The sequence below is a fragment of the Bidens hawaiensis genome, unplaced genomic scaffold, assembly GCF_021521415.1.
Source record: "Bidens hawaiensis isolate Kalapana, Puna unplaced genomic scaffold, B.hawaiensis_p1.1 tig00028245_1, whole genome shotgun sequence".
Lineage (NCBI taxonomy): Eukaryota > Viridiplantae > Streptophyta > Magnoliopsida > Asterales > Asteraceae > Bidens > Bidens hawaiensis.
Genome location: NW_027494598.1, coordinates 210,171 through 278,156, shown reverse-complemented (window position 1 = coordinate 278,156; position 67,986 = coordinate 210,171). Strand labels below are relative to the sequence as shown.

At 37.3% G+C, this 67,986-nt stretch overlaps 4 protein-coding genes across 4 annotated transcripts; 1 reads left to right on the top strand and 3 right to left on the bottom strand.

Moving 5' to 3' along the window:
* Window positions 1-27,788: 27,788 nt before the first annotated feature.
* LOC143576607 (uncharacterized) lies at window positions 27,789-28,115 on the bottom strand. The gene has a single exon (XM_077060660.1). It carries the CDS (start codon window positions 28,113-28,115, stop codon window positions 27,789-27,791), a length of 327 nt encoding a protein of 108 aa, XP_076916775.1.
* A 2,188-nt stretch (window positions 28,116-30,303) lies between these two features.
* On the bottom strand, window positions 30,304-31,044 carry LOC143576605 (uncharacterized). The gene has a single exon (XM_077060659.1). It carries the CDS (start codon window positions 31,042-31,044, stop codon window positions 30,304-30,306), a length of 741 nt encoding a protein of 246 aa, XP_076916774.1.
* A 4,650-nt stretch (window positions 31,045-35,694) lies between these two features.
* Window positions 35,695-38,944, top strand: LOC143576604 (uncharacterized). The gene is made up of 7 exons (XM_077060657.1): window positions 35,695-35,868; window positions 36,176-36,295; window positions 36,373-36,531; window positions 36,939-37,100; window positions 37,182-37,298; window positions 37,385-37,492; window positions 38,409-38,944. Exons 1-7 carry the CDS (start codon window positions 35,695-35,697, stop codon window positions 38,928-38,930), a joined length of 1,362 nt encoding a protein of 453 aa, XP_076916772.1. The 3' UTR covers window positions 38,931-38,944.
* Window positions 38,945-41,118: 2,174 nt separating this feature from the next.
* LOC143576608 (transcription factor GAMYB-like) lies at window positions 41,119-47,193 on the bottom strand. Its single transcript, XM_077060661.1, has 3 exons — window positions 46,802-47,193; window positions 42,300-43,236; window positions 41,119-41,524 (listed from the first exon to the last, which is right to left on the bottom strand). Exons 1-3 carry the CDS (start codon window positions 47,162-47,164, stop codon window positions 41,256-41,258), a joined length of 1,569 nt encoding a protein of 522 aa, XP_076916776.1. The 5' UTR covers window positions 47,165-47,193; the 3' UTR covers window positions 41,119-41,255.
* Between the last annotated feature and the right edge of the window lie 20,793 nt (window positions 47,194-67,986).

Genomic DNA, 67,986 nt, shown 5'->3' with positions numbered 1-67,986 from the left:
TTGAAGTTTTTATGGACGATTTTTTCTATTTTTGGCTCAACATTCGAGTCATATCTCGTTGATTTAGAAAAAGTTTTTAAAACGATGTGTTGAGACAAACTTGGTGTTGAGTTGGGAAAAAAAGTCACTTCATGGTGCAAGAGGGCATTGTGTTGGGTCATGTGGTTTCAAGTAGGGGAATGGAAGTTGACCAAGCTATAATAAAAGTAGTTTCATCTTTACCACCCCCCGAAAAATGTTAAAGGGGTGAGATCGTTTTTGGGACATGACGGTTTTTTGTAGGAGATTCATTAAAGGTTTTAGTGCAATTTCAAAACCTTTATGTAATCTTTTATTGAAAGATGTCCCCTTTGAGTTTATTGATGAATGTTTGCAAGCTTTTGACAGTTTGAAGGAAGAAGTTGGTACAAGCACCCATTCTGCAATCACCGGATTGGTCAAGACCGTTTGAAATCATGTGTTATGCTAGCGATAGCACGATTGGAGCGGTATTGGGTCAGCGAGTGGAGAAAAATCCAGTGGTAATATACTTTGCAAGCAAAACGTTATCCGAGGCGCAATTAAATTACACCACTACCGAATAAGAGTTACTTGCGGTGGTGTACGCCTTAGATATATTTTGGTTGTATATTTTAGGAAGTAAAGTTGTGGTTTACTCGGATCATAGTGTGGTCTGGTATTTGATGGAAAAGAAAGACGCAAAACCGCGTTTGATTCGATGGTTGTTATTGTTGGAAGAATTCGATCTTGAAATCCAGGACAAGAAAAGTTGTGAGAATGTAGTGGCGGATCACTTGTCTCAGATTTCACTGGAATGTATTGACGATTCGATAGAGATATGTTAGTGCACAAAATTGTTGTCCGTAACATTCGAATAATTTATAGGTTGTCTAGTCTTTGTATTTAATGTATATTTAATGTAAATGGTCCATTTTCTATGGTTTGTATAGCTAATGAGGCCCATTCGTTATAGACTAGGCTAGTTCGTTAATCTTATTACCATTCATGATGGAATCATAACGAATGGAATCTAATTCGTTCATGAAGATATAACGAATTAGATGTAACTTAACGAATTGGTGCTTTGGCCTATTAATAGGCATATCCATGCTCATTTGTAGGTGTACATATTTAGAGAGAGATCTAGATCTAAGTTAATACTCTCCATAAGTTATTTCCATCCACCATAATGTATTCACACTAATTATCAATAAACTATGTATTTAAAGTATTCATGTTCGTATTGTATTATCAATGTATCGACGCGGCTAGATCCATGACGGGTTCTCTCAATTGGTATCAGAGCAGACGGCTGCTCTCGATGCATCGATTAAGGTATGAATCTGAGTTTTTCGTGTTTTTCGGGTTTTGGTCAGATCTGGAGTAATTTAGTGTGTTATTGGTGGATTTGTTGGTGAATTCGTGTTTATTGATGGAAGAGGGAACTTCCTGTGTAATTTGGTGTTAAGTTATGGTGTATTGAGTGATTCACCATGGAAGAGCATGCTATAGTTTGATTCGGTTTATGATGATTCTGTGGTTGTTAAGTTAATTGGATGATGGATTTGTGTTTATGATTGAAATCCGCATGTTTTTGTGGATTTTGGTGATTAATTATGGTATATTGAAGGTTTTGCCATGAAAGAGCATGGTTTCGGGTTGATTTATTTGGTGATAGATCAGTGGTTGTTAAGTTAAATGGTTGATATATTCGGAATCGTGGTGAAAATCCGAGTGCTCAGGTAGATTTTCATGGTTATTTATGATGTTTTGATGATTTCACCATGGGTGAAGTTCAAATTTCCAGATTCCGGCCAGATCTACCTTTTCCGGCCACTGTAACTGATTTTTCCGGCAAAATTCGTTTTTCCGGCGAAGCTGTTCAGATCCAACCACCTGATTCGTTAGTTACTGTAGCTAATTCGTTAAAAAAGGTTAACGAATCTACTGTAGCAATTCGTTATGGAAATGGTAACGAATTAAGTTAATTCGTTAAGGATATTCGTTAAGGAAAATGTGACGAATTAAGGCAATTAGTTAAGTTAATTTGTCATGGTAATTCGTTAAGTTAAAGGTAACGAATTAAGGCAATTCGTTAAGTTAATTCGCTAAGGTATTGGTAACGAATTAAGGTTACTCGTTATGTGTATGACGAATTGGAATTCTTAATGAATGGGAGTTCATTCGTGTAACTGTTATAACGAATTAGAGTTGGTAAGTTATAATGAACTGGCTGGTTGACGAACTGCTTGGTTGACGAATGGAGAGCACGAACTAATGTAACGAATGGTGTATATCTATAACGAATTAGAGAGGCAATTCGTTAAAAAAAAGTAAAATGGCGGGAAATATTTTCTTGCGCGAATTTTTTCCTGAATACTTCTCGTGATTGAGATTTCATTCTTGAAAATTTTGGCGATAATATTTATTTTTCGAAAATTTTCGGTGAATTTTTGGCGGGAAAATCGGGAAAAATTTTCTTATTCGAAATTTTTCTAGGATGTTCCTAAGGTATTGGAGACTCTTCGTGTAAATTTTGGTAATATATTTTCCGGCCGACTGTTTACGTGTTTCGACTGGCCGAAGGGGAGATCTCGTGTAATTTAAGGAGGAGTGTGTTTGTTTGTGATCCTTGAAGATTATTTAAGACCTTGCCGAATTTGTCAAGAAATGGGGGAGATAAAAAATTCATTTGAGTTTATTTAGCTTACATCTTCCTACGTTTGCAAGGTTTCTTGAAAAATTACTGCATTTCGGGTGGTAATTCATGGCGACAAAGCTACGTTTAACTGAGTTCAAGAATCCAGTTGATCTTCGATTGGTGATTGATTTGTTCAAAGATTGAAAGCTGACTATGTGGGATACTAATGTCTGTTAGTTTACTTCTTTCTGAGGGACTTGATCCTGACTATGTTGGCTACGAGTATACGGCGGATTACTTCTGTTGAGGGGGACGATTCTCGAATGGGTTGATCTTATTGAAGAATATACGAGTCTTGTCATTTGATTGAAGAATTTGATCATTTAGGGTTTATTAATGGAGGTTGGAACTCTGAATCTTATGATGCCCAAACATTAGTGCATCTTTGCGAATAAGATGTGGAAGAGCTTCAAAGAGTTATTTGGGATAAACGTTATCAAGAGAGGGAAAACCGAAGTGAAAGATGTTGAACGATCGAGTTGTTCATGAATATGTGTGATGAGGTTACACGTAAAGATATGTTTTTCTTTACCGGTGCTGACGGATAGCTGATGACTTGTTGCTGGTTGTTGAAATATTGAACCATATCATACGCCAATGGATGATCGAGATGATCTCCAAGAGTTGCTCACATTGAGGGGGTCATCTGATATGAGAGGCTATAGGTTGTTGGTTTGCTGAAAAGATTTAAAGATTGTCCGTCTGCACAAGCCCGAAAATCATCAGTCAAGGGGGTGTCTGTTAGTGCACGATTTGTGACTGGTGATTTGCAGTTAAAGTATTCAAGATTAAAGTATTCGATAGCTACGGAAAAGGGGGTGTCTGTTAGTGCACGAAATTGTTGTCCGTAGCATTTGAATAATTTATAGGTTGTCTAGTCTTTGTATTTAATGTATATTTAATGTATATGGCCATTCGCTATGGTTTGTATAGCGAATGAGGACCATTCATTATAGACTAGGCTAGTTCGTTAAGCTTATTACCATTCATGATGGAATCATAACGAATGGAATCTAATTCGTTCATGAAGATATAACGAATTAGATGTAACTTAACGAATTGGTGCTTTGGCCTATAAATTGGCATATCCATGCTCATTTGTAGGTGTACATATTTAGAGAGAGATCTAGATCTAAGTTAATACTCTCCATAAGTTATTTCCATCCACCATAATGTATTCACACTAATTATCAATAAACTATGTATTTAAAGTATTCATGTTCGTATTGTATTATCGATGTATCGACACGGCTAGATCCATGACGGGTTGTTCTCATAAGTTATTTCCATCCACCATAATGTATTCACACTAATTATCAATAAACTATGTATTTAAAGTATTCGTGTTCATATTGTATAATCGATGTATTGATGCGGCTAGATCCATGGCGGTTTCTCTCAAGATAAGCGAACGGTTTCCAGATGAACAACTGTTAACCGTATCGACCGCTCCGTGGTATGCTCATTTTGTGAATTATTTAGCCACGGGATCTATGCCAAGCCATTGGGTGAAGAAAAGAAGGCAACGTTTCATGGCTCAAGTGAAACAATATATTTGGGATGAACCGGATTTGTTCAAGATTGGTTCGGATCAAGTTATACGGAGATGCATTTCTGAGTCCGAGGTGTTGGAAGTTTTGACTCATGCGCATGCATCAGCATGCGGGGGTCATTTTAGTGGTCAGAAAACGGGCTATCGGGTCCTTCAAAGTGGGTTTTATTGGACCGCCATTTTTAAAGATGCAAGTGCGTATGCCCGACATTTCTTGAATTGCCAAAAGTTGGGTAGTATCTCGAAATGGGATGAAATGCCATTGCAACCGATTTTGGGGTTAGAGATTTTTGATGTATGGGGAATTGACTTTATGCGCCCGTTTCCAAACTCAAATGGATTTTTATATATCTTGGTTGCGGTCGATTATGTGTCCAAGTGGGTAGAAGCGGTAGCAACAAGAACCAATGACCATTCGGTAGTTTGCAAATTCATTCAATCAAACATCTTTGCTTGGTTTGGTATCCCGCGGGTTATTATTAGTGATGGTGGGTCACATTTCAAGAATTTTAACTTTAGGAAATTATTAAAAAGGTACAATGTAAATCACCGAATTGCTACTCCTTATCATCCACAAACAAGTGGACAAGTTGAAGTGTCCAATCGCCAAATTAAAGAAATTTTGATAAAGACGGTGCGGGTCGATAGAAAGGATTGGTCTTCTAAGTTAAATGATACATTGTGGTCGTATCGGACCACCTACAAAACTCCTATTGGCACAACTCCTTATCGGTCAGTTTATGGGAAAGGGTGTCATTTACCATTGGAGTTGGCATATAGGGTGTTTTGGGCGATCAAGAATGTTAACGCGGATTATAAGCAAGCAGGTGAATTGAGAAAGTTAAAATTGAATGAGATTGAGGAAATCCGGGATGAAGCGAATGAATGTGCTTCCACATACAAAGACAAACTAAAAAAATTCCATGATGCAAAGTTGAGAAAATGGACTTTTGAAGTGGGTCAAAAGGTGTGGTTGTATAAAAGGCTAAATTTATTTCCGGGTAAGTTAAAGAGCAAGTGGATGGGCTCATATATGATCACAAAAGTGGGCCAGTTTGGTGATGTGGAGATAGAAAATGTTCAAAAGCAAACGAAGCAAGTGGTGAACGGTCAAAGACTTAAACCTTATTTGGAAGGAAAGGACATCAATATGCTCGATGTGATAGGGTGAGTTACTTGTTACGCTCACCGGATGAGGAAACGAATTAAGAGGCCAAGATATGTTGTATATATTAGTATAGGTTATTTTGTTTTTCTTGTTAACTTTGGTTTTAAAAAATATATAAAAATATTACCTTCCTCGCTTTGGAGTTGTCCAAATCAAGTGTGGGGAAGTCTTTATGATTTTTATACCGTGTTGAGGGCAACTCGAGTTTTTCATGGGGTTTGGGTAATTTTTATAGGGTAAATTTTATTTTATTTTTTTCAATTTGGTAAATAAGTTTTTAATTATTTTGGTTATTTTTGGTTTCTTTTTTATTTCAATAAAAAAAATTCAAGTCCACCGTGACCCACTGTTCAGACCGTGGGCCACGGTCTAAGCACCATAAGGACGGTGGAGAGGAAACCCACGGTACGGTCTCTTCTGTCCAAATTAACATATCTCCACCGTGACCCACAGTGGAGACCATGGGCCACGGTCCACTAGAGTCAAACGCGATAACTGAGTCAACCCTCCACCGTGGGCCACGGTCCGATCGAAACTGCCATAGGGGAGCCGGGTTTTGAAGTGTATAAACAAGAAAAAATCAATTTATAACCAATTCCACACCACACAACTTACCTACCTTCATTATTTACTATCAGTTTCACCTATTCTAGTCATCTTTTTCTCCACTCATCTCTACAAACCCTAACTTCTTACTTCAAACCCTCATAACTTTTCCATATCTTAACCAATTCAAACGATTTTTGGGTCTATTTTGACTAGAATTTCAAAAGGATTTCGATTATATCATTGCATTTGAAAGAATCTCTTGTTTTGTTGGTCGATTTTGGACAATTGAATCCGAAAATTGTGGGTTTTGGTTTACTTTGAAGCTTTCTTCATCATCATCTCCTACAACACCAAGGTATGGAATTTATTTTTATTATTAATGGTATATTGAAATGAAGTTGTAAGTTGTTCATAATTGTTCTATATACCGACTTGCTTGTTTGAGTAATTAGTATAATGATTATACATTATGGTTGTGGCTAGTGGATAAATGTTACAAACTTATGGTTGTTTATTTGATAATGTGGAAATCATGTGTTGAAGCAAGTATTGAAATTTTTGGTAAATTGATTAACGAGTGATTATTCACAACCATAGTAACAAGCAAGTGTGGGGAAGTTTATGTTAACTTAACTTGGTTTGTTTGGGTTGTTTGTTGTGTGTAGATGGGTAGAACTTCAGATAAAGGAAATGGAAAGGCGTCTTCTTCAAGTGGGCGAGCAGCCCAAGCAAAGAGACAGAGGTTAAATGAAGAACAAGCATGTGTGCCAGTACAAATGGTAAAACCCACGTGGAGAGGTGGGGTGTTGTCAAAATATGCACCAGAATGGCAAGCCGAATTGTTCATTGATAAGATGGCCACATTGAGAAATAGAATCGAGGGATACATGTGTGAAAAAGAGGTAACCGATCTGGGGTTTGAGGCTTTTGGAATAGTTGACAGATTTAAGGATTTAGGATGGGAAGCAGCTCTGAGATGTTACGATGAAGAGAGCAAAACTTTGTATGATCGGGAAATTAAGGAGTGGGTGTCTACATTAAGATATCCCGCGTACAAAAAAGGTAATGACATGAAATTGATTGGGACGGTGGGAGGACAGGAAGTGGTGATGTCATTTTACACATTTAATCAGATCGCGTTTTTTGACACCAAACCAATAAACTCATACGTATACCCTTTTGTCAAAGATTTATTTGAATGCCCCAACAAGCATCCTCAATGGCACAATATTGATGTGGTGTAAAACCCACATGTTTTCCTAATAGTTTTTATGTCATTTTGTGCTTAAACGTTAACGAATATCATTCGTTCTTGCGTGAATTTACACTTTTGTGTATGTGGTAGTTCCCATGCTGAAGGGAGCGAGAAAACGAGTTAAATGGAGAAAGAATCAGCTAAAACGGAGCTCGGATGAAGCCGGTACGAGCGTACGAAGATAAACGAGCTGGAAGTTGAAAAACATCAGAAAATGGCATGGCCGAGCTACGTGACAAGGTCATACCATTCAAGCAGCATGTGGTGGACTCCAACATGTCCCAAGGCTGCCAAGAACAGCCAGAAATCATAAAAATGACTGTTTTGTCTTCTAGCGGGCTTTGTGGGCTTGTTTTAACCTGTTTTATATTAGGAAGGGGTGTTTAATGATATATTTAAAAACCCTAAACCCTATGAACTATTTTGAATCATCTTTCCAGCCATCACATCTGAAAAAGTCGAAATACCAAGGAGGAGGAGCTTCCGGATCGGAGTTTCATCAACCGGTTGTCGGTTTTGCTTGTTTTAATGTTTATGAGTTGGTTTTTGAGTTTTAGACTTTGAAACAAGTTCCAATCAGTTTTTAATGAATACTTTGAGCTTAATTATCATTATTATCTACTGTTCATTCATTATGGTTGGCTAAATTTGTTTGAATCGCCTAGGTTTGATGCTTAACAGTTGATTTATCACTTTTCGGGTGCTAATTTCGTGTTTGATTGTTTAGTTATTGTAAAGTTCATAATTTGTGATAGTATTCCATGAACCTTGCTGTCATTAGATGTATTTTAGGTTGCATGAGCCCCGAGTAGTTGATTATTGCATGAATTTGTTTCGTGTAGTTGTTAATTGCTAGTTCGGTTAATACTGAGTGTGTTGATTGATTGTGGTAGACGCGTGCCATTAGGGTTTGTGTTTCTTGAATCATTTATGTCATTAGGATCATCCCCTTTGAGTTGGACCAAAACCTTAGGGGTTAGCTTATCTCTCTGCTTTAGTTGATTTAGTTACCCGTTGCGAGACCACGTGCGATTTTCTAGCTATCGACTAGGTTAGTTTGTAAGTTGAGTTATTTTATCCTTATTATTGAATTATCCCTCTCTTACTAGGTTTTTAATTAGCTCGAGCTTTAGTAAGGATTGTGATTTTGATACGAACCAAGTAATAAATCATTAGGGTATGTAAATAAACAACCGTAAATTAAAAGCTAAATAGACGTTGTTAGGTTTTCTGGTAAAACTGACCGGAGGGACCCAGTTGCCTTGATTACATTTATCTTAGTTCATATTTAGAAGCCGGTTTGAAACACTTGTTAGCACCTGAGCCATCCTATACCCGTTAAGTCATCTTACCTAGGTGATTTGTTTTCTTATTATCGTTAGTTCCGTTAAGTTTCATTGTTAGTTAAGTTTAGTTAGTTTAAATAATTAAGGTAAATAAATATATTATTTAGGCAGGACTTGGATTAGGGTTAATTATCTGAGCTGTTCTCACGTGTCTTTGTGTTCGACATCCGGACTTCCATTAGACTGTGCTGCTACGCGACCGGTATACTTGCCGTTTGTGTGAAGTTTAGTTAGGATTGTTTGGTTTTATAAATTTAAGACTTAGTGTCAAAGTTTTATTTGAATGCCCCTACAAGCATCCTCAATGGCACAATATGCTTGAAAAGGTTCTTAAAAGAGGTGGAGGTTCTGGTGATTAGATTAAGAGAAAGGATCTGAAGATTGAGGCAAAGTTATTGATGTCTATTTGCTTGTACAATGTGATGCCCCGAAGGGGAGATATTTCGATAGTGCGGAACTAAGATATTCCTGTATTGTACGCATTAATGTGCGGGACGCCCCTTATTTCTTACCGATATCTAGTCATGCATAACATTTGGATCAGCCGAGAAAGCAATAAGCGGAAGTTAATTCCGCGTTGTCGACTGATCACAGCATTACTAAAGAATCATGGTGTGATAACAGAAGAGTCGGTGGGAATGACCAATGTATTTAAAGAGTTTAAGTTGTCGGATTTACCGGGTTGGAAGTACACACAAACTGATAGGCACCACGTGCTTGTGTGTGATAATGTGAGATGGAGAATTATTAGAGAGGATGATAGAGGCTGAGGAAGATGATGTGATAGAACAGGTGGAAGAGGCAGGTGAACCCGATTACATGGATGTGGGTGGTGGCAGCAGCTCCCAACACGGGGGGTAGGGATTATTCGGCTGGTTATAACTTCTATGGTAATAATTGGGCCCATGTGGGGTCAATGAATGAGGTGGTGGAGAGGCATAGGCCTTCCACGTATGAAAATTGGTCGGATGAGTCGCGCGCATTATTTGACCATCAGACTTTCATGGGGGCCTATGCTGAACGGGCCAAAAAAGAGAGGCACGACAGGTTAGAGATGTGGAACCGTGCCAATGCTTATGGGCGAGAGCATGAGATGAATATGAGATACTTGGATGATAGGAATCGGAGGATGCATGATCAATGGCATGCAGGTGAACCGGTCGTACCAGATCCACAAATTGTAGATTACACGACTTTACCTCCGTATGACGGTTCGGTACGCTATCTTGAACCACCTCTTCATCACTCCATGTGGATCAACCCGATGCAATCAATGGCACCACCACCACTACAAGAAGAAGGAAGCAGCGACGGCGATGGGGCGTTTAACTTTGGCAAGTTCTCAGATTTCATGACATCTATCTTTGGGCCGGCCCACCCGCCTTACAACTGATTGAACTTCATGATTCCAGGTGAACACTGTTCTGTATATTTCTGTATAGTTGTTATTATTTTTGTTTTATTTATTTTGGGTGGATGGGTGGAGGATGGAATACTTATGATTAAGTATTATGGGTTGTGTTGAAAAGAAGGTTGTGTTTATGAAGTAGTTTGTTTCATTTTTCTCAAAACCGTACATTGGGGACAATGTATCCCAAGTGTGGGGATGAGGAAATTTTCGTTTGTTTTGAAAAAAAATTCGTTTAAAAAAATTAAAGAAAAAATTTTAAAAAATCAGAAAAAATTTAAAAATTTATAAAAAAATGTGTGTTTAAAGAAACCGGAAAGTGGTAAGATGGCGGGGTAAAGTTTTGGTCCCTTTTCATGGTCACAATTCCCTAAATAACATGTGCCTAGTTGTTTAAAAAAAGGAGATTATGTAGTTTTCTAACCAAGGTTAGCATGCTTTCGGTGTAATAACTTGCATAACATATTCGTTTACACTTGAGAATTGAGAAAGTATTGGTTGGCGAGAAGGTTGGTATTCTCCGACAGAACTTGTACAATTAGTGCATTTCGAGATCTTAGCGTGGCATGAGTGCAAAAGTGATAGAGGCACTTAGGTTAAGCCTCGTCTGGATGAGCGAGAGTGTGGGTTTTGGGGGGTTGGGCCTCATACATTACATATATGAGCATGGATATAAGAGGGACGGGGGGTTGGTTACTTTAGAAAACTTTATTGGGCCTATTCTTTTATTCAATCAACCCCGGTGTTATATTATGAAACGATCCGACTTAATAGGTTTCTATGTAATTGTTTTAGTAATTATCAATTTGATATGTTAAGCATTATGTTTATCATGCTTAAAAAAAAGATTGTATTAGATTTGCAAAGTTAAAGTATGCAATGTCAAGTATTATATTGAGTTCAAAAAAAATAATAAAAAAACATATCAAATATAAAATAAAAAATAAAAAAATGATGGTGTTAGTGATGTATATAGTTGTTTATTTCATTGTTTACTTAGCTTGTTTGTAATAAGTCGGATCGGATCGCCTGAGCTACTTTCAATATTATCTTCCATACCCTTACACTTGGCCCAATTATAACCCGTTTTAAGCCCTCTTGATTTGCATTCATGTCAAAAGCATTTACAAATGTGGAGATTTGATGATTGTACAAGCGTATGCGAGGAGAATTGATTAAATATGAAATGTATGGATGATCACCAAGAAAAGGTTAATGTGTAAATGTGTGTTATGTATAGGTAAAAACCGAAAGCATGTTAGGTTTGATTAGAAATCTATGGTTTAAATGGAACATCAAGTGAACTAGTGCAATCGATAGAAATAAGGGAATAGGGTATGACTTGGAACCTTAACTAAACCAGAATTGTGGTAAGATTTGTGGTTACAAGTTGAATGTAATAGAAAGTTTGTGTTGAGATGTTGTTTGGGGGAAAGCAACGATTAAGTGTGGGAATGTGACGGGTGGTCTATGGGACAACCCTTAAGTGATTTAAAGCCGTTAATAATCATGTTTTGAATTGGTTTATTTTGTGGAATTAGATAACTACGGTGTTTTTGGTAAATTGTAGCTTCAAAGGAGGTTCCGGGGCTATTATGATGTATAATGAAGAAACCTAAGGAACCGGGTACGCGAGAGAGGTCAAAAGAAGTGAAAATGGGAAGGCGAGGCTGAAGTCCACCGTGACCCCCGGTTCTGACCGTGGGCCATGGTCCAATGTAACAAAAATGGACAGAGGCCACCGTACCGTGGCCTCTATCCTACGGTGAAGCCCACCGTGGCCCACGGTGGAGACCGTGGACCACGGTCCAGTATTGCCAGGAAGCCACCGTGGGCCACGGTCCAGAGTTCGTAACTGCCGGTTTGAGACATATTTTTATGAGTTTTTGGCTGCCTTTTCACTTATCTTCCATTCTAAAACACCCTATAGACGAATTTGGAGTCCAAGAACAATAATGTGGTGATTGTGATCATTAGTTTGATGTTTGTGATTCATTCCTACAACCTAATTGATATGGTGATGAATCAAACGATGTGTGGCTAATTCTCTTTATATTTTCCCTCGGATTGTAAGGTTTCTTTAAGAATGTTAACTGAATGTTTATGAATTTCTGAGTTAATAGTTTAATCTTATTGATTTCATTATTATAGTGTCATGAATGGATTGTTAATTGTTAGTTTATTGAGTTCGTGTTCTAAGCCGTCAATTCTTGGTTTTGTATCTAATCGAGATTAATCGGGAGGGACTCGGGATTAGATAATCTAATTGATATTTGAGTGATTACCTTGCATTTATAATCCAAGTACTTAGTCCTCAATTGTCAAAGTTGTTGCATAATCACGAACTATATAATTATCGTTCATCTCAGTTAAACATTCATGTTGGCTTTTGTAGAAACCTGAAACCGAGGGAAGGCATACTTCTTCATATTGTTTAAAACTCGTTTATTTGCTTTAGTTCTTTTTGTTTATCAAAATTAAACAACCCAATCTTTGAATTTATTTTCTGCACTTAGATTAAAATAGATAAATTATTGTGCTACTTAACAACATATTTTCCACAAACTCTCTGTGTTTGATACCCACTTACCGCTATCTAATTAGCTGTAATTGGTTTTTTTTTTAGTGAGTCTTCGACCTCACGTCACCACCTAAACCAAAGGAGAAGAAGCTAAAGGTTAGCTCGGAGGATTCGTGCTTTGGTTGTGGTGAGATAGGGCATTGGATGAGGAATTGCCCAACCTATCTCAAAGAGTTGAAAGACAAGAGGAATGCGGGGCAAACCTCGGGTACAACTTTCATGATCCATTTTAATCTTAATGTTATTTCTTCGAACACGTGGGTATTGAATACCGGACGTAGAACTTATATTTGAAATTTGTTGCAGGAGTTCAAAAGAAATAAGCATTTCAAAAAAGGAGATACAAGTAACATTTTTCCTAACTTGCTTTATTTGAACGCATTTTGGTGAAGTTCCTCATTATAGTATGATCATACGACTATCTTTGACAACCGATGTCCATTTTTATGGCAACGGTTTAGTCCTTGTTTGGTAACCAATGTCCATTTATATGGAATTGGTTGAGCCCTTTCTTTATGATTTGATTGATTGTTTATGTGCTATGACTTAACTGTTTATCTCACAGGAAGAGTTTGCACTTTTATTATTATTATTATTATTATTATTATTATTATTATTATTATTATTATTATTATTATTATTATTATTATTATTATTATTATTATTATTATTATTATTATTATAGTGTCTTAAATCTGGTGTTATACTCACTCAACCTAGTGTTGACAAAATTATTGTATTTTTAAGTACATTGAGAGAGTTGTAAGCAATCAGCTCACGACCCCGCATTTTCGCCTTAGGTTGGGATGTGACAATGCCGTCTAATGGCATTTGTGAATTAGTTCATGATAACACATCCTTTGATAACACGTTGTACCAATCAAGCACCAAGAAACTCAAAATGGATTTGACTAGGACTTATCTTTGGCATAGTCGCCTTGATCACATAAACAAAGATCGCATACAAACACTTTAAAAGAATGGTCTTTTGGAATTAAATAAAGATGATTCATTTGATATGTGTGAATCTTGTTTACAAGGAAAGATGACCAAGTAACCCTTTAGTGGAACTAACGAAAGGGCAAAAGACTTATTAGGTATCATACATTCGGATGTATGTGGTCCTTTTAAGGCAATGACAAGGACAGGTGAAAGTACTTCATTAGCTTTATCGGCAATTATAGTCGTTATGGGTATGTGTACTTATTAAGACACAAAGATGAAGCTTTTAAAATGTTCAAATTCTTCCAAAAGTAGAAAATCAACTCAATAAAACCATCACAGTACTTCGTTCGGATAGAGGAGGTGAATACCTTAGTGATGCTTTTCCTGATCATCTTATGAGTTATGGGATCATCTCACAACTTACTCCATCCGGAACACCACAACATGATGATGTGTCCAAAAGGAGGAATCGAACTCTATTGGATACGATTCGATCTATGATGGCTAAAAGCACATTGCCTCTATTATTTTGGGGTTTCGCATTGCTCTCCGCAGCCCGTATTCTAAATATGGCCCCAACCAAGAAAGTGGACAAGACACCTTTTGAAATATGGCATGGAAGGGTTCCATCATTATCATATTTAAAGGTATGGGGTTGTGAGGCTTATGTTAAGCACAACACCCAAAACAAACTTGAAAACTGATCCACTAAGTATATCTTTGTAGGATTTCCCAAAGCTCTATGGGATAATATTTCTACAACCCAACCGAGCAAAAGGTGTTTATTGCTCGAAAGGCCGACTTCTTAGAAACCAAGTTCCTTATGGAAGGACCTAGTAGAACGGTGGAACTCGAGGAGGATCGAGAACCACAAGCCGATACACGTTTGGTTGATACTAGCAATCAATAAGAGGTTGTTGAGAATGATCAAATGGTTGATCAAGACACACAACACGTTCACAAATCTGGTAGAATTAGTAATCCACCCGAAAGATATGGATTTTTCATGGATGGATGCTATGTGGTAGATTCAGATGAACCCACCACATACCATGATGCAATGTCACAATCCGATTGAGACAAATAGCTTGAAGCCATGAACGTTGAGATGCAATTCATGCATGACAACCAAGTGTAACAACTCGGGTTTTGCATGTATTATATCAAATACCAATACCCGACCCTTACCACACTTATCGAGCTATTTTTTTATTATTATTTTTATTATATTTATTATTCTATAATAAACTTTGATATATATCCGAATTTACACCCTAAACTAAAGTTTAACCCCAATATGTTTATAAAAATTTGCACTTGTGGAATAAATAAATTATATGGATAATTTATGTTATGAGAGAAGATACTTTGCATGTTACTTGTAATGTTATTTAAGTTGGTTAAATAAAAATATGCAAGGCTTATTATACTTTGCATGTTACTTGTACTATGTTATTTAAGTTGGTTAAATAACAATATGCAAGACTTATTATACTTTGCATGTTACTTGTACTATGTTATTTAAGTTGGTTAAATAACAACATGCAAAGCATATTAGATTTTGCATGTTTTGTTATAATATAACATAAGTAATAATATAAAACAAGTTGGAGTTTGAATTTGGATGGGGAGCCAAAGTGGCCGCCCCTTTTTCCCCCTCTCTCTCCTCACTTAATTGTTTTATTTATTCCAAGACATGCACAAGGATTCATTGGTTGGATTGTGTGGTGCATTGGTTGCACCATCTCTCTCTCTCACACACACACACAAGAAGCAAGAAAACTCTCTCTTCTTTCTCTTTAATTTTCGACCAAGGAAGGAGGAACAAGAAGGAGGTTTTGAGTGAAAATCCTAGCATAACAAGGGTGTTTGTTGGATAATTGAAGGGTATACAAGCTTGAGGTCTTCCCTTTAGAAGATTAGCATTCAAACTATCATATCCTTCATTTTTCTTGGACTCTTGAAGGTATATTACATAAACACCCTATGGTTGTTTATATTGGTAAGCATGCAATTTCGTATATGGATCCAGGGCTTGGGTTTTGCATATAAAATTGGTTTTATATTCATCTAATTAACAAGATTTAAAACTTATTTATCCGCTGCATTTTTCATATAAATGATGTTATATGACTTTGATAATCTTGTTAAAACCCAACAAATCCTTCGCAAACAAACCTTTTATGATTACCAACATAATTATTCTTAGCAAACGCGGCCGCTTCCATAGCCCGTGCAACTTCGTCTATCTTTTTAGCTACAATTAACCGCATCACAACCATTATTATACTCATTTTCATGTGCTCAATCTATTACTGAGCAGTTTATTCCATTTTCATAAACTGTTGAATGTTAGCCCGTGGAGCTCGTTTGCCATATCAACCTTTTATCATACGCTTTAATACTATATGTATATAAACAACACTATTGTGAAATAATCAATAAGACACAAACATCCCAACCAAACATGAACTAGTGATTTAAACACTGCTGACACGCTCCAAAGCGATACTTAAAAAATATCTCAGATTTCAAAATTGTCATTGAGCTCTTAAGTGCCCTAAAAGTTTATTCTTACAATGGAAACTGTAACTATACGATACTAGTCTTGCAAACATCTATAGTTAACATAATTTAACTTAAGCATCAATTTCATGTCTAAATAACTAAATTGACATCACAAATCACATCAATTTAACCATATATCTCTACAATATACTCTAAAAACTCAACTTAACACTGAATATTATAATAGTGACATAAAATAAATAACTCCAAATCTGTAAGGCCCCGTTACCGGTGCCCTACATTGGACGTTGGATTTACTCATTAACATAGTTCTAAATATCAGAGTTAATAAAAACATTCACGGAATAGTAAAACTTTCATAAAACTATACATAGTAATTCAAAACATTGTCTTAAAACATTCATCTTGTCTTAAAAAATCAAAACGTCAATTATAAAACATCATAAGTCTTCAGATGCCAGACTCTTATTCTTCTGCCACATGCCCCCGCTCAAGCCAGCTGTCTCAATCTGTTAGCATGTGTGCATACTAAAAGTCAGCTACGCTGAGTGAGTTCTAGTTAATCATACAACATACAATTAATTCACATACATCACTATCCATACTACTTAAAGAGCCTTCCCGCCTATAAACTCACAGATAGTATAAGGGTCTGGTCCCCCAACATCACAGATATTATTAGGGTCTGGTCCCTACCCTCACAGATATTATAAGGGTCTGGTCCCTATCCTCAAAGATATTATTAGGGTCTGGTCGCTATCCTCACATATATTATTAGGGTCTGGTCCCTATCCTCACATATATTATTAGGGTCTGGTCCCTTTGTTTCGTGCAACTATACCATACCTTTCTTTACATGTTTTCCTTAACAATACGTGCAATATCTGAAGTTCACGTACTATCAATATAACCTACATTATATCATTCATACCTTATATATAGCAATCATATCTTTAACTACCACCTGGCGGTACATGAAATATCCGAAGATCGTTCACCCACCGTCAAACAATCATCATACCTGAATCATACAAGGCATACACTTACCACTTAAGGTAAGTGTATTAACTACCACATAGAGTATGCACACAGCCCCGAAAACATAACAAGGAAGTGGGGCTAGAAACTCACCTGAATGCGGTTTCGTTCATCGTTTATGGTTATTCCTTTCTTGAGCTGTGCACGACTAACTGTATAACAATTATACATATCAATTTAACTATCACTACCCATATCGTGTTTCTAGTTTAATTATAACCCTCAATGAAAGGGGGTCCGGGGGCAGCACCCCTAGCAGCAAGGCTCTAGGGGCGGCAGTCCCTAGCAGGGTCTAAGGGGTAGAGCCCCAGGGGGTTAAGCTGCCAGGTCAGCTTGGAAAAATTTTGTTTTCATTAACTGTCTTAACACATTGTCCATTAGGATTTCATAATAATATTTTATTGTTAACCTCTTAATCTTTTAAGGTATCTTTTATAAATTAATAAAGTTCAAGGGCTATTTTGTGATTAAATCTTTCTTTTCTAAGTCCTGGGACTGTTCTGTGATTTTTTCAAACTTCTAGTTCGTTACTTGGTTCTTAACGAATTGGGTTTATGGCAAATGACCCATTCGTCACTTTATAACGAATTGGACCTTATAATGAACTGGTCCTTTGACGAATTGGACCTTATAACAAACTGGTCCTTTGACGAATTGAACTTCATAACAAATGACCCCTCTGTAACGAATTGAACCTTCTAATTCGTTATCTCCTTTTAACGAATGGTCATAACGAATTGGGGTTAATTCGTTATCTTTTCCTTAACGAATTTGGACACGAACTAAGGGTAGTTCATTAAGCTTCCGTTAACGAATCAACCTGACGAATTACCTCTAGTCGTTAACTCTCCGTTAACAAATTAGGGTTAGGTCAGAGAATGTCAGAAACATTCTCTGATATGCTAACCTCGTACCCGCCGCCTTTCCGGCGCCGTCACCGCCGAGAAACCGGGCAGTGGCCGGAAAAACGTGTTTTTTTGCATCATTTTCACCGTTTTTCGTCCCGTTCGATCCAAATCTGAGCTAGGGTAACCCCTAGGCTCATCTTATGCTTGGTTTATACCCGATTCCACTCGGATCTCGTGATTTTAATGGTTTAAAGGTGTCGGCTCGTCATTTCTTGCCTAAATCTAACTGGTTTGAGTTCATACAATATCATACTATCATTACCTAGGATCAAGATCGGTTTTCCTTCTTGGTTCGACTAGAGAAAGGAGAGAAACTAGAGAGAGAGCTTAAGTGTGTTTTTGGTGGTGTATGAAATATGTGTAAATGAATGAATTAATTAGTAATTAAGGTTTATATATTATGGATCATGGGCTTAAGCCCCTGGTCTTTCCTTCTTTCCTTCTTAATCCAAGTCCATAACTCATATCCATTTAACCATACACTAGCCCTACTCATAATAACTCATGTTTTCATTTTATTAACCGAAATGAGAAAACGGGATGTTACAAAATCTAACCAGTTGCTTCAACACATTAAAGTTAACCTAGAGAATCTACATCGAATTGTTTTAAGTATCATAATATTATCTAAACAATACTTTTGTGAATTAACCAATAAGACAAAAACATCCCAACCAAACATGAACCAGTACAAAACACTACTAACATGCTTAAAAACAATACTTAAAAATCTCAAACTCTAAAAAAAACCATCAAGCTAATAACTGTAACTACAAAATATACAATACTAATCCTGGTAATATCTATAGTCAACCTAATTTAGCTACTTTTCAATGCGGTTATTAACTTAAGCACCAATTTCATGCCAATGTAACTAAATTCACATGACAAAGTAGATCAAATCAACCACATACACTACAACATACACTAATCACTTAGTTAAACATTAAACTGAATCGATTGAATCAAACAATCAGAGATCAATTAAAATGAATTGATTTAATTAAACAATCAAAAAATGGAGTATATAGAAATCGGTTACATAGAAATAGAAATCAGTTAAATCTTGATCGATTTGATGATGTAACATAAATCGATTAATTAAAAATTGAAATTGACCTTCGTTAGCGACGTGGATGGAATCGACAGAGTAAAAGATAGACGTTGTTTTCGGGGTCAGGGGAGGTGGTGATCGATGGTGCGAAGTTCTAGAGCACTGATGAGATTAGTAGTGAAGAAGAATATGTAAGGGTATAATGGGCATATGTGTCTGCCGAATGGTTTAACTATATTTTAAAGCTAAATGGTTCAGGGGTATGCTGAACCATTAAGTGGTGTTATCTTAGAAAACCAAACACATATATCTGAGCGAATCAAATATGAACATTTGAATAACCTCATTAAGTGCCAAACAAACACCTCTTAATGACTACTTCAATAAGTAGGGTAGCATGCTATGAGTCTTCCAACACTAATTGGATGCAAAAGTCTATAAAAGATTAAGCTATGATCTAAATGAAATGGCTGAAAAAACACTTTGGGAATGAATGTACTTTCGGGTTTTGAAAACACTTCTGTGGTTATAGTCTAGAAAAGCTTTTCTTGTTCACAATTATCATTGCTCTGATGACAACTTTTGTGATTATATAAGTTGGTTATCCATAATATCAAACGTATTCAACCAAGATTTGGATACCATAATTAATATTATCTAAAGTTGTGGCTATATTTAAATAGTTAGTTATAAAAACTATAGATATAATAAATATTCTTTTCATAAAGAGCTGTTATTTTCCTATCTCGCTTATTTCTCAAACTTAAACTCATTTATTAAATTATTTCAGTTACATAAACCCAGCCCATATTCAGACATAAACACCAAATTTCATGATCATTCATTTCTCGTATTGGTTATATCATAATTAATTAAAGCACTCTTACACGTTAGGATAACCCGTCAGGTTCTCCACTTCGTACGAATCGCTTAAACATTTTGTTGCTTTTCTAGATCTCGCCATCATCACCAAGTGAGCATTCATACCCCATTTTCGCATTTTATATTCTTGGGGTAGCATGCATACCTATTAGCAAACCTCAACATTTTATCTCATGTTTTGTGTCAGTTACATTACTTAATTCAATCTCATGTTTGTTGTGTGTAAAATTACATGCTACATGTTTATGTTACTTGTTTGTGTTTATGCGCTAATTATATATCTCAATCTCAGTGTTTGTCTCAATCTCAAACTATAGTATGATCACACCACCTTATTCATATACGTTCGTGAAGAAACACAAATCCACCCCTCAAGGTCAAACACGTTAGTCCGAGGGTAATGGTTAAGTATTATACATGATGGGTTATAAAACCTTCTTGGCGCAGACAAGTGTATCCTGCAAAATAGAACACCGTGAGCTCGTTACGAGGATTGGGGGGATTCTCTCGTAACCACCCTCCGGCGTGAGAATCAGTATTTGATAATACGAGAGGGTATAATTTGATTGTGATAGTGAGAGTGAGTATATGCTTTACCATTTGGAGGTTTACTAGTATTTATAGCCGGAGGAGAGAGAGTGTGACCAACCACGTTGTCAGGTTCTCCACCAATAATATTCCCCACTCGTGCGGTCGTGGTGGTTGGTGGAAGTTGGTGGGCATCATGGCCTTTTGACAAGGATTTGACTGTACTGTTTGTACCATCCTTTATGTGTTGTACAATCCCCATTGGTTTGGTGTTTATCCCTATGTGGGTTACCATCTTTTTGTCCCATGCTGGTGGGACCTTTGCATTACCATTCCCGAGGTGTCAGGAAAAGTTATATTGGACTCCACTTTTCGCGCCATGCACTACGCCTTGCGTTAGTGGCTTCCTGGCGCCTAGTGTTCCGCCCGGCGTATGCAATTAGTGTCATAGTTAGCCAAATGGTGGGTTTCATACCCTACCTCTACAAGTCCCCGTAGTCCATAGTCGCCCTTCCTTCAAGAAGTGGGGGTTGTGGACTTATCATGGGCTTTTGGCTTTCACCTTCTTTGCTTGTTGGTTTGGCTTATTTTCGTGGGTATTTCCACATATTGGACGGGTGACTTCATTAGTCGTAACCGTTGGTTGACGGTTGATTCATGTTGAGTCATCCCGTTTGGTAGTCTACATTGGCGGGTGATTTATACTTAAATCATTCCGTGATGTCGCCTATTTCTACGGGTGATTTATCTTAAATCATCCCATTTTGGCGCCTGCTTTGGCGGGTGATTTATCTTAAATCATTCATTGATGGCGCCTATTTTGGCGGGTGATTTATTTTTAAATCATTCCATGATGTCGCCTATTTTGGCGAGTGATTTCTTAAATCATTCTATAATTGCGCCTATTTTGGCCGGTGATTTATCTAAAATCATTCCATGATGTCGCCTATTTTGGCGAGTGATTTCTTAAATCATTCCATGATTGCGCCTATTTTGGCGGGTGATTTATCTTTAAATCATTCCATGATGTCGCCTATTTTGGTGAGTGATTTCTTAAATCATTCCATGATTGCGCCTATTTTGGCGGGTGATTTTTATTTAATCATCCCATGATTGCGTCTATTTTGGCGGGTGATTTATCTTTAAATCATTCCATGATGTCGCCTATTTTGGCGAGTGATTTCTTAAATCATTCTATGATTGCGCCTATTTTGGCGGGTGATTTATCTTTAAATCATTCCATGATGTCGCCTATTTTGGCGAGTGATTTATCTTAAATCATTCCACGATTGCGCCTATTTTGGCGGGTGATTTATATTTAATCGTCCCATGATTGCGCCTATTTTTGGCGTAACCTTTTCTGCCAACACTTACCGTTTTTGTTTCCCTTTATGTGGATGACGTGTAGTTTGGCGTTGGTGAGTGAATTAAATGCAATTCAGTGAAACGACTGCTGGACGTGACAGTTTGACGATCCCATTTTGGCGCCTGCTTTGGCTGGTGATTTATCTTAAATCATTCATTGATGGCGCCTATTTTGGCGGGTGATTTATTTTTAAATCATTCCATGATGTCGCCTATTTTGGCGAGTGATTTCTTAAATCATTCTATGATTGCGCCTATTTTGGCGGGTGATTTATCTTTAAATCATTCCATGATGTCGCCTATTTTGGCGAGTGATTTCTTAAGTCATTTCATGATTGCTTCTATTTTGGCGGGTGATTTATCTTTAAATCATTCCATGATGTCGCCTATTTTGACGAGTGATTTCTTAAATCATTCCATGATTGCGCCTATTTTGGCAAGTGATTTATATTTAATCATCCCATGATTGCGCCTATTTTGGCGGGTGATTTATCTTTAAATCATTCCATGATGTCGCCTATTTTGGCGAGTGATTTCTTAAATCATTCTATGATTGCACCTATTTTGGCGGGTGATTTATCTTTAAATCATTCCATGATGTCGCCTATTTTGGCGGGTGATTTATCTTAAATCATTCCACGATTGCACCTATTTTGGCGGGTGATTTATATTTAATCATTCCATGATTGCGCCTATTTTTGGCGTAACCTTTTCTGCCAACACTTACCGTTTTTGTTTCCCTTTATGTGGATGACGTGTAGTTTGGCGTTGGTGAGTGAATTAAATGCAATTCAGTGAAACGACTGCTGGACATGACAGTTTGACGACGGTTGCTCTGCCCTGCAGACTTTCTGCCTGTGTCAGGCGAGTGGGCAAGAATCCCGGTAACGCGCCCAGCTGTAGTGCATACCCTCTGTCACGTTATTATCGTGGTGCTTTCCGATTGGGCCACGTGTTAAATATCCTTTTTGTACCCCTGTCCTTTATTAATTGCGATTAGTATAAATAGGGGGAGGTTACACCGCCTTAAGCACCATTTCTCATTGTTTTCTTCTTCTCTCATTTCTTCTTATTGTCTTCTTTATTTTCTTGGCTGAGTCTTCCCAAACCTCCAAGACTAAGAAGAATAATTCTATGAAGTTCGTCGGTTGTCGTATGTCAGCCGAGGACTTCAACGATATTGTCAGGGTGTACAATCTTGGCCCTGAGTATGAGCCCGAGTTGCCTGCCCCTAGCAGGACTTCTCGAGAGGCTCCTACCGGCAAGATTGCCGTGTATCGGGAGTATTTCTTTTTGGGCAATTTTCGTTTGCCGCTTACCCCGATTTTTGGTGGATGTTCTGGGTGTTTTTGGGCTGCATCTTAGCCAGATTCATCCGTTCGGAATGGCTCATCTTCGCCATTTCGAATATACCTGTCATTGTCTCGGTATTACTCCGACGGCTGATAGGTTATCGGCTTTTTATCGGTGGCGTTTTGCCCAGGGATGGTATAACTTGCACACCCGCCCTGGTGCAAAGGCCATTGCTCTGGATGCACCACCCAGTTTTCATGAGTGGAAGAGTGTGTTCTTATACGTCTCCGCTCGTGTGGTGCCACATCCCATGTTTTAAACGGATGTGAAAGAGCTTCCGGAGCCGAAAGTGGTTCCTTATTCCGGTTCAGACTGGTTCACCACTTTGCAGGCTAGCCTGTCTCCGCTCCGTCATTATTCGGAGCGCGCGTTGGTGTTATTCGGCATGAGTCGTATCTGGGATGATGCGGCTTTCGTACCGGTCATTCTTAATGGTGGTCAAGGTTAGTATTTATTATTATTGTTATTATATAATGTTTTTTTTTATATTTTTTGATATTGTAACTTGTTTTTCTTCAGAGGTGGATGACCGCATGCTCCTCCAGCAACCTACAGCTAAGGGCGTTAAGATGCTGGGGCGAAGGGAGTTAGGTCCCCGTAAAGAGCCGATCCTTACTCGGACCGCTCGAAACTTTGTGTTTCCTCTTCCTATGGAGCGATCACCTGCCTTGCGGCCGCTGCCACCTCCTAGCTCTGTTACCCTTCAGAGTGGTTAGTTCTTCAACTATTTCCACCGTTTGCTTTGTTTATTTTACTAACGTTTAATTCTCCTTTTCAGGTAGACGATCTAACGTTGTGCGCCTTCCTAAGTGCAGTGGTTGGGGCGCACAACGCAGTGGTGGGGAGACGGTTGCGTTTCCAATAGACGTCGCCGCAAGAGATGCCGTGGATGATGATGACGATGTCGTCGAGGTCTCTGCCGCAAGAGACGCTTGCGTTTCCAGTGTCATCGTCAGTTTCATTGCTTGAAGCACTCGGTGTGGTGCAAGCGTGGCGTCTTCCCCAACCACCTCCGCCCAGGTTTCTGTTGGCTTCTCCTCGCCGACAGATTCACAGCCTGTGATTGTTGTGTCTGCGCTAACCACATCGGTTGCCACTCCCATTTTGGTGGCGACTGATGTGTTTTCTGCAGCTGCAGCTTCTGGAATCGTTGTGGATACGAGTTTCGTATCTACCGGTCCATCTTCTTCCTCTTCCTCCTCAGCGGGTGGGGCATTCACTGTTCCACACCATTTGGGTTCCACCCCTATGATTAATGAAGATGATGAAGAAGTCTTCCGCGCCGTCAAGAAACCTCGTCTTAGCGGTTTTGTCAAGCGTGGTCTTGTTAAATCGTCAGGTATATGTTTTTTCTACTCTTTCTTTTGATTGAACTTAGACCTTCTCTGAAATCATTTGTTTATTTCAGGTTTGATGGCGATTTCTTCATCAACTGTTTCTCCTGCAACTTCTGACGTTACATCTTCTCTAGCGTCTCTTTTTGCCAGTTTGCCGATGATGACAAGTGTTGGCAGCTTGTCGGAGGATGGGCCAACTGTACAAATGCTGAGTTTGCCAATGATGGCGGGTGTGGTTGGTCCGTCTGAGGCCGAGACCATTGTGACGACTGTTCGTGCTTCAACTAGGTCAATTCCAGTTGTCTCGCTGCCGGCGTCGTCTGTGCAACCAATGAAGGCGATTGTGGACGAATCGCCTAAGGTTAGTCTTGAATCAGCGGGTCTCTCTGTCGCTGATTTTTTGAAATCAAGACAGTCCTCACCGGACAAGACTTTAATTCTTGATGGTGATGAGGTTGTGCCGTTGCCTCCTTTTCTCCTTGGTGCGACGGTGCAGGGTAAATTTTTCGAAATCCCAGGCAGTAGCAGCGGCGGGTTCAGCGGACGTTTGAGTGGGGGTGTACTAGATGTGGATATGGACCCCCGAGACTCCATGGATGCGAGCCAAGTTTTCCGCCCCCGCTGGAAGGTTAATTGTGGGGCCAATTTTGAGGATCCCGCTCATGTTCCGAGTTTTTGGAGTATGCTGTTCCTCCCAGTGAGCGCATTGATCGTAAGATCCAGCCCCGAGGCACTTTGTACTCCGATGCTGCTTTTCACCAAGTCCAGGCCTTCTCTTGTTTAGCGAAGTTGCTGCGTGTAAACCGTGCCCTTCATGAGGACAAAATCGATGCCGGTGTTCGAATGAGAGAGATGGAGCAGTTGGTGAAAGACGCCGAGGCCGGCGCCTGGAAAGCGGGTAAAGAATCGGCTGATCATCGCCAAGCTTTAAGCAATGTTGAAGCGAAAATTGGCTAAGGCTGAGGCAGACCTGGCAGAGTCTGCCCTTGACCGCGCTGCCCGCTATAAGGAGTTTGAGGCTATGTGCAAGAAGTCAAACGCTGATCTTGCGGACGCACGCAGCCGCGCTGTTGCTGCCAAGGAGGCTTCCGCTCGACTCGAGAGTGAAAACGCTGACCTTCGCAAGCGTATTGAAGAGTTGGAGACGGAAGTCGCGGTGAGGAAGGCGGATGCTGGTAAGTTGGCTGATACGCTGGCTTCTAATGAGGAGGCCATTAAGGTTTTGACCTCTGAGCTTTCTGCCACCGCTACCGACCGCGATTGGTTGCTGAAGCATGCTATTTGCAATGTATTATCTTCTTTCGTTGCTCTTCCCCCCTTATTATTATATTTTTTTTGTTTACTCTGATGATGTTTTCCTTTGTTTAGGTTGCTCAACGCATCATTAGTGATGATGATTTAACGGGATGCGTTGGAGCCCTTGTCAATGCTTCTCAACAGCTTGGTCATAAGGCTGGTTTTCATGATGGTATTGCGCATTTGCGCAACAACCTTCCACTTGAGGCCTACGCCCTTCACGCTATTGACGTGGAAAAGGAATATGCTCCTGCTGAGACGGACTATGATTCTCTCACGTTTCCTATTCTTTCTGAAGTTGCTCAGTATGCCAAGGAAGAGAATGGCGTGCAGCTGTTGAGGAATTTGCTTGAGCCTTCGCAGGCTGGTCCTTCCACCGCTCCTGCTGGCGATCAAGAGGATATTTCGGTCGCTGATTCTGGAAGGAGTGTCAACGATATAGATTAGGCTTTGTCTTTTGTGTTCTTTTTCTGTATTTCTCCTCTTTTGTGTGTGTGTGTGTGGGCGTAAGCGCTCGCTTGTAAATTTTTGCTTATAAATGAGAAGGTTTGTTTTGTGAAATGCGGAGTATCGCTTCCATTCATATTTGACCCTTGGCCTGTTTTTACAATTGGAATCGATTTACATATAACATCTTAGTAATTGTGCTGCGTTCCATGTTCTAGGAATCGCTGAACCATCGAGGTGCATCAAAGTGTAGGCGCCTTTTCCCAATACTTCCTTGGTCTGGTATGGGCCTTCCCAAGATGGCGCTAGCTTGCCTTGCGGTTTTGCTCTTGATGCCTCGTTGTTGCGAAGGATGTAATCTCCGATGTTGAACTCACATATTTTCACTTTAGCGTTGTAATACTTTTGTAGTTGGCGTTTTTAATTTTGTTCTCTTATTGCCGCCAATTTTCGACGCTCTTCAAGAAGCATTAGGTCTAACTTCCTTTCTGCGTCGTTGTCTTTCGGTATTGTGATTCTTGGCGATGGGACGCCAACTTCGGCGGGGGTCATTGCTTCGGTACCATAAGTTAAGCTGAACGGCGTTTCCGCGTTGCTTGTGTTTTTGTGTGTTCTTATGGCCCATAGTACGTGGGGTAGCTGATCGACCCATCCGGATTTGTGGTTTGCTAATATTTTCTTGATTCCGCCAACGATTTTTCTGTTGGCGCGTTCTACTTCGCCATTCCCTTGTTGATGAGCAACAGAAGTGAATGTCTGCATGACATTGAGCTCTTTCAACCATTTTTGGATATGTTGGTCAGCAAATTGTGTTCCGTTGTCACTGACTAAGCTCATGGGTAATCCAAACCGACAAATTATAAACTCCCAGATAAACTTCTTGATGCTCGTTGCGTTGATTATTGCCACCGGCTTTGCTTCGGCCCACTTTGTGAAGTAATCGATCGCTACGATCAAAAATATCACGCGGCCTGGCGCCTCTGGAAATGGTCCAGTTATATCAATTGCCCATTTCTGAAATGGCCAAGAAGCTGTTACCGGTATCATGGTGTTTTTCGGACGCATGGTGTTTGGTGCATGGCGTTGACAAGCATTGCATTTTCTCAATTCTTTCTAGGCTTCAACATGCATGCCTGGCCAATAGTATCCCGTGTTCATGATTTTTGCCACCACCATTCTCGGACCTGCGTGTATGCCACATATTCCTTCATGGATTTCTCTGAGCAGATAATTTGTGTCTTGCGGGTCTACGCATCTGAGAAGTGGACCCAAGTATGATCGCCTATACAGGATATCTCCTTGGATTGTTTAATTCAACGCTTTATGGCGGATCTTCCGCGCATCTTCTTTCTTTTATGGCAAGATACCTCTCGCGAGGTAGTTGATGATTGGTGTCATCCAACTGTTTTCTGTTTCTGAGCAGACGAGAATTTCTCTATTCATTATTGAAGGTGTTGCCAGGACTTTGATGCGGACATCTTTTGCAAGGTGTTCAAATCCAACGGATGCGAGTTTGCTTAGGGCGTCAGCTTGTTTGTTCTCGCTTCTATTGATGTGTTTCACCTTTGCATGTGGCGAAAGTTGCCATTAGCGCCTTAGCTTGCGCCAGGTATGATTCCATCTTGTTGTCCTTCGCGTCGTATGATCCTTCAATTTGGTTTGCCACTAACATGGAATCCACATGTGCTTCCAAATGGCGGGCCCTTAGTTTTTTAGCGATTCTCAACCCTGCCAACAGTGCTTCGTACTCCGCCTCATTGTTTGTGCTTTTGAATTCTAAGAGTAATGCGTACGTAAAATGTTTCCCTTCTGGGTTGGTTATTTTTAGGCCTGCTCCCGCGCCTTCGTCGTTGGAGGCTCCATCTGTGAACATCTTCCGGATTTCGTCTTGCTTTTGACCCACGGGGGCTTCGATTTATTTTTTACATTCTTCTTCTTTTTCTTGAGGGATTTCTGCGATGAAATCAGCCAAAACCTGGCCTTTTATTGTTGGCCTTGGTTTGAACTCAATGGCATATTCTCCCAATTCTATCGCCCATTTAGCGAGCCTCCCAGACAATTCTGGCTTGCTCAGTACATTTTGCAATCGAAAGTTGGTGAGAACATGTATTGGGTGGCCTTGGAAGTATCTTCTTAAACGTCGCGCTATCTGGACCAAGGATAAGACTAACTTTTCCAAGGTAGAGTATCTTGTTTCTGCATCTGCCATAGTTCGGCTTATGTAATAAATGGGCGTTTGAATGCCATTCCTTTCCACCATTAAGACTGCACTGACTATTTTTTCTGATGTTGCTAAGTATACTACTAATGGTTCTCCAGCTTTGGGTGATGTGAGCATTGGCAGCACTTCCAGGCGTGACTTGATTTCTTGGAACGCTTTTTCCGCTTCTTCCGTCCATCAGAACTGAGATTCTTGAGGCAATTTCTCAAGGTTGAGACGAACGGGAATGACTTTTCAGCATGACTAGACAAAAACCTATTCAATGCGACTAACCGGCCATTGAGTGTTTGCACTTGTTTAACTGATTTTGGCGACGGCATTTTTCGCACGACCTCCAATTTTTCTGGATTGGCTTTGAAGCCACCATTCGTCACGATTACTCCTAGAAATTTTCCCTCTGGGTTGAGCTTCATGCTTATTGACCTTAGAGTGTTGAAGGTTTCCTCTATATCTTCTAACATGGTTTCTTCTGTCTTGCTTTTAATGACGAGATCGTCCATGTAAACTTCCAAATTCCTCCCAATTTGATTTTTAAACTCTTTGTCCATCAACCTTTGATACGTAGACCCGGCATTCTTGAGGCCAAATGGCATCATTTTGTAACAATATGTTCCGCTGTTTGTTCTGAACGCTGTTTTGTCTTGGTCTTTTGTCGCCATGTGGATTTGATGGTACCCCTTGTAGGCATCTAAAAAGCACTTGAACTGAAAGGGTACCAGTGCATCAACTTTAAGGTCGATTTCTGGCAAAGGGTAGCAATCTTTCGGGCACGCCTTATTCAGGTCCTTGAAATCGATACACATGCGCCATTGGCCATTCGCCTTGGGTACCATTACTGGGTTCGCTACCCAAGTTTGGTACTGAATTACTCTGATTATACCTGCATCGATCAGTTGCTGGACCTGCTCATCACAGGCTTTTGCCTGTTCTGGCCCCATCTTTCTTTGCTTTTGTACGACCGGGATGAAATTTGGTTTAACTTTTAACTCATGTTCCGCCTTGCTTCTTGGGACTCCCGTCATATCTGCTGGCGTCCAAGCGAAGACATCGATGTTTTTGAGTAATAAGGTTTTGAGCACCGCGCGTGCTTCTTCTGAGATGTTTAGGCCAATGGTTATGCTTTGCTCTGGGAATCTCTTGTTGAGCACCCACTTTTCCGCTTCTTTGATCTTGTTCATTTTTTGCACTTTTGGCGCTTTTCTTTCCGCCATGTTGCATTCTTTGTTGGCGTGGATCATCGCTATCCCGGTCGGGGTTGGTACCCCGACTATCCCATGTGCTGTTGACGGGGTGGCGTTGAAGTCCCCAATGGCTTCTCTTCCCAAGATTATATCGTATTGTGGGTGAGAAGTTTCCATTACTAGGAAATCCACCTTTTCTGTTCGAGAGTGGAGCCCATCGCTTAGCTCGACTGGGAATGTCAGCTGTCCTAGCGGGTATGCGATACTTTGGTTGAATCCCGTGATTGGGGCATTAACTGCTGTTAACCGGTGTTTGTCTCCTTCGTCTACCAGGTCGAAACACTGGCGGTACATGATATTGGACGTTGCCCTTGTGTTGATAAAGAAACGCGGCGTTCTGTAATTTCCAAAAACGGTTGTAATTACTAAAGGTGCCCTTTTGTTCGCCCCTCCTCTGACTCTTGGAAAGATAACTTGTTCTTCCTTCCATGGCGCCCATTCTGTCCTCCTTTTCTTGTTCTGAACGTTGCTCGAGATCATGTTAGCGTGTAGGTCTTTGATCTTCTTTCTGGTCTTCCGCCATCTTTTGGAGGTGGGCGTCTGTACTTCCCTCGTATGTTTCTCACAAGGTGATCCAGTTTGCCATTTTTGACACATGCTTAGATCGCGTCCTTCAAGTTGATACACTGATTTGTCGTGTGGCCATGTTGCTCATGAAAGTCGCAATAACTTTTCATGTCTGTGCTCGGCCCCTGTTTTAGTGGTGTCGGCTTCTTCAGTTGGATCCCTTCGTTGTACATTATATGGGCTGGGCTTCTTGTCAGGGGGGTCCATCTGGATCCGTTCGTTTGGGGCGTACTTGATTGACCTTTTTGTCTTGCTTTGGATGGATCGAATGTGGACTCTCTTTCGCTGTTCAACCTTGACCATACGGAGGACATTCTTTTGCCCTGGCGGGCCCTATTAATGTCGTTCCTGGCATCGTTCTTCGCCAGTTCTTTTCCCAAACTTTTTTCCATTCGCGCGTATCTCTTGGCCGCGGTCATAACATCGTCCCATCTCTGCGGCATGCCATCTCTACCCGTAAGGTTCCGTATGAGGTCGTCGCATTTTACGTTTTGGCGAAAGGCTGTCCGCAGAAGTTCTTCGCTTACGCCACCGATATTCAGGCCTTCTTGGTTGAATCTAGTGATGAAGTCTTCAAGCGTTTCATTATCTTTTCTGATGACGTTCAGAATATTTGTTGGGTCACTGATATGTTGTCGTTGCTGGCTAAACTGTTGAGTGAACTTTTTCGCTAGGTCTTCCCAGCTTGTGATTTGATTATCCAGTAATCTTTCGAACCATGCTCTAGCGGCTCCTACTAGGGTTAGAGTGAAGATATGGCACCATAACGGCATGGTCCATCCTTATACTAATCCCGCCGCCGTGAAAGTTTGTAAGTGATCATCTGGATCTGAGATACCATCATATTGACCCACCGTTGGCGGGATTTTGGGATTTTCTGGTAGTTCAGCTTCGGCTATTCTTGCCACGAACTTTGATTTTCCCGCCGATGTTGTTGGCCGGTATGGTTTGGAAAAATCTACCGCCGCTTCTGGGTGGTACTTTACTAATTTTCTGGCCTCTGGTCCTTTCAAGCTCTCTTCATAGTCAGGGTCGTCTAGGCGTGAGTCTGCCTTTTGGTTCGACCTCTGAGATTTCTCTCCTGCTTTGTTGTTCTGCTTAGCAGGAGACGTTTTGGCGAATGGTGTTTTCGCCCGAGCCGGTGTTGAGTTTTCTTCAGATTCTTCTTCCTCGTTGCTACTAGAATCTGTATCAAACAGTGATCTAGGTTTTACAACGGACGTCATTTTTTATTGTACTTTGTCTCTCAACTTTTGTTGCTCAGCCTCGAGCCATGCCATGATGTCTAGCGGCATAGCTGTTTTTGAACGCCCTTTTGTTTGCTTTTTATCTGTCATTGTAGGGTGAACGGTGGAGGCGTTAGGGAGACCTCCGTCCGTATTTTCTACGTCCAGGTTTTCGATGTTTCCTTCTAGGTTGGTTTTTTAACCAACCTCCTTCGGTGTAGTCTTGCCACTCATCTGAGCCAAGAACGGAGTGAGTTACTGTTCTAGCTATATGCACGGATGGCGCCAATGAAGAAACACAAATCCACCCCTCAAGGTCTAACACGTTAGTCCGAGGGTAATGGTTAAGTATTCTACACGATGGGTTATAAAACCTTCTTGGCGCAGACAAGTGTATCCTACAAAATAGAACACCGTGAGCTCGTTATGAGGAATGGGGGGGATTCTCTCGTAATCACCCTCCGGCGTGAGAATCAGTATTTGATAATACGAGAGGGTATAATTTGATAGTGATAGTGAGAGTGAGTATATGCTTTACCATTTGGAGGTTTACTAGTATTTATAGCCGGAGGAGAGAGAGTGTGACCAACCACGTTGTCAGGTTCTCCACCAATAATATTCCCCACTCGTGCGGTCGTGGTGGTTGGTGGAAGTTGGTGGGCATCATGGCCTTTTGACAAGGATTTGATTGTACTGTTTGTACCATCCTTTATGTGTTGTACAATCCCCATTGGTTTGGTGTTTATCCCTATGTGGGTTACCATCTTTTTGTCCCATGCTGGTGGGACCTTTGCATTACCATTCCCGAGGTGTCAGGAAAAGCTATATTGGACTCCACTCTTCGCGCCATGCACTACGCCTTGCGTTAGTGGCTTCCTGGCGCCTAGTGTTCCGCCCGGCGTATGCAATTAGTGTCATACTTAGCCAAATGGTGGGTTTCATACCCTACCTCTACAGTTCGGCTTTGTACTACTAACAACGAATACACTTACCCAAGTAAGTTGGATTTTATGCCAACGAGCACGGGTCCACATTTATTATCTATACTATATATAATGCATGAGTGAAGGACCTCTTAATTTTAAGAGGTACAATCACTATTGCTTAAAGTATAATCACTAATGCAACTAATTTTGAAAATCTAGGGGTATGTCTTTGCTTACTATGATCATGTACGGTTAAAGTTTTAACAATTTAGTTTGAAACATACTTACAATTATGGTCCTTAAACTTAAGGGTAAGTTTTGTTAACTTATTAAATAGTTACATATTAACCCCCTTATTCTAAACCAACAACCCCACGAAGTTTTAACGACCATAATTTTTTTACATGTTAATATTTTTTTAAAAAAAATTACACCATAAAAAAGAGCATTTTATTCTCTTTAATTTGAGTATGATATTACTATACTTTTTAAAATTTTAAAAATAACATGTTACGTGACATGCAATTAAGGCCGCAACGGGTCTGGTGGGCTTGGGTCATGTTTCAGATCGAGTTACCCGTTCACTGACGAATGGTTACACGTCCGACGCCGCATTACATGCATACTATAGTCAATCTACGTGCATACTATAGTGAGGTAACCGCTTATGCGTTCGATGTCGTGTTTGAGCGTGTACCTCGCTGCATCGCGCGGACACCAAGCTAGTTTATTATTTTACACAAACCATATGTGAATTGCATGATTTTCAATATTATATATATAACAAACTTATGTTTATGCACCAACTATTTATAGTTGACCTTTTTATCTTTCTACATACCACATGTACATGTGTTGATGCTATTTCAAGATTGAAGATCATTAGTTGGACTATAGGTTATTAATCGAAAAATGATATTAATGTGGTTGCTTTTGTTTATTTTGTCATGTTGAACAATGTGTAATGTGTCACTTATGGAATTGATATTAGTAAATATTATCATTATAGTGTCATTATGTGATGAACAATCTAAGTTACGCTTCGATGTATAATCCGTCATCGGTCGGGGTATGACATGTATAGCTCAATGATCAGGTAATTCTTACACAGTTTTGTATCGTTATGCTGGCGGATTTTCTCTATCATGATAGGCTACCACAGGCTGCACACTGTGGTGGATCGAGCTTAACCGTATGCATGTATGAATTTGTAAATCATTCTGTTACATGTTCAATGGGATTAACATTCTGATCTATTAGCATCAGTTACATCTCAATTAGTTCACGCATCACGTCTATCGACTAGCTCTGGGCTCGTAATAGCGTTTTCACGGACCCCACCATCACATCATACACGTACATTGTTTGGAGGGCTAAGAGAAAAAGAAGAAGGAATAATAAAGTTAAAGTGGCTTGTGAAATTGTGAAAGTTCGTAAAATTTCAAAAAGACGAAAATTTGTTTACATGTTTCAAGTGTAACAGTTCAAGTCACACTTCTAAGATATGCAAAAGGTAATGTGAATCAAATGCTTGATAAATTTAATATGATAGTATTTGATAGCTTTTATGGCTTGTTATTGCAAACTATTTTATTTTTGTCTTTTTACCGTGTTTATCTCATGTTGTCTAATTAGTTCAGTGCATGTTGTAGAAAACATTCCAACTTATGTTACATACTCCATTCGGAGTTCCATGAAAGTTATTTTTCATAATGCCTTCCGATTTCATTTAAATTTATGCTACATACTCTCTTCTAGTTTCATTCTAGTTTGATCTCAATTTAAACGTCAAACTTTTCAACACACCATTCTTTAAGGTAGTGTTTGATATGCAGGAATAAGAGGTAGAATGAAATGGATCAGTGTGAAGGAACGAAGAAAAGATGTTTGGTTGGTCAATGGAATAGAATCACTCATTACCTAGTCCATTGCATTCCCCCTAAAACACCCTAAACCCTATATCACCTCCACCACTCGCCACCAACATCGCCAACCACCTTCACCCGTCTCCATTGGCACCGCCACCACCACCGCTCACTACCAATTTATTTTATTCCTTTATCCTTTTTCCGCTACCGAACAACATAAAGTAATGATTCATTTCATTCCCACATGGAAACCAAACACCTCAATGGAATGATAATGATCAATTCCATTCTTTTGTTCATTCCATTACCTCAAACCAAACATGTCCTAAGTATCACATAACACGGATTACAATAACATCCAGTTTAGAGCTCTGTTGATTGCAAATCATAAACCATAAACCATAACAATTTAAACTATTAACAATGCTAATGTTAAGAGCATGAATATCAAATTGTTATGACTTTTAGCTTCAAGTTACACATATAAGATCTTCTTGCCAATAGTATGACTATGATCTTAACAACATGAACGTACAAGGGTGAATCCAACTAACTAAGAAATTGATAATTGAAGCCTCGTAAAAGGGATTCCAATCTTCAGTTTAGGTCGGCAAGAAATTTGAAGTTCTTACTAGTTTTCCAAATTAGTAGCAAGAGCAACTTGCCTTCCATAATAACATATCTTCATTTAGCTCCGGTAAAGAAGAATAACAACGAAAACATTCAATTGATGTAAGAGAGAAGAGTGAAAGACATTGAAGAAATCAGAAATGACTTGAAAAGGTCAAAAATACCCTCATTTGACAAACATATGACATAACGATTCGTGTAATTAAGTCCATTGTTATAGAAACATGATGTCACCCTTGCATTTTTTATTGTATGCATCTCTTTTGTCAAGTCAGCCACTCCATCTTTTCAAACAAACTTAAAGAGGACAAATGAGCATATACAACGTTTAAGAGGTAATAAAAGATGTCATATGAACATATACATGGTCTTATTAGACCCAACTTTAGGGGAGTAGACTCAAGTTAGGACTTTATGTCTCTACTTGGATATGACCTCCATATCAAACAAACGTTAGACAGAAAGCATATTAAATAACGAAAATGACTCTTAATTTATTTATTTGAAAAAAAAGATATATTCATGATTAGTTATTTTAGTTTGTAACAATAAAATTCTCGTTTTATTTTAGACCTTAGAAAACAAAAATGTTGGGCCGACCGGTTCAAAATTTTTAAATTAATCAAAGGATAGATTTAAAAAAGTTTTTATACACACACACAACAAAACAAACGTTCAAAAGCCACAACGGCGAGCGGCAATAATAAGAATAATAATAAGAAGAATTAGGGTTTCTGTCAACCCAAGCAAACCCTAATCCCCAAATCATCAATATGGGCAAATCGGCGAGAAAGAAGCCACGGCTGCCGAAATCCGAACAAGACGACAAAGCCAACCCTACGCCGATCATTCTGAACACCGATGACGAAGCCGATGATGACCTAAGCTTGAAAATCGTTCAAAAAGCATTGCTTAGAGCCTGCGGCAATGAACCCTCTGGCTCAGAAGTCAAGAAAAAGAGAAAGAAATTGAAAGTTAATGCGGTAATAATAATAATAAATTGGATTTAAAGTTTGAATCTTTTTATTTGGTGGTAATAATAATAATAATAATAATAATAAATTGTTTCGGAATCCGGGTTATTTGTTTCCTATCAGGTGGTTCAAAATCAGGGGTTTTTTGGTACTCAAGCCCTGAATTGGTTTAGTTTAAAAAATTCTTGAATGTTGTGTTTTAAATGTTAATAATAATATCAACTGAACAAGGATGGATGTGGTGGTGTTTCTAAGTCTATAGCTTTATGTGTTGTTATAGGTTGAAGAAGAAGATGTGAAGGAAAAGGAGGATGTTGATGCACCAGTAGATGCTGCTGATACAACAATGGAGACTGACACAGCAGAGAAATCTGATAATATTGTTCTGCGAAAGCTTCTTGTGAGTAGAAACAAGCTGTTATGCTTTACACATCTATGTCACCTTTTTGTTGTATCTTAACAAGTTATTATCTTCAGAGGGGACCGAGATATTTTGATCCTCCAGATAACAATTGGGGAAATTGCTATAATTGTGGTGAAGCTGGTCATTCAGCTGCAAATTGTACCTCTGCAAAACGCAAGAAACCGTGTTTTGTTTGTGGGAGTCTGGAGCACAATGTGAAGCAGTGTAACAAGGTTAGGACTAGTAAAGTTTTACTTTTATTTAATGTCCTTTTCATACACATGTCACACGCGTAAGGGTAAACATGGGTTTCTTTGGATTGATTATGGGTCAAACTGAGTCTGTTAACCAGTGAATCTGCTCTTAGATTCTATAATGGGATGGTTAATAGTTGTGTTTGGGCATTGTTTACTTCAAGCTCGTTTAGGTTATATATTATCTAAAATTTATCTAAAAACAATATAACAAATTTTTTCAACGTTTATGATATTTTATTAAAGCTAAACAGTATAAAGGTTTTTTTATCTAAATTTGGATTTATGGGTTGTTCATAGCCTTACAAAGTTTCAAATTATCAGTTTATTTTTCTAGTTGAATTTTTTAAAACTCAATAATAGCTGTTAGTTTTACTTTTCGGCAGGGGAAAGATTGCTTTATCTGCAAGAAAAGTGGTCACCGTGCGAAAGATTGTCCCGAAAAATCCAATTTTGTACCCCAACGTGCTAAAATTTGTTTGAAATGTGGTGATTCCGGGCATGAAATGTGGTCATGCAAGGGAAAATATTCTCCAGATGACCTGAAGGTGAGTAAATAATACAGTTATGCTGTATGCTGAGTTTCATATATGGACATACGTTTTTTACATTTTTATGTTTTTCTACAGGAAATACAATGTTATGTTTGCAAGTGTTTTGGGCATCTTTGTTGTGTAAACTATGCCGGTGAAGGTCCAAAAGAGGTTTCTTGTTACAGATGTGGTCAGTTGGGCCATTCTGGCTGGGTAATTTCTTTAAACTACATTATGAATTTGACCAATTCGCTTTGATTGATAATATATAGTTACATATTGCGTGTTTTATTTAACAGGAATGTGCAAGAGTGCATGCAGAAACAACCAGTAATGGAACTCCAAGTTCTTGCTACAAGTGTGGTCAGGATGGTCATGTGGCACATAAATGCAAGACTTCTGCTAAGGTAACATGTTTTTGTTTGCTATAGGTTGTGTCGGGTTGACCTTAAATATGTCTTTCTTGGTGTTTTTGAACTTTTCATGCATGAATGTAACAGCAAATGATCACAAAGTTATATTATTTCAACAATATTCTAGTTTAATTAATGCATTAAAACCAATTTGATCATGAGTTAGGATTTTTAATGCATTAAAACACTGTTTTGGAGATCTTCAACCCATTTGATTTTTAGCCGACCTTTTTGCATAACTTATATGGGCTAGGGGTGTAAACGAGCCGGGCCCGGGCTCAGCTTGTTTAATTTAAGTGGGGCTTAGCTAATGAATAGTTTTTTTGAGGGTCTCAAACTTGGCTCATGTATTATATATTATGTATTTGTGTGTATATATATATATATATATATATTATACACACACACACACACACACTTATTTATTTTTATATAAATCATAGTTTATTGTATCTAATAATTTTTATTAGAGATGAACAGTTGTGCCAAGTACCGGTACCGACCATTGAAGCCGGTATTTGTCCTTCATGTTTCCGGTACATACTATTCGGTTTTGTTATTTTCAATAGTACTGGTAGCGACTGATCCCCAACCGATAAAATTGGTACGATTAATAATGTTTATCACTATTTTATATATAATATTAATTCTTATGTATATGTATGTATATAATTTATTAAATACAAATATATAAATAATACTTGTTTAAGCTCGTGAGCTTAGTCAAGCTTGATGTGAAGCTTGAGAGCGAACTTGTTTAAGCTCGGCTCATACCAAGCTTTTAGCGATCCAATCTCGAGTAGTTCATGAGGGTCTTGGCTCGTCAGCACACTTAGGTTGAATTTGTCATCTCGTTTAATTTTCATTTTTATAACAAGGTTCTAAGTGGTTTGCTTCTTTGATTTAATAGAAGGAAAAGAAGAAAAGCGGATCACGGAGTGTTATAAAGAACCACTCAAAGGGTAAACATGGAAGCCATTTAGGAGTTCGAACTGTGCCCAACTCCCGGAAAAGAAATAAACCACAGTATGCTGAACCAAGTTCATCTCAACCTAAACCAAGGGGTAGAGGCGGTTGGATAACCGAAGACCCTGGTGACTACAACCATAACCATAACCATAACCATAACCATAACCATAACCACCAGAGCCATAGCCATGGTTGGGGATCTCCAAAGACCCCGGCTAGGTATAAATCTAATGATAGATTTCATGATAGCGGTTACAAATCTTCTAATGATAGATATCATGGCGGCGGTGGTGGTTATAATTCAGGTTATAATAATCATAATCATAATAATAGCAGTAATGGAAGGTATCATCATCATTATGACATTCCAGGTGGTTCTAATGGGTATCAACAGAGGTATTCTGCATCAAGATTTGGAAACTCGAGTAATTATGGAAAACGAGATTACAGTTGGGACTATTAGTCTCGGTGCTATTAATTGACCCAAGCAGGTTTGGTTTATGAAGATTGTGAAGTATTAGTTTTCTGCTCTAGAATCTTAAAAGATTATAGGTTGGTATACTATATGTCTTGCCTGATCTGATTGTTTGTTTATCTTTACCAAAACATTGTTAGTTCTGTAGTTTTATTAAAAAAAAAAGAGTTTGTTGAAGGGGTGATTTTCTCTCTTCTATATTTTTGTTTTGTATTTTTGGGAAAATAAAATAGTTCAATGTGTTCGGATGTTGATGAAATTTATTGTCATTAAGCTTTTGCATGTGTCTTGGTTCTCACTTTTATTTTATAATTATTTTCATACATATGTTTGATAGAAACATTAAAACAAAAATTCTAGTGATGGATTGGTATGTCCATATTGTAGTTTTGGCTCTTTTGAGAATTGCATTGTTTAATTTCTCAATATGGACTGTTATCTTGTTTTTTTTTAAACACAAGGTAACATGTGAAAATTGGTTACTAATTAAGGATAAGCCCGGTAGACTACCAAACCTGTACCAGTAGCGATCCTGAAAATCACCAAAAATGGGTACCGGTACCGAAAGTGCCTGGTGCGATATGGTGTTCTAAGGTAAATTAACCCAAAATCTCGGTACAGTACCGAACTGGTAAAGCAATCAACCCAGAATCCTGGTACTAAAAGCATTGATCCTGAAAAGATATGGTGTTCTAAGGTAAATTAACCCAAAATCTCGGTACCGTATCGAACTGGTAAAGCAATCAACCCAGAATCCTGGTACTAAAAGCATTGATCCTGGAAACTAAGACTGAACGTAGTGGGGCGATAAGTGGCGAGAAGGAGGTGGAACAACCCCCCCCCCCCCTGGCGATATTTGGGCGAAAGGGGCGGGGGGCTATTTGTCGCCTGAAAGGTTTGAAGAATATTAATATTTTATTAATGTTATATATATATATATATTATATTACTATTGTAGCACCTACACCATTACACCCCAAAAACAAATTCTCACCTCTTGCTGACTGGGCGCCACATGGCGCAAAACGCCCCAATTTGTAGCCTCTCAATTACGCATAGCCTAAGTGGGTACTGAATTTTTCTTTTAAAATTAAATCAACCCAAAATCCCGGTACGTCTGAACCGGTAAAGTAAATCAACCCAAAATCCCGGTACGTCTGAACCGGTAAAGTAAATCAACCCAAAATCCCGGTACTAAAAGAAAATATTCGGTACTGGTATCCCTATTACTGGTAATGGTGAGTTGAGAATGGTCTATTTATTATTATTATTATTATTATTAAAGGGAAGTGCAGCAAATGGCAGGATTGTTATTAGGAGCAAAAACTGTGATGTTTAATAGGATGACTTGTTTTACAATCAAAGTAATGACCCATTTGATCAAACACACACACTGTCTTCTGAAATTGTAGACTAATAATGCCTACAAAAACAGGAATTAGAAATTTTGTCTGTTTACCAATCAACCAAATGGACCAAGTTAGGTAATAACTTTATCAAGGGGCATGAGAAATTAACCCTTCAGGAGGAAACAAATAAGAGTATTTTTAATAATCAAGTTTTCTCTTCTTTTTATTTAATTTTATCATATATGTATTTGACATGAAATTTGTATTTTTTAACTTTTAATTTTAAATATTTAAAACAACTTTGTCGTATAATTAATAAAATTTAAAACTAATGCCATTCTTTTGATACATTTGTATTTGTATTTCAGGTTAAGCACGTTTGTCGTGTTCAGATTCTACCTTCTAAATGTTAAACATAAGTCGCATTCATGTTAACCAGTAAATAAACGTGTCAAGCACAGTTTCACGTCACGTTATTGTGTTTATATTCTACCCATGAATACGACCAGATGAACGCAACCCGTTTAGCAATTAGCGCCCTATGCGTGAAAGAAAAGAAACATGATAAAAAACATACGACCACCTGACAACGGTTGATCATATGATTGTGTAAATCTTTATGTAAACTAACATTTTCTTGTCGTCCACCTTGTAAAAAGAAAATGATGACCATATTACAAGTATCAATATGACACAACAATATCAGTTTTACAAAAGCAAAACACATACACAATGGCACATAAACCCGGGTTCAATTCAAATTCGGTATTCATTATCACAGTTACACATTATTCGATATTCTTCAAACATGTAACGAAATTATATCCAAATCTCTTTTAACATCAACAAAGGTGCAGTTAAAGATGAACTGTTGAAAATAAAAGAAAAACATCCAACACCATCGAATTACAAGGTTCACCACATAGTCATCTTATAACCCAAACTTAAATGACGAAAGCTGCCTTTAACGGTTTCTGCAGATTTCAGAAATATCATCCCATTTACCTGTAGACCCATGAAACGCTGAAATGTGTTTGCTGGAATCGATGCAAAAGTCCTCACCAAGAAGGGCACGAATGGGGTCACTCAGCACATAACGATCATAGTTACTGTTACTATGGCTTGTGTTTGAACCCGAACCAAACAAGTTCAAGCCCATTAGAGTATCCGGCCATGAGGAGTTTATGCGGTTGTCAGATTGCTTAGCACCAGATTCCTCTGCTTCCATTTTAACTAATCAAAAAGAAATTTCGTCACAAAAATAAAACACTAATTAGATCCCATTTCCGACCTGACCCGCTTACTTAAGATTTATGAATTTGGGTCATCTATAACAGGTCAAAAAAATAAGCTGAAAAGGAAAGCCAACGTGACCTAGTCGAGTTCGGCTCACTAACAGCTCGAATCGAGCCGATCTTAAATAAGCTCGTACCTAAACCTAAAAATAAGCTTGTTTAATAAACGAGCCCAAGCTTCACATATCAAGGTTGAGCTAGTTTGTGAGCCAAAACAAGCCTATTATACATATAATATTCACTATTGTATACATAATTATGATAAAAATAACTAAATTATATACATTATGTTATATATTATAACTGTAATTAATAATATTAGAAGTAATAATTATAAATGTATATAAATAGTTGATAAATAATAAACGAGCCGAGCCGAGTTCAAGCTTAAATAAACTACTCATGAGCCCTAGTTATAATCTCTATCCGGTCAAAAGGATAAGCCAAAAAGAAAAGCCCGAATTGTAATTTTTGTGCATAAAAGTTTCTAAATCATTTCATTCAAAAATTAGATTAATACTGTTTACAACAAATGGGAAACAAGCATTTCGGGCCAAACGAACCCAACCTGCCATGTTTTGACTTGTTACCAAACCGCTCAATTCACCTCTATTGTTTGGTTGCTGAAAGTTAAGCCACTAGCAAAACCCTAGTTTTTAAAATTAGATAAAACATAACAATTATTAAAAAAAAAATAAAAAGATGGTTGCTACCTGAAACAGCTTCAACAGATTGATGTTCATCCAAAGAGCTTCCACTAAGATGAGGAGTATACTCACTAAATACCGAAGCAGCAGAATGGCCCAAAGGTGACATTGGGTCCCACTCGTCATCCCGTTGCGATGAGCTGTCAGGGGTACCGCCACGTGGCACACTCGCGGCATTCGAATCATTATTATTATCACAACCGCTCTTGGACATTTTCAGATTTTGGGATTGTAACAGCACTGCTTCCAACAACCCACTATCCCTGTCTGACTTTGCTCGACTTTGACCAACCAAAGTTGACTGGTCAACCATAGTATCCACAGATTCAAGGGAAGGTAACGGGGAAGAAGGTGCAATGTTACATCTACCCATTTGGGTAGAATCTTGGAGTGAAGGGAGCTCCATCTTCTGGGCCCACAAATCGGGCCCACAAGAAGAAGTGTTGCCATTAAAATAGGCATGGCTGCCTGATGGTATTGGTATATCACCACCATTCATGTGTTGACTATATGATTGGTCAACTGTGGGGAAATACTCACTGGGCCCACCATCAAAGGCCAGATAAGAATCGGGTCGCCTGACCCGTTTCAGCATTGGGAATAGAAAATTATTATTGTTACAGGTGGTGGGTCCCATCTCATGGAGCAGGTTACTTTCAGAAACATTAAGGAAATTGGGTCCAGGTAAATCGAGAATGCTTGGACCGTACAAGTCATGATCTAATTCCAAATGTTTGAACTCAAAATCTGGAAGTTGGAACACGTTACTTGGTAGGATTTCAGCATGTGATGCATCAAATGTGACCATGTTTTGGGTTTGGCTGTTGTTGTTTAGTGTTTGTAAACAGATGTCGGGAGGGTAAATTGGTAATCCGGCACGTTGTCGCCTTTTGGTTCTTGTGTTCCAGAAGTTCTTGATTTCATTGTCGGTACGCCCCGGTAACTGAAAAGTAAAAGTTACTGTCGTTTTAGTAAGTAAAAAAGTAAAATGTGTATTTTCAAACCCATTAAAACTGATCAAAACATGTTTCATTTTTTATTTCTATAAACCAACAATTTACTAATTAATGGAAGTAAAAAATGCACCATCGTATCAAAATAAAATGGATATGGATAAATCTAATTGTTTAAAAATTAATATATATTCCTTGGTTTAAAAAATCGTGAGGCGTTATGTGCAACCAATTAAACTTTATTTACAACCAAAAGTTGCATACTATCGTCGACCTATTTCTTAAGTAAACCCTTCGTAATTTCTTCATCCATACATGTAAACCTCAAACAGACCCTAATTTTGACCAATTTTGACCCCAAAGGCCCGAACTACACGAGGCACACCTCTTTTAACCAAGATATAACCCAGTAATAATAAACTATTATATTTGGTTATAGCATATATAAACTCATACAAAACCGTATTACGGATATTTAAACAAGTAAACTAGAAATTATAAACAAAGACTATTGAACTCTATTTATTAAAAAAAATGAAACAAGCACAATTTCCTCAGCAAAGAACTAAAAACTAAAGAGATACTCTTTGAAAAAGTCTAAGTCAATAAACAACACAACCTCAAATGTTCAAAAAGAAACCACATACAACAGAACATCATCAATTTCAAAAGTCTGCATGTATATAAGAACTCAAGAAAAATGATGTCAGCAGTGAAGCTTGCACAAGTTCCCCTTGCACTTGAAAAAATTATTACTAACTTCAAAAGTGACCTCTATATTCCCTTGACTTAACAGTTCTGCCATCCAGAACTCTGACCCAGCAATACAGAGGGTAAAATGCATAATATGCAATCAGTTTTGATTTTATTGCCATTCGTAGCTAGCAACCTACTTCTTTATGCAAAACAACAATTTACTTCTGAAATCTTTCATTTATAGCAATTAATAAGTAAAACCTTGTTAACTGACAAATATATGTACTGACGCGACGTGCAACCCCAGCATGGATGTTTCATTTCACTTTTCTAATATCCAAGAAATCCTTGATTTCTTCAAATAATATTGCCCCATTTTTTTGAATGAATCAAAAACAGAAATATAAATGAATTCAAAAATATATGTGCTAAGCATGTGTAAATGGGGTGTACATGAAACTTCTGTCAATACAGGGGTTAAATTTGTAAAGTTGAAAACTTTGAAATCGTTGATTTCTTGAAATAATTTAGCCCCAGGTTTCAAATGAACCAAAAACAAGATTCATATAAAAACACATACCTAAAATTCTAGTCTGATTTGTTTCTGAGTTGATTGATCGATTTATCTTGGGTTTTAAGCAGTCTTAACTCTTAACGCCAATATATTTCGTTTTTAAAAAGTTGGCTTGGCCTATTTTTAAGAACCCCAGACTAATATTAATGGATTAATCAAACGGTAATATAAATTAATGAAAGCAATTGTTTAAAAGTAAATTGATTGACAAAAATTAATTTATTTAGAGTAATTAAAATAAGCTGTAGGTCAGCAACAGGTAAAACATGATCAGTTTTTCTTCTTTTTACATAGCATCCGCAAGTTTCTGAATATACAATTTGCCAATTGAAGCAGCCGAATTAAATAAAAAAAAAACTGACCAGTCACCGGTTAAATAGGTTGCTATGAATGGGAATAAAACAAAAGTATGTTGCTAAAATATGCATATTGACCTAAACACATCCAACTTGACCCCATTTTTAACAAAATAATTAACTAGTTAGTTTTCAGACATTTGAATTTATTTTAAATACACATTGAAAGTAAAAAGGTGTATCTACATAATTCACCCCCCACCCCACACACACACACAACCTTCTCAAGACTCCAGCAGAGTTTAACAGATGTATTTTCTGAAAGGCTGCACCAAAAAGTAATAACTACGGGATATGTTGAACACAATAACTCACAAAATAACATCTGAACTAAAGGGGCCACTTGTAAGAGTATGGTTATTTGATTGTGGTAGTTGTCAAATGAGAATAATAATTCTAAAACGCAAAATCATTACTATTTGCTTCCATGTAACAGTATGATTATCAGATTATGACAAGTGAGAAGTTTAATCATCTTGCTAGTTCTACCTATCAGATTTTCTCATGTGCATGTTTACATGTAATGTAGTAGGGTCGCAAGCATCTAAAATAAAATGTACTTGTTAGATCTCCTTTGATTATTTACTTTCATTTGCAGTAATGTAGTAGGTCTTAAGCATCTAAAATGAAATGATCCCACTATAAGTTGGGCATCCTAATAACTTTCTAACACAATAAAATAGATAGATATATCAGGAAGCATGCGATTCCGTGTGGGCAGAGCATTTACATTTCTAACTCAACATCGACAAAATACATGTAGAAAAGCAATCAACTATTATACTTATAAATTAACTATAGACAACATTTTCTACTATTTAATCAAACACCCAATAATAAAATATGCATGCAGTTATAAATATACAATGCATGAATCCTATTTGTAAGATTTTTTATCTCTACATACAACTAAAGAAGCTCTATGTGCAGCCCAAGAAACAAAATTTTAGAATCAAAACACCAATTGCTTTTCTTCTTTATACAGCAATCCATAATATTCACTAATCATTTCCCACGTTCTAAAAAACTGAAATCATATTATAACCAGATAACAAAAGAGTAAAAGAAAACTAAGTAGCATCAGGTTTCAACACAACAAAATAAGGTTGGAATGTAGTCATAAAGTCGGCATTTTCTGATTTAGCTTATTAGGAATTTATATTTTGTGACAAGAAACTGAAATACCTTTTTTGTTTTACTGATCAAATACGTCTATTTATATTATACTATATATAAGTGATTTGGTAAAGTTAACAGCATTTTCGACTACCGAACCTAAATGAGCCGAAATATTACCAAACCAAAATGATCCATAACTGGATGGTTAAACCTCTTTCTCAGATTAGTTCAACGATTTTGTTAACAGCCCTACTTAGCAAGATGAATGTGTGCATAACAAAAATACTATTATACTCCAATATGCGTGTGAGTGTGTGTATATGTGTGTGTGCACACGCATGTGTGTTATATACACACACATTTGTCATGAAACGAATTCAAAAGTATCCAAGGATTGAGCTTCTGTTTCCACTGAACAGTTATGTAGAAAGTGACTACAATAAGGACATTTAAATTTTTTATTATGCAAACAAATAAATTATTTCAAAAGAGCTTTTTGCCCCAAGAAGTTGCTTGGATCTACACCTAACAGAAACTTTTAGAACCATTAACATATGAAAAACTTGGTATAGAAAATGGAAAACGTGAACTTGAACATACACACACAGAGACATACATACATATTCATACGCATGAACACAAATTTACACCCAATTTGCAGTCATGATTAATATGTAACTACCACACCTGAGAAATTCAATTTATTTAAAGAAACAGCAAAGTGAAACAACTTGTACACAAACCATAATGCAAATGTGAAACAAGTAGAATTAGAAAACTCATAAAGCAAAACAGGCATGTATGACGTACCTCGACAGCCATGCGGGCCCACTTATTACCCATCTTAGCATGAAGTTCAATGATTCGGCGCTCCTCCTCGGGCGTAAACGCACCTTTTTTGAGATCAGGTCTTAAGTGATTGGCCCAGCGTAACCGACAACTTTTACCACAACGGTAAAGCCCAGAATGCTTCTGAACAGCATTCCAGTTTCCTTCCCCATGTTTGTTCACGTACTCCACCAGAATTGCGTCTTCAGCAGACGTCCATGGACCTTTCTTGAGCGTTCCGCTATTGACCATGCTTCTTTCAGCGGTAACTTCATCAATCCCTGGTGAATTGATGCAGTCCCTGGACATCGTTATGTCCTCGCTTTCACTCGTCATGTTGCTCATCTTCAAAACATATAATAAACAAAACTGTTATCAGTAATGATTTCATAGTTAATTAAACAAGAGATGAAAGTGAAATAATGATGAGGAATTTAAGTAACATATTAATTATGAGATGAGATTGGGATTGAGGTATGAAAAATGAAAGTTAAATAAAGCAGAGTATAAACCCTAGGCAAGGAAGGGTATTATTATTATTATTATTATTATTATTATTATTATTATTATTATTATTATTATTATTATTATTATTATTATTATTATTATTATTATATAAAATTACAAAGAGAGAGAGATGGTTGAATTTACCTCCTCCTCCTCCTAGGCAAGGGTGATTTGTTGAAGAATCATAATATCATGAGATGCAGCAGCAAACACAGAATCAGAACTCAACAACAGTAACAGGAGTAGCGCAAATTCCGACGAGAAATTCGGAACAGCCTGCTGGTGATGGTGAAATTGAAGCTCAACCTAGATCTACCTACAATTCAATTCAATTACAAATGATGAATTGACGATGAATGTGAATTGATTCAATTGAATTGATCGAAGGTGATGGTGGTGAACCACTGAACCCTAGCCGTGATCAGTAAGGAAGAAGAGAAAAGAACCAATCATAGAATAGAATACAATTAATCTATAATACATACATGCATTGTGGGGGGGGGGGGATTATTATTATTATTATTATTTAAAGAGAGAGAAAGAGAAAGACAGAGGCGTAAAGGTATGTATGAGAGAGAGAGATGAAGGAGGAGGAGTGAGTAATGTATATTATAATACCTACCAGCTTTGCTTTTATTTCATTAGTCTCAGGTTGCTTCCTTCCTTGCTTTCTATTACACATTTTTTTTAAACCTTCATTTGTTTTACTCTTTGCTTCCTACTTTTTTTTTATTCATTCTTTTATTACTTTATTTATTTATTCATTCTTTTGTAGACGGTCGCTTGATATATCGCTTCACGATTTACTTAAAAGCAATGTTGTATAACTCGCTATTAGCCTCCGATTAACTGCCACTGGTCGGAATTTCAGTTGGGTATTTTGGTATGATAGGCACGTTAGTTGCTAGATGGTATGTTGAAAATCGGTTGTTAACTAACCTATTCTAGCCAATCGGGAACTTCTTGGATGCTTTGGGATGACAAAAGACGTGCTCAACTTGTGGCTTCGTTGAAACAAGTGATGAAAGTAAAGAGAGTGGTGCTTATTTGCAAAGAGAAATGTAGAAGAAAATTTTGTCTACGGATGACGGCTGGAATTAGGTTTATATAGAGTGTCGAGGGAGAAAACCGGGAGCTCAATTTAGGTTAATAAGATATTATCTTTCTTTTTCCATTTTTTCCCTTTTGTTTTTAGTAAATTACAGTTTTGATCGTCTAATTTATTGTAATCTTTTAATAAAAATTCACCTAAGCTATTACATGTTATTCATCAATAAGTTGTGAATATATCATTTTAGGTTCTACATGTATGTTATCTTAAATATATATATATATATATATAAACGAAATCTTTAAAATTATTTGGTTGTTCACTACTTTTTCTCAAGTCATCAGATTGTTTCATTTGTAAATCAAGTGTCCAAATTCACGGGTATTGGTCTTACCAAACCCAGATAGCCCTTAAACGAGTTATAACATCTTATTAATTAAAAATTAATCACACCCAATATTTGATATGAAAATCCAATAAAATAGGGATATACTAAAAATTAATAATTATTTTTTTTAAAATAGATATTTATTATAATTAACAACCAATTTTATAGTAAAATAAAATAAGCAAGTCATGGGTCTCACCAAACTCATATATTTTTTAAACCAGATTATAACATCTCATTTATTTGTGAAACATTCTTTCATCAAACCCTAAATATATTATTTACTTTCTTACAATAAATAAAATTAAAATCCCAAAAAATTATATAAATATTATAAATGAATATTAATATTGTAAAACAACTCTCGTAATACAGGGGGAATAAAAGCTAGTTTATATAATAAAACTACATGTGTATGTAGGGGAAGGATCATAAGAGAACTCTGCATTAAAGAAATAACTTGAGAACTAATAAAGTACTGGCGAAAACTCAAACATGGTTTTATTTATTTTAAAAAAATGTCATTTATTTTATTATAATGTTACCTTTAAAAAAAATTAAAAATATAGTTGAGAAACAAGGTCGAATATTTGACATATTACATGTATGTAATAGTATTATATCATATATATGTGTAATAATGGTGTTATATTACATATGTGTGTGTAATATATCAATATTGTTATACTGCATACATGTAATATAACACTATTACATATATGTAACACAACAATATCACACATATATAATACAACATTATTGTTATATTACATATATGAAATACAACACTATTACATATATTTAATATAAAAATATTACATATATTTAGTACAACAATATTACACATATGTAATATCGCAACCGGTATTTTTTTAATCTTATTGTTAAAATTTAGGTAAAAAATAACATCATATACAAGAAGGATGAAAGAATAAAAACCCCTTATATTTTATTTTTTTAAAGCGTTAACAACCTTTTAATGTGTTAGACATTTATACCATAAATCAAGTATTTTTTTTATCTTTAACTTGAGTATAATAGTAAATTATTAAAAAAATCGTGTTATAAGTTGTTATTTCATGTTTATAAGATATCATATTGCATATATATAAATATTATATTACATATGGGTTAGGCTAAATGTGCATCCCTCATATACTTGTTATACCCCATTTCCTATACCTTCAATTCATTTAACAATTTTATTTGACATATTACCTCCTCTAACATTTCTTTGAAAAATCTAAAACTCATTTAAATTATATTTCTCAAGCTAGTTTCTTCATATTTTTGATAAAACATATATAAAGATTAATGGTATAATGTTTTTATAAAATAATACAAAAATTATTATATATTTTATATTCACATATGTCTTTACCCTCACAAAAAAAAATCAAGACAATATGATTTTTTTTTCGTTAGGATTATGTGCATGGGATTAATGCCACATGAGAACATAATCAAACTTATTGATCAAGCCATATATTAATTATTCAATTTTTTTTATTTACTAAAAACTAATACAACTGCTTTTGTAAACTATCTCTATAGTTATTTTTAAAAAATACTTTATTAAATATTTAAAATTAATAAAGTATAAAGATAAAGAAACGGTTTAAAGAAAAAATAGAACGTTTGTTTTAAAATAATTATAAATTGTTTTATAATATATATATATATATATATATATATAGTTTTTATTTACTAAAAACTATATAGTTTTGTCAAAAAAGAGAACTTGAAAACTAACATTTTTTATAAAAAAATTTATATGTCAATGTTATTTGTGTGTAGTTTTGCCATTTTTTATATCTATATTTACGATTACAATTTTGAAAATTAGTTTTTTTAACACATATATAAATTTGTTAGTACATAAATTTTACACATATGTAAACTTGCTATTAATATATGCAATCAAAAATTTATATATAAAAGATGATAAAACTACTCTTAAATAATGTTAATATATTAAAAAAATTAAAAAAATGTTTGGTTGTTATAAGTTCCTAAGAGTTCTTAACTTTTTTAGAGTTCCTAAATGATACTAACCCTATATAGGATGAGTATCATTACAGAACTCTTAAATTATTTATTAATTTTTTATAAAAAACGTTAGTTTTCAAGGGTTCCTTCAAGTTAATAAATAATTTAAGAGTTCTGTAATGATACTCATCATATATATATATATATATATATATATATATATATACATACATATATATATATATAGAGAGAGAGGAAGGTTAAAATAAAAAGAAATACTTTTGTAAGAAGTGTAGGAAAAAATCTGGACCATTGAATTGATTAAAATACATAAGGGTAGGATCATTAATATATTTTTTATTATTTTTGGAATTAATGTAATTAGTGGTAACTAACTAACTTCCATATTTTTATTGCCTCGTATGTTGGACTTTTTCATATCCACAGCAACAGAATCAACTTCACGCCGCCACCATATTTGGAACTACGCCGCCTCCCTAAAGCAATCAACTTCACGCCGCCACCATATTTGGAACTACGCCGCCTCCCTAAAGCCTTTGCCAGACCTAAGAGATTATTGACCTGCGGTGGTCGTTGACGCGATTGCCACCGGCAAGGGTTTTCAAGTCCAAATATCGTATTTGCTGACTAGTGTAAGTTTTCCGTCGGTAGACACTTAACATGGTTAATAATTATTCCAGCGAAGCTTGTATGTCCTCTTTGACCAATCAAACACCGACATCGGCAGTAGCGTTAAGTGCGGCACGCGACAGTAGCTTCTTTGTCTGTGGTGGCAACGCTGGAAGCCGTGGTGGCGGAGGAGGTGTGGGTTACGGTTGGGATTTCGATTTAATGGTTGAGTAGTAATAAAAGGTCGGTGTGTAAAATCTTGTGAACCAATCATGGCGAGAATTGGGAAGATGATAAAATGTACGCATCAATTAGGGTTTTTAAATTTATGTAGTTGGTTTATTGTTACTAATTCATGACAATTTTCTAGTGATCTTTTTATTCTTGAACCAATCATGAATTGTGAACTTGTTTTCCTCTTCAGGTTATCATATATATTGTTCATTATGTAGTTTAATTGTGTAACCACAGCTTTATAACCGTAGTGTTTTAGTTTATACACAGAGTGTTTTTGTTCATACATCGAACATGTTGTTTTCTTAAAAAAATGAGGAAATTGTGTTTTAGTTCACAACTGTAGTGTGTTTTAGTTCACAACTGTAGTGTGTTTTAGTTCTTCAATGTTGTTAACGTTAAAACACAAAACTAAACCGCTGGTTTTCCGTTTCGGTTATGTTAAAAAGTAGAGTTTATTTCATTCTTGATTAAAAAGAAATTGTGTTATAGTTCATGTTAAAGCAATATTACTGTGTTTTATATATGTAGTGTGTTTTAGTTCATCAATAATTATTAGAATTTTAATACCACATGGTGAACCTGGATGAATGATCAAGAAAAATGTTGATGTTTTGCACCAACCTGCATAATATAACAAAACGAACTTGTAAAAATTTTGGATTTTTTAAATTGTTGATTTTATCTATCCTAAAAAATTGCAATTATTAATTGTAGATTGATAGTTTCCAAAATTTAATATAACACAGTAGACAATAATGCCCTTAGAGTGTTATAAAGTAAGTATAAAAATAAAACACATCCCGAAAAAACACTACAACGAATCTTAACCATTATATCACACAATCCAACGCACCAGATCACTTCTTACACTTTTTAGACACACTCATCTTTTTACGATAACCCCTCCCTATATATATATATATATATATATATATATAAGAAAACCTTCCTTAAAAGAATAGGAAAAAAAAATTAACTAATGATGGTAAATATAACAAAATAGCAAAAGGTAGAACAAAAAATTTTAAATCGTATTAATGTTAATTTGAAAGAGAGCGTAGGTTTAGTAAAAATAGTTGGGAGGAGGTACGTTTAGCAACACCTGTTACATATATGTATTTCATATGTTGTATTACATATACGCGATCAATGTAGCAAAGTCTATTCTTAATTCGTTTTGATTCTAATAAATGCTTACAAATGAATTATTAAGAGACTAAAATTAACATCCTCTGTGTTTAATTAAATTAATTGCTACAAAATACTTACTTTAGTAAGCCATGAGGGATGAAACTTTAGTTCCATTAAGGTCTAGTTATCCATCTTTTATGGCATTAATGAATCTAGAAAATTCTTTTGTAAGCTTACACGGACCATCATAAACTTTATGTGATGTATGTTGTATCGCATTAACTCTTGTTAAAATTTTAAAGTGCGGGACCCAAAAACCGAGATATATTATTAGCAATACATGTTCAAAGTGGTGAACGACATCAAATACATGTCCTTCATGTGAGTGAAACAACTAGTAAGAGATCGAGTCTTGAATTGAAGAAATTGTGCAAATTTAATTTCATGAATTTCCTTTTATAGAGTGTTGGTACTTGTAATTCTATATTTCTATTTTCTTTTGTTGTATGTTTGGGCTTCTTGTTAGTTGTTTTCCTTTTCTTTTTTTCTTATAAAATCGACCTTTCAAAAAAAATTTAACTGGTTGTAAATTAGTAATGGTGCATAGTTACATACAACATTTAAACACTCATGGTCGAACAATTTTTTTTATTATTATTAAACGATTAAACGATGCGCTTTATAAGGATTGAAGATTTAAATCCTTAACCTTCTATTTCACACTTTAATTACATTACCGGCTTACCATCCCTATATTAAAATGGCCTTCATGATAGAATAGTACCTCAAGGATTTCTTCTTGTACAAATCAATTTGTCACGTTTCAAATCTCGTTTATTCATATTTTAATACTCATACTTTTTATTTTAGCCACATCAACGTTCATGTGTTTGCTTAATTCAAAGCATCGATCAACTGTGGCTAAAGATTAGTAAAAGTTTTAAAATGAAAACCACTTTTAAAGAGTGAAATATACTCAACTTTAAAGTAATTATGTTACTCTATATAAATTATTATTTATTATAGTTTTAATTACTCTAGTTTATTTTATTATAGTTTATTAGACTGCAACAAAATGAATAGTAATTATTATTATATTTTAAACTATAGTTTAAAAATAATAACTATAGTTTATGTTTCTTACATTTCTCTTATAATGGTGTTTGTATTTAGAGGAGAGAAAGAACACGAGATACACATGGTATGACTTGTGAGTCACTAGAAACTAGTGTTAGAATTTTAAAATTGGAGAGAACAACTCTCAAAATTCATTTTATTTTACAAAATTGAAGGTTCACGCTTGTTATTTTAAGGTCATATCTAGTATTCGGAGTTTGCCTCAATTTGATATCGCTCTCATGACATGCATCGAAACAGTGCTTTACCCCTATAGATGTCTAGTCAACTGTCACGCCTCAACGCATTTTAGGTAGAACCAGTTAGCTCTGGGTATGAGTGACAACTCATCCACTGATTCTTCAACATCAGTTATGTAACATCCTAAAATTTTCATATTTAATAAAGAAAGTTACGTTTAGTGATTTCGCGTTAATAATTAATAAAAAAAGATCATGGGCTTGAATTAATAAAGATGGGATTATGGATAAGATGGGCTTAGGGTCCATGGGCCTTAGTAATATTAAATACTCCCCTAAACCACCCTAAAACCCTAAACCCTCATTTCTTCCATCTTATTCTCTACACACTCAAGAACACACACACACTTACACACATATACACGGCCGAGAGGTTTGAGCGAGGTTCGGGATCGAGTGGGCGCTAGTTCGAGTAGATCTTTATTACACGAGCTATATACAAGATCTAGAGTTCATAAACAAGTTAAACGAGATCCAAACGAGCACTAAAGGTATGTTCTTGACCCTTTAAAGTTTACGTTTTATAAGCGTTTAGCCTTGAAACTTAGAACGAGAATAGATCGGGTATAAACGAAACGTAAAGTTGTAAACTTGATGCTAAAACGACGCTAATGAACCCATAAACCTATGCGGCTCGATTAAATGAACCCCTAAGATCTAGTTTTGAACGTTTTAGCTTAAAGGTCCAAACTTTATGTCTTTCCGGGCCAAGTTTTACCCGAACAATACCATGGGAATGATCATGGGTTCGGTTAACATCATATCCAAGAATTTCTTGATGAAACGAAGATGATTTTGGTGATTAAAGACGAACAGCGGCGGCTACTGAACAACTTCGCCTGCAAGCCAACTTCGCCTGCACGCAAGTTCACTTGCAAGCAAGTTCGCCAGACAAGTTCGCCAACTGTGAACTTCGCCTGATAGTTAAGTTCGCCAGATGTTAAGTTCGCCACTGGTTAAGTTCGCTACTAGCAAAGTTCGCTGATGTTAACTTCGCCAGTAGCTAAATTCGCTGATGTTAACTTCGCCAGTAGCTAAATTCGCTGATGTTAACTTCGCCAGTAACTAAGTTCGCTTAAGTTAAGTTTGGTAACGAATCAAATAGCGAATCAGACTTAATACGTTATGAAGAATGAGTTAACAAATTAGAAATTAAATTAAAATCCTAATAGAAAATGTGTTAAGACTGTTAATGAAAATAAAATTTTTCCAAGCTGACCTGGCAGCTTAAGCTGCCAGGGGCGCTGCCCCCGGACCCCCGTTCGTTGTGGGTTATATAAAGATAGAAATACGATACGAGTAGTAATAGTTAACTGATACGTGTAATTGTTATACAGTTAGTCGTGCACAACTTAAGAACGGGATTACCATAAACGGTGAACGTAACCGCATTCAGGTGAGTTTCTAGCCCCATTTCCTTGTTATGTTTTCGGGGCTGTGTGCATACTCGATGTGATAGTTAATACACTTACCTTATCTGGTAAGTGTATGCCTTATATGGTTTATATGTTATGTATGTATATCTTAAATGTGAATGAAAGCTTGTCGGTATGTGAACGATCTTCGGATATTGCACATGCTAACAAGGGAGGTATGTTTATGATAGATGAATGTGTATGATAGATATATGTACAATATATGAGTATGTATAAATGATTAAAGAAAGTATGTATGTTATGGGTATGTAAAGACGGTATGTACGAAGATGAAGAAAGAGGGACCAGACCCTAATAATATCTGAGATAGAGAAGTAAAAAGGGACCAGACCCTAATAATATCTGAGATAGACAAGAAAGGGACCAGACCCTAATAATATCTGAGATAGACAAAGGAAAGAGGGACCAGACCCTAATAATATCTAAGATAGAAAATGACAGTAATTTATATAGTATGAAAGTATTAAAGTACGGACGTATGTATGACTTATGTAATAAAGGTAAATTAGTAAAGTAATTATTATGTATCTTCGGATGCATAATTGAAGGCAAGTGTATGTATTGTATAATGTGTGATTAACTAGAACTCACTCAGCGTAGCTGACTTTTAGTATGCACGCATGCGGGTAGACTGAGGCAGTTCGCTTGACGAGGACACATGGCATCGAATTGAAGACACTGGCGTCTCAGGGGAATGTTATGATGTTTTAAAGACTATGTTTTGTTTTTAAATGACTATGAATGTTTGATAAGACAAGATTTAAAAGTTATGTAATGTCTTATGGTTGAAGTTTTATATTCCGCGTAAAGATTTAATTAACTATGATATTTAAAACTGCGTTTATGAGTAAATCCAACACTAAATGTAGGGTACCGGTAACGGGGCCTTACAAGTTGGTATCAGAGCAAAGTTCGAGAGAAATAAGCATCCTACATTCTTAGACTCGAACCGAGAATGGGATTTAAGTAAGAAAAGAAAGAAGATGCCAGTTCAACAATGCCATGTGTCGCTTAAGCAAGCTCAGCAAATGTAAGATGTATGATCAAATGATGTATGTTAATTGATAAAGAAAGGATATGTGAACGATAGGGATATGATTAATTGATTGTTTTGATTGACTAACTGTTTAAGTAGAATCAGCACAAATGGACTCATAAAAGGAAGTGTATAGGACACGGAAGGTAACGTGATCAGCTAATCACAGCTGGCCACTGTTATTACCTGTTATCCTTACTATCCTTGTACTAAATAGTTTCTTAAGTGATGATGTTTGTGTTTTCCCTTTTTAGAATACGATGGCTGGAACGGGAGGAAATGTAGGAGCGGGAGTTCGCACTGGACGACGTGGCAGGCCTCGTCGTGCCCAACGACCTTCGGTTGAGACAGCTTCCAACACCAGAGATGAAAGGAGTGCAGCTGGAGGAGGTCCGGTCAACAACAAAGGGGTTCGACTGGATCCCGCAATTCAGGCAGCTATTGTTCAAGTTGTAGCCACTGTTGTGAAGAATATTACTCCGGGAGGGTCTGCTGGAAGCCGTGAAAGAACTGCTGGAGGGGCAGGTGGTGATGGTAGGAGAGATGAGGAAGAAGAGAGGGAGGCCTCGAGTGGGGTTAATTCTGTGAAAGTCGGTGAAAATAAAAGGGGTCGAGGTGGGTGCAACTATAAGTCCTTCAAAGGATGTGATCCGTAAAAGCTGACTGGCTTGGGAGACGCAATCGCTACTCTCCAATGGATAACCGCTATGGATAAAATTATCTGAATCAGCGAGTGTCGCCCTGACCAAGCCGTCGGATACGCCACCCAATCCTTTGGTGATGAGGTGATGTACTGGTGGGAATCCGTTGAGTAGAGAAAGAGTCAAGATGAGATCAAGGCTATGAAGTGGGAGGATCTAAAGGAGTTAGTGATGAAGAAGTTTTGTGCTGACGCCGAGGTTGAGGGGGCGGAGATGAAATTCCTGAACTTGAAAGCTGGAACGATGACATGTCGTGAGTATACCACCGAGTTCAACCAAATGTCTAGGTTGGTATCCGATATGGTCAACACTGAGGCTAAAAGGATCAAGTGTGATGTGAGAGGATTGCCACAAAAAGTCCGCATGCTAGTCAGGACAAGTAAACCTGCTACCTTTGACTCTGCTGTCGAGGTTGCAGAGATGGTTTATGCAGACCTGGTCGCGGATGATATTGTGGTGGAAGAAGAGAAGAAAGATAAGAAGTGGGTCAATGTCAAATGACCTGGCACTCAGTTGTGGAATTCCAAGGATAAGAAGCAGAAAGTGTGGGAGAAGAGATCGTGCAAGACGTGTGGTAAGATGCACGGTGGTGAGTGCAAGTGGGGTAAAGGATCTGATGTGTGTCATAAGTGTGGTAAGACTCATGGAGGAGAGTGCAGGCTAGGGTCGAATGCATGTTATAAGTGTGGAAAAGTGGGACATTATGCCCCAGATTGTACCTCCAAGTCCGCATGTTATAAGTGCGGAAAGATGGGCCACTTTGCTAGAGAATGCACCGAGGGTGAAGCTGGAGGTAGTGGGAAGAAGGATGTTGATCAAGCCAGGCCAAGAACTAGAGCCTACATGCTGACTCAGGAACAGGCTAAACAGATTCCGGATGTTGTGACTGGTACATTTCTAGTAAACGGTATTTCTGCTTCTGTATTATTTGATTCGGGTGCGAATAAAAGTTTCGTAGCTACTCCATTTAGTAAATTAGCTAAAATGAAATGTTGCCGAGTGTCTTAAACTTTTATAGTAGAAACCACTAGTGACACTTCGGTTAAAATAATGAAAATGGTTAAGGACTGTAAGATAGAGTTAGAGGGATATGAATTCCCTGTTACCTTGTACGTTATGACCTTGGGAGGGTTCGATGTGGTATTGGGAATGGATTGGCTGTCTGAGTATGAAGCTCAGATCGTGTGTAAGAGTAGGATGATAAGGTTAAAGTCTTTGGATGGTAGTGTAGTGACGGTTTATGGTGATAAGGAAAGTTCTGGGCTTAATGTCATTTCGATGATAAAAGCCGAGGGTTTGTTAAGGCGAGGGTGCGGTACCTACCTGGCGTATATTGTCAATGCCACGGCCGAGACGAAAGAAATGAAAGATGTTCCTATCGTGTGCGACTACCCAGAAGTATTCCCAGAGGATCTTCCGAGGTTGCCACCGGAGCGAGAGATAGAATTCCAGATAGATTTAGTACCAGGAGCCCAACCCGTCGCGAAAGCGCCTTACCGTCTAGCACCGTCTGAGATAAAGAATTGAAGTCCCAACTGCAAGAACTCCTAGACAAGGGTTTCATAAGGCCAAGTGTTTCCCCGTGGGGCGCACCAGAGTTATTCGTGAGGAAGAAGGACGGAAGCATGAGAATGTGCATGGATTATCGCGAGCTGAATAAGCTTACGGTAAAGAATAGATATCCTTTGCCTAGGATCGATGACCTGTTTGACCAACTGCAAGGTTCAAGTTAGTTCTCATGAATAGATCTCAGATCAGGCTATCATCAGTTGAAAGTGAAAGAGACAGACATCCCTAAAACAGCGTTCCGGACGCGGTATGGACACTATGAGTTCCTCGTGATGTCATTCGGTCTAACAAATGCTCCCGCAGCATTTATGGACATGATGAATAGGGTGTGTCGGCCAATGTTGGATAAGTCGGTTATCGTCTTCATCAATGATATATTGATTTATTCATAAAGCGAGTCTGATCATGACGAGCATCTAAGGGAAGTATTGGAGATTCTAAAGAAAGAGAAGTTGTATGCTAAGTTTTCGAAATGCGCGTTCTGGTTGCGAGAAGTGCAATTTCTAGGTCATGTGATTAATCCTGAAAAGATTACCGTGGACCCAGCTAAGATTGAAGCGATAACCAATTGGAAGACTCCGCAGAACCCGACTGATATACGAAGCTTCTAAGGGTTAGCTGGCTACTATAGGAGATTCATTGAAGGTTTCTCCAAGATAGCCGCACCGTTGACCGGTATGACCCGAAAGTCGATAGTATTCAGTTGGGGTAAGTTTCAAAAAGAGGCTTTTCAGGAGTTAAAGAAGAGACTCACGCAGGCTCCAATCCTTCCTTTACCCGATGGTGACGAGGATTTGGTTGTTTGTACTGATGCTTCGCTTCGTGGGTTAGGTTGCGTGTTGATGCAACAAGGAGAGTACTTATGGGTATGTAAAGACGGTATGTACGAAGATGAAGAAAGAGGGACCAGACCCTAATAATATCTGAGATAGAGAAGTAAAAAGGGACCAGACCCTAATAATATCTGAGATAGACAAGAAAGGGACCAGACCCTAATAATATCTGAGATAGATAAAGGAAAGAGGGACCAGACCCTAATAATATCTAAGATAGAAAAGGACAGTAATTTATATAGTATGAAAGTATTAAAGTACGAACGTATGTATGACTTATGTAATAAAGGTAAATTAGTAAAGTAATTATTATGTATCTTCGGATGCATAATTGAAGGCAAGTGTATGTATTGTATAATGTGTGATTAACTAGAACTCACTCAGCGTAGCTGACTTTTAGTATGCACGCAGGCGGGTAGACTGAGTCAGTTCGCTTGACGAGGACACATGGCATCGAATTGAAGACACCGGCGTCTCAGGGGAATGTTATGATGTTTTAAAGACTATGTTTTGTTTTTAAATGACTATGAATGTTTGATAAGACAAGATTTAAAAGTTATGTAATGTTTTATGGTTGAAGTTTTATATTCCGTGTAAAGTTTTAATTAACTCTGATATTTAGAACTGCGTTTATGAGTAAATCCAACACCAAATGTAGTGTACCGGTAACGGGGCCTTACAAGTTAGTTCGGACCTCCACTTAGTTTCACCCAAGCTTCATTTTGGTCATGGATAGATCGCCCAAGTTCGAGTTCGTAAGCAATGAAAACTGCCATATGAAGACTCATTTTCACTACGACTCCAGTGGGTTCCCTTAACCAAGTCACTGCCTATGAGTCGCCAGCTCAGTATTCAACAGGCACACAGTCAGAGCTTTAGGCTCCTCCCATTGATTGGGAGCTTACAATTTTATATTCTATTTCGCTTCTTGGTGGGGGTTCTTTTCACCCTTAACTCACAGTACTATTTCGCTATCGGACTTAAATGTCTGGATTTAGCGTTGTTTTACAAAATCGAGATATCATGGCCTATTGTCTGTTTACATACTTTGTTTCTACTTTGTTCTCACAAACGATCGATCACATAAATTCTCAATAATATTTCAAACTCATAAGATCAACTTTGATAGCAGTACAACTACTACTTTGACTATTATATTATGAGGAGCAGGCACAACTAGTCGACCAATAGTTAGAAATACATAATAAGTATTAAGAAAAACGAGTCAAACAAATATTTTATCAGCAAAACAAACTTTCATTATACAAAACAATCAAAGGTTACAATTCAGCAAAGTATAGTAAAATATAATGAACACAAACAAATGCCCTAGTCAAATCTAACATATAGTATTACACTAATACTAATGTATAAATTATTTAGCTTAAAGACATGATATTATAAGTTTTTGTAAAACATAAACGTTAAACAAAAATAGTTTTCACGTTCATTGATATTGCCTTTTCCATAAACCTCGAGAAAACCAAATTTTATTTGTGTTGGATCAATTGTTGTTTGGCCCGAGTGTAAGGCCCAACCCAAGAATTAGGGTTTTATTATATTTGGTAATGTCTTGGCTAGCAAGTTAGGTTAGTCTATATAAACCGAGCTATGGCTAAACATTAGAGTGTGAAGTTGGTGTAACCGAGTTAGAGTTCATCAAGAGTCAAACCAAGTTAGGGTTTAAGGTTTGTAATCAGTTTTTTGAGTGAGATGTTCTGATTAATATAAACGAGAGTTAGTCGTTTAATTCATGTGTTGATTATCGATCCGAGACTTGAATTGGTATCATAGCCAAGTTCAAGAAATCGATAATCAATTGGTGGCAAGTGGTGGCCTGAGGAGAAGCTATCAATCGGTGAATAACGGAACCAAGTCGGGTTTCGGAATCAAGGTCGGGTGCGGTAAACATGGAAAACAAGCAGGTTCCTTAAGGCATTGCGGTTTTTTGTACGGAAGTAGTTTCTCACGTTTCTGTTTTCGTGATATTTGATTTTGTGATTACATACAAGACGTGAATTCTTAAGGTTTATCACTAAGTCAAAAGGCGAGCAGTGGGTTACAAAAGAAATGGAATAAATTTGTTAGAAGCAGAAGTTCTTTGATTATGTGGATTTTTTCGTTTTATGATTATACAAAAAGTTTAAAAAAAGGTGATACTTTTTTAGTCAAAATATTTTTGTTCCCAGAGATTGAGTTTGAATTGAACAAGGAGTTCAATAAATTCATATTATATTTGGGTTGGACAAGTCGGTTCAATTCTGAGTTCGTATTTAATTGGGTTAAACGAGTTATGTTTTAACCAAGGTTTGGAAAGTGTGTTCGGTTCTAAAAAGAGGTTTGGGACTTATTGGTTTGTATTTGTTCCAACGTAGTGGAGCAAGGGTGTTCGACGACGTTAATGGTGGGTGACAAAGAAGAGCCGATAATCCAACCCAAAGCGAGTGGGGGATATCGTTACAGGTTCCAAAGCTGAACGGAACTAATTACATCACATGGCCGATTGTGGTGGAAGCGATCTTAGATGATCAAGAGTTATGGGAAGTTGTTCAACCGAATGAGGGTGCGGTTATTGATGCGAAGAAGAATAAAATTGCAAGAGCGTTTTTATAAAGATAAAGGACCAAAAATATTCAAGATAAATAATAAGAAAATAAAAATAAGGAAATAAAAATATTACATAAGATAATTCCATAGAAAGGAAATGGAGAAGGAAATTCATCCCACATGGAAGGATGGAAGAAAGTGAAAGCATTCCACCTGAGTATAAATAAGGAAGATAAATTCCATCCCACATAAAAAGTGGGATAAATTTGGAAGCTCCTTATAAGAGATGGAGTTTCCATAGTAATAGTCTTTTATGCCAAGCATGCATTTAGTGGTCCTAGCGGAGGGTGCGTATCACCCGACGCACACGAGCACGGGCTCGGGGGAGGACGAGGACGATGGAGATGGCGACGGCGAAGGGCGTTGGGCGCAATGTGACGCTTTGATGGCGCACTTTGCACTTCGCACCCTCGCATCATTGCGAGCCGCTTGAGAGCCGCCTTATTGTTTTTGGAAAATGAAAGTTAGACCAAGACATGACAAGGTACTATAGATGAAGAACCAAAAGTAAAAAAAATATGAATCCAGAAACCCATCGCGATACGCGATGAGCTCAAGACAAGGCCATCGCGATAAGCAATGGTCCGTTATGACTCAGCGACACGTGTCGCATCCAGGTGACACGTGACAGACGCTAGGGCTGAGTCACCATGCCACGTGTCAATCACCTGTCATCGCGATACACGATGGCTTAAGGGAAGGCTCCACCGCATATAGCGATGGGACCCAAAATCAGCTACAAAAGGAGGAGCTCACGACTCATTTCCCACACACCAAATCTTTCTCTCTCTATAATACTTTCTGTTTCTACATCATTTTGTGTGCCAGTCTCGTACGTGCCAAGCTTTGACATTCTTACGGCTTAAGCCTCGATACGCGATATAGAGTAGAAGTGTTGCTCGATAGGTGATAAATATCTAACTCTGAATACCAGTGTGAGGTAGGTTTTCTGTCTAAGTTATTATTTTATTATTATAAATGACTTAGGCCATAGTCGGGAGGTAAGCCCGAACCTTGATTACAATTAAGCATAATATAACTTTTCTTAAGCAAAGGTTATAGTCAAAATGTTGTTCTTCTTGATTACGAAACGTAAGCATGTACATACAAGGGGTATAGTTAAAATAGTATTTCTTTATGATTAAGAAATATAATATTCATATAAAAGATTACAGTTAAATTAATGTTTCTTCTTGAAAAAGAAACTCAGTATAGATATTTCTTCCTGGAGAAGAAACGTAGCATATAATTGGTAAAGAAACAAAAAGGGACTAAATGTCCAAATGTTTTATAAACAAATGATTATATCAAGGTTAAAGCTATACAAAACAGACTAAAGGTCTGAAGCTAGATCAATGATCTAGTTATTTATACAAAAGTTATTCTCATACTATAGGTCCGAGGTAACAAATCAAGAAGCAGATATTAGAAAACATAAATCAGTATCAGAAACTGATCATAAACAGAAAAGATGAATACGCTATAAACTTTTACAAACTCTTTTAGAGTTAGAATGTATGCATAGGATCTATGAATCCTTAAAACCTTGAGTTACAATAATAAGAAACGGCCGCTCTGATTAAAAGTATACATGTGTCTGGATCCATTTATACATGGTGACTCGGAGTTTCCCCGAGGCCATGCATATCATCCAACATGCCTCTGGAAGTCTACGAGACTGTTCAGAGAAATGATATTGTGTATATGATTAATTGTACATGTACTTAGGGTAATTTTATCCCAATTAAGTTGGGTGCCTGATGAATAGTCACAAAGGTATTATTGTTGATTACACATTTGTATTGAAAAGATTTTTTACAGAGTCAGCGTCATTCACCAGTTGTGTGCTGACGTATTTTCTAACCCATTTTACAGAAAAACAAGGAGGTTAGAACAGACAAGCAAGACATGATAGAAGATTGGAGATATAGTCATTAGATGCTATCTGGTGGCTCAGATATTTTATATTAAAATATTAAAAAGAATTATGTTTTCTAAAAGACAGCTATTTGAATTAACAAACGTGTATACAAACCCGAGTTTTCAATATAATAATATTTTATTAAAGACTTCTGCTGAAAAGAATACATCTTCTCAAATAAAGTTTTGTAAACATTAATTGGGTATTTTAACCCGGTATTTTATCAATGAATAAATTATATTAAAGACTTTCGCTAAAACAAACTTACAACTCTGATATATTTACAAAACATGTACCAACTATTGGTCACACGCCTATGCCTTAAGTCGGGGTGTGACAGAACACGCTTCAAATTCACAAGGTCAGTTACTTTTCAATCGGTCAGAAAGTAGTTACAAAAGCAATTCCTATGATCAGTCCGGTAGCCGAGGTAAGGAGTTCACAGGGAAGTGGAAAAGGCTGGGAAACTGGAGATCAAGACCAAGAGGATGAGGATCAAGATGGCTGTGATAACCGAGATGGTCAACATCGTGGGTCAAGGTATACGGGTCAAAGAAGATCGAATGATCGTCAATGGAGAAGGAAGGATATGTCACAGGTTCAGTGTTACCGTTGTGATGAGTTCGGTCACTTTGAGTCTACATGTCTGGAACGTATGAAGAAAATGGAAGAATCTAATTGAAACAAAGTTGATGATTTTGATCCATCTTTATTTATGATAAAAGGTGATCAGAAAACTGTTTTTCCGAATGAAGACAGGGTGATTTCAAAGCGTTTCAAAACCGAGCCGATAGAGAAAGATGTTTGGTATCTCGACAACTAGAGCATCGAATCACATGACGGGTAATAAAGCGTATTTTTTATGAATTGAATGAACAAGTCACGGGAAAGGTGAAGTTCATTGATGAATCTTATATTGATATTCGGGGAAAGGGTCGGTCTTAATTGAAGGGAAAACGAGGGAGCAGCGCCTGTTGACCGATGTCTACTACATTCTGAGCCTACAGTGCAATATCATAAGTCTTAGTCAAGCAACAGAAGGTGGATGCGAGATGCACATGAAACACGATTCGCTAACCATTAAATATGATACAGGTAAGCTTTTGATGAAGGTGACTTTGTCACACCCTCAAAATCCACTAACGGAGTTTTACTGTCAGAGAGTGTGAACTAACAGGATCGGAATCATTAGTTATAATCAAACAATAAAAATAAAGTTTTCAAACATCCAAGACATCAAGTCTTAAGTAAAAATGCGGAAGCGTAAATCATAAACCAAAACAGTTGCGCCACACAGGACGACTTAAAAACACAAGTTGTCAAGACTAAAATTAAAAGCAGTTTTTAAAACAATGATGTTTAGCGAATGCATGTCCTAAACACCGCGCCCCGCCTCAGCTACCTGAGAATAACATACTAAAAGTGTCAACACAGGGTTGGTGAGTTCACAAGTTTATATAAACAAAGCGTTTGCGTTTGCGTTTGCGTTTGCGTTACCAGATAGTGTTAAGTCAATTTATATATCAATAGGTAGCTAACCTATCAACAAGTATTACTAAGTGTTCGACACCGAAGCTGACTGTTTATCAATTGCCTTGCCACCATGTCAACCACGACCATGGTAATGTGTTAGCCAAAATTACACCCACTCGACCTACAGTCGAGTTTAGAGTTGGGTGGGGTTTGTCAAACCCAGTAGTACTACTCAACAGTGACTCGCTATTATCCAAATATTAACCGGTTCGATGTTATGAAGGACTTTGGTTGGTTTGTTTGCCACTTAGCCTTACAAGTGATATATAAAAACTAAACAAAATCTACAGTGTTGGAGTATGTTATCTCCCCCAAATAAAAGCGTTTAAAAAGAGTAAAAGGGGACGTGAAACTCACTATTTGCGAAGATAACCAAAAAGATCCGAGAAAAAGGCGTGCGTCACAGAAAATCCCCACTAGTGTTTTAAAAACAAAAACGAGATTTTCTAAGTGTTTAAACTACGAGTGAGTCCCTAGACTCGACACATACAACTTATGCATGAGATGCGTTTCGTGTTTCGTTTGTGAAATAAGTGCGACTCGACAAACACGTTGGTGATACGTTACATGTGTGAACAACTACTTAAGTGTCAAGTATTAACATTGTACATTACTAGAAATTATGCCCCACAAGGGCAATTTGGTCAAAACATAGCAAACATCGATCAGTTATGCACTCTTCGTGACAATTTAAATAATACAGCAGCTAAATTATCCATGCAGATTTTCACTCGACAAGATTACTCTTATTAATAAATTCTAACAAGTCAAATAAATCACCAAAAATCATCACAGAAGCACACGTGAGTTTGGTTTCTAAACCTATTTTTATTATATTTTTATCATATACGGTTTTATCACAAAGATCAAAACATCACAGCAAACACACAGCAATCATTATCATGCGCAACAGAATGTTATTTGTTATTCCTGTTAAATGAAAAATCCAATTAATGCAAGACCAATTGGGTTAGGTTCCTAACTCAATGTATTTTCTTTCAGAAGTGGAACCAACCCATTTAGTCTTGTATTTTATGAGATATCTTAGTCGCAAAACAGCCTAACAGCAGGTCTCCCAAATCAGCCTTGCACAACAGTTTTATAAAATAATAAAAACAGACTTTTATACCTCCAAAAATTACAAACTTGGACTTTTCAGAAACTAGACTCGACCTAGTATACTGTAGAATCTACAATCTCATAAAAACATAATATTAACATCGAGTTACAGTTGTCCAAACACGAATTCAATAATCTGTCCAGCATCAGTTTTCATCAAAACTCAATAAACAATTAACCTATGAACAATTAACCATGCAATCAACCCTCTTGACTCATAATCTATCAACAATCAATGATTTTAACATCTAGGGTTTATGTTTATTAAGCTAAATCATGCAATTAAATCAACAAATAGACTAGAGAGAGTGTAAACTATCTAGCTAGCACCTTGATTCCTTCAAAGGACCTTGAAAAACACTTGTATGTGTATGTGTGTGTGAAGATCGGCCGTGAATGGTGAAGAGGGGAGGGGGAGCAGCCGTGAACAAGGGTGGGGGAATTAGGGTTGGGATAAATAATTTGTTTAAGTATTATTTATTAAATGAAATTACACATTGCACCCTAAATTTTCATCTAGTTAAATTCTAGCACAATTAGTTTATATAATTCATAATAAACTTCATACACATAAACACCAAGTAACAAATAATTATCAAATACTTGTTCATGATATTTATTGTTTGTTCACCAACGGTTTGAGTCGACTCGTGTGCGTTTCGGTGCAATCCCGAAAGGCTACATGTGTAGTGATTGTCAAGCGTCATTTAAACCCTAGTTTAAATGTAATGAGATGTGCGTTATAGATCAAGTGATCTTAAGTTTGAATTGACAGAGTTTGGATTAACGGAGTTAACCTGAAATTGACGAGTGTCACAGACTAGGACCAAGAATCGATTGTACAATATTAGCCTAAAGATAACAAGTCCCGGTAAACGAGCTATCGTTGCAATGAAGAATTTTGCAGGTAGGGATCTTCAAAGAATTGGACTGAAAGAAGACAAGCTGGTTACGAGTTAGATTACAATCAAAGATCCAAGTTCCAAAATTCAATGTCCAAATAAGAGTGTTCAAAAAACTAAATGTGTGGTCAAGAAAGAGATTCAAACCTAAATGATGGAGTTTAATGATCAAACGAAGCAAGTGTCACTCCCCAACCTACG

What these genes read in the sequence shown, in the direction of transcription:
- LOC143576604 (XM_077060657.1), top strand. Translation starts at nt 35,695, where the DNA reads ATGGGCAAATCGGCGAGAAAGAAGCCACGGCTGCCGAAATCCGAACAA. An exon ending in TTGTTCTGCGAAAGCTTCTT is followed by an intron (nt 36,296 to 36,372) that starts GTGAGTAGAAAC and finishes TATTATCTTCAG; the next exon opens with AGGGGACCGAGATATTTTGA. An exon ending in ATTCTCCAGATGACCTGAAG is followed by an intron (nt 37,101 to 37,181) that starts GTGAGTAAATAA and finishes GTTTTTCTACAG; the next exon opens with GAAATACAATGTTATGTTTG.
- LOC143576608 (XM_077060661.1), bottom strand. Translation starts at nt 47,164, where the DNA reads ATGAGCAACATGACGAGTGAAAGCGAGGACATAACGATGTCCAGGGAC. An exon ending in GGGCCCGCATGGCTGTCGAG is followed by an intron (nt 43,237 to 46,801) that starts GTACGTCATACA and finishes TTTACTTTTCAG; the next exon opens with TTACCGGGGCGTACCGACAA. An exon ending in ATCTGTTGAAGCTGTTTCAG is followed by an intron (nt 41,525 to 42,299) that starts GTAGCAACCATC and finishes CTTTTTGATTAG; the next exon opens with TTAAAATGGAAGCAGAGGAA.
- LOC143576607 (XM_077060660.1), bottom strand. Translation starts at nt 28,115, where the DNA reads ATGTTCACAGATGGAGCCTCCAACGACGAAGGCGCGGGAGCAGGCCTA.
- LOC143576605 (XM_077060659.1), bottom strand. Translation starts at nt 31,044, where the DNA reads ATGCCGTTATGGTGCCATATCTTCACTCTAACCCTAGTAGGAGCCGCT.